This window comes from Spea bombifrons, chromosome 13 (assembly GCF_027358695.1).
Source record: "Spea bombifrons isolate aSpeBom1 chromosome 13, aSpeBom1.2.pri, whole genome shotgun sequence".
In the NCBI taxonomy this organism is placed as follows: Eukaryota; Metazoa; Chordata; class Amphibia; order Anura; family Pelobatidae; genus Spea; species Spea bombifrons.
Genome location: NC_071099.1, coordinates 12519196 through 12579651, shown reverse-complemented (window position 1 = coordinate 12579651; position 60456 = coordinate 12519196). Strand labels below are relative to the sequence as shown.

General features: G+C 38.1%; 2 protein-coding genes across 2 annotated transcripts; both read left to right on the top strand.

Moving 5' to 3' along the window:
* The first annotated feature begins 321 nt into the window (after positions 1 to 321).
* B4GALT5 (beta-1,4-galactosyltransferase 5) lies at positions 322 to 17854 on the top strand. The gene is made up of 9 exons (XM_053453871.1): positions 322 to 472; positions 10996 to 11130; positions 12858 to 12971; positions 13934 to 14055; positions 14258 to 14374; positions 14769 to 14956; positions 15204 to 15326; positions 16088 to 16189; positions 17666 to 17854. Exons 1-9 carry the CDS (start codon positions 352 to 354, stop codon positions 17811 to 17813), a joined length of 1170 nt encoding a protein of 389 aa, XP_053309846.1. The 5' UTR covers positions 322 to 351; the 3' UTR covers positions 17814 to 17854.
* Positions 17855 to 37650: 19796 nt separating this feature from the next.
* On the top strand, positions 37651 to 50325 carry PTGIS (prostaglandin I2 synthase). The gene is made up of 10 exons (XM_053452749.1): positions 37651 to 37727; positions 40346 to 40484; positions 42444 to 42622; positions 43109 to 43249; positions 43372 to 43526; positions 45132 to 45313; positions 48154 to 48322; positions 48640 to 48821; positions 49501 to 49652; positions 50169 to 50325. The coding sequence occupies exons 1-10, from the start codon at positions 37651 to 37653 to the stop codon at positions 50323 to 50325; spliced, it is 1533 nt and encodes a 510-aa protein (XP_053308724.1).
* The last annotated feature ends 10131 nt before the right edge of the window (positions 50326 to 60456 follow it).

Here is a 60456-nt window from a genome sequence, read left to right as displayed (position 1 = left end):
GGATACCCATCTGTGCCCTTCCCTTAGGACCTCACCCCCTCTTAGGGCAAATCCCCCACACCCCATATATACACACAGTTCCAGTGGCACCTCTGACACCCCCACACCCTATTCTCCTTATTTTACACCCATCTGCAGAAGCCTGGATTTCTGTTTTTTTTTTTTTGCTGCCTCCCTGCAGATCCAAAGCCCAGATCTGGATATTTCTATGGGATTAATCATTATTATTTCCTAGATCCAATTTAACCAGCCCTGAGATCAGCATCTAATCCTCTGCAGCCTTTCCAGGAATCCTCTCTCTCTCCCTCCAGAGATCACACATTTATTCCCCCCCTGAAAGCCATCATTTAAATGCCTTCTGCTATCATGAGGAGGATCCTCCGCGTCCCCAACCGATCAGTGATCGCAGTTCTGTTCCTGTTCTCCCTGTCCTCCTCATTCTTATATTTTATATACGTCGCTCCAGGAATAGGTAAGACAATCCTCTTTTCTTTAATATATTTCACTATCCCTGCATGTGATCAGTGATCACCCACCCATCAGATGCCCTTTGTGTGCTGACACATTGCAGGAGACCCCTTTAACAACGTGGGGAAGGGAGGAGGAGGGGGGGGGAAGCAAAATGTATAAACATTCCAAATTAGAATTCCAGCCATTTGGAATACTGCATTTTTTTCTAGTATTAACAGAATTTAAGAATTATTCCTCCTATAATGAGGAGACGCTCCAAAGGGTGCCTTCTTAGAACGCCCTATGTGATGGGACCTCTGGATTTCTATAATTAGGGAATAGAGTGTAAGCTCTGCTGCCAATGTTAAGACTTGCATATGGGATTATAGTCTGGAATGTATATAGTATATATGTTGTATTTAATGTAACCGGTACCAACCAACCAACCGTGATCTATAGCCGTACGCCCATCATACGATAGACATACAGCTCCTGAATCTAAGACGAGACCAACGTTAAGGTTTGAGACTTTACAGCAGGAGAAACGGGTTACTAGACGGGGGCCGAATGGGGCCGATCTGCCGGCAGATTCTATGTAACCTCCATAAGGCCTTCTCTGGGGGTGGGTTTACCCGTTGCAATACAATAGGCTTCCTTGTGTTCTTCATAATCAAACCTGTTTTAAAGGCTGGTGCACCCGCCTTATCCTCGATATGTGATCCGAAGTGCCCACCGACCAAAAAAAAATGAGATCTGCTTGAAATAATTGTGGATTTTTTTTTAATGGGGAAGGAGGAAATTATTCGTTAACGTGTTGAATTTGAAGGCTGATTAACCCGGTTCCTCGGCACTGTTGTTGAAGACCTCTTGGGTCAGGAGTCCACGCGATGCAATTCCTTTTTTTAATGATTTTCTATGCTGCTACGATCTAGCGTTTGCTTTTAGCGAAAGGTTAAATTGCGATGGTTTTAGGAGCCACAAGGAAGAAATGCCAAGGAGCTTGCAATCTATAGCGGATGGGAGAACGCCGTGAGTCACTGTCGGGGTTTCCCCAACCTGTGTAGCTCAGTCACAGCTGGTTTTGGGAATATCCAAAGGTTCCCAGCGGAGATCCTGGATTTTTGTATCATGCGGACATGTTTTTAACGGGTTCTGTAATACCCTAATGGGAATACACAGGTAAAAGCAGCCCTGTGAGATAGTTGGGCCAATGTTCCTGCCCCCTATTTAAATTTAATTAATTTAAATGAATTATATTTTTTTTAGCGCAAAATTATTTTATTATTTACGGCATCTACACAAATTTAATATTTTTTGGACGTTTTATCACATGGTGGCTTAGTGACATAAAAAAACCTATTCTTTTAATGTGTCTGGTAGACTAGTACAGTTCGAACCCTTTAGTTGGCAGCTTCCTGGTAGAAACGCCGGTTGGGGGTCTTCTTTACCGGCACCGTGCAATTCGAGCCACCCTGTTGTCGACAAACCCAATGGGGGTAGCATGGCAGAGCTGCACGAGACGCATTGCAGTGGCCACTGCTGTCTTCTCTCTGTTGGGTGCATTTGTCGGGCAGATATGGGATGCCAGAGACACATAGGGGTTCTGTGACCTCCCGTGTTCAGTATACATTAAAAGCCCCCCTTTCTGCCAATTTCAGTAAATAATTAGCCATGCGTCTTGTGCAGCATCCTTTGAGTGGTCCCGTCTTCCGCATCTGGCTTGCATAGAGACATAAAAATGGTTGTGTTGAGCTTGTGAAAGTAGCAGCAAAGATGTGTTGAGCTTATGGTATGTATACTTATTGGAGGGTAGGGTAGATATCGACCCCCTCGCAACCCCCCCAAAATGTTAGATGTCACGTTTTGACCTATGCATCTTCCAGCATCATATACTAATCAAGGTGCCTTCATGATGCACGACCTGCCTTTTTTTACTGGCGACTGTGACCATTGAATGGACCTTTTGAGTTGAGGGTCTACAGATGGGATTTGGGGGTTGGATAGCTAACCATCCTAGCATAGCCCTGAAGACTTTTGTCCGTCATGTCTTCTTCTCTGTCCAGGAGGAGACTGGGAGGGCACCAGAGGAAGCCGTTTCATTGATTCAAAAATACACAGGAAGCATAAGAGCATACTGACAGGTCATTACTATTATTGGTTTTTATACATGTGCCTGGAGGGGAAGTGGAGTTCCTCTTTTTTTTTTCCTTTTTTTTTTTTTTTTCTTGTAATTCGTAGTAAATAAGCTTCCTGTTTTCCCCCACAGTGGGACCCATCACATGCGCAGACCAAATTCTTTAAACAGGGATGTGTTAAAAATTACCTATGATTCTACAACGTGTCCAACGATCCAATCAATGATTTATACCGCCGCCACAAAGCTTATTTTGCAGAAATATAGTAGAATATTTGACAAATTATTATAGTTTTGTTTTTTTACTAGAACTTCAGCTTCTAATATTGGGGCTTCCAGAAGCTGAACATGATCAGCGATCACTAGGGTTTAGAACGTCGGTTCAATAGACTTTTGGCTGATGGCCACCTTGCATCTTCTGGACCTAGAAGGTGGTCCTCCATAAGACACTAAGGATGTAAGAAGAGTTGTGTAGGTAGGTAGTAAGGGGGGGGCACTAGCTCTGTTCTATAGGAATAACGTACGTTTTCTACTGTTTTAGTAGAATGAATGGAGCAGAATGAGTAGCCGGGCCGAGGGTAGCCTCACCAAGGGATGAGTGCTACATGTAAGATCTTTGTGGTGGATGGCCTTGCTGTTTTTGGCTCTTCACCACAAGAGAACGGATGTTTTATGGTCCCGCCTGTATCTCGGTATTTTTTTTTTGCAGAAGTAAAAAGGTCTGAACTCAGTGAACAAAGGATTTCATTGTAAACTCAAGTATGTTCATCTTTCTGTAGTGGTCCATCTTTTAAAAGCGTGGTGAATCAGATGTCTCCTAATGAAACCCATGTATAAATGCACACTACATTCATCTGAGAACTTAAATCTGCCCTTCTTCCTCTCTGCCAAATTGTTTTTGTTTTTTTAGGTCACATACACCCTCTGCTTTGCTAGGTGCTATTTACCACCCCATAGGCAGGCAAGAGGTTAATTCAGTTCTGCATAAGTTAGTGGGGGGGGGTGGGGGACCTTCTTGTGTATGTATTCACGTGCTGTGTCTTAAGACTTGTTGAACCCGTGACATCTTACCACTCGGCTTGAGTTTGCTGAGCTCAAAAATCAGACAGGAGAAGACAAGAGACCCGTCCGGAAATATTTGAGTCCTTGTTCTGAATCAGCCACGTGTCCCAATTATGTTTTTTTAATAATAATAATCTGTATTTGTTTAAAATTTTGATCAGGTCCTAACCTCCCAACAAACAGTCACTCATCTGAGAATTGGCTGCAAGATGACTTAACCTCATTCCACCAGATTTAAAGGGACCTTCAGGTCCCTAACTATATATCTTTAATGCACATTAGAGCCCAACGCTTGGACTCCAGCGCATTTTGCTTGGACTCCAGCGCATTTTGCTTGGACTCCAACGCGTTTTGCGGCTTACAGATACATGCAGACACTAGGTCTTCAATTTGGGTTCACAAACAAGACTTAGGTCTCTTTCCCCCACCACTTGCTTTTTTCTGAAGCAGATACTCTGTGTCCCTTTAACCGACCCATGGTGTGCATATAACCAATAACATTATTTAGGAAGTCCACTTCTGAATTCTATAAGCCACCTTTTCCACCAAATGGACATCGTGTCGCCAAAAAGTCTTCTGGCAGGACCAAGATTCGGCTTCTTAAGTCCTTACCAGAAAACGGAACATCACATTTTGAGGTGTGTGAGTGATTGTGTGTATGATGAAACTCGAGAACGCTCTGTGGGCGGAAAGATCCAAACAAGCCGGTGAAGGACATTGAGTAATCTCAACCTCGTTATACCTGAGAACCTCTACCCGCTTTATCAAGAAAGTGCTGCTTTTGTAACTGGGGCAAACCGTAACCTGTCCGTGAAATGATTGCTTCCCGGCAAGACATAATGGCATAACTTTTAATACCAATTCATGCTCGGTGAGACAGCTTAGGGCGCTTGACGGTCCCTTTACAGAAAATACAGCATAGAAAAAAAACTTTATACTTTGACAATGTAACATTTCTTGTATAAATATTTATAACATTAAATGATGCCTTTTTAATGTTTTTAGGCTTGGGTGGTAAAAGTGCATGTATTGTGTATTTTTTACATCTTGAATGGCTACACTTTTTTTTTTTTTTTAACCCTTTTTTTTTTTCTTTCTTATGTTATATAAACCTTTGTTCACCGAGCTATCCCTCAAGTCTTTATTTTTTTATAAAATTTGTATTCTTATTATTTTTTATTTTTTTTGAGAGCATCCTGGGGACATTAGTTTTGTCAAGTCGAATCGTTCTTTATTATGTCAATGGATCAGGCTTGAAAACCCAGAGAATTAACCGTCTCTGCATTGCGTCGTGTATGGGCAGGAGTCTTGACTTATTACGCAACCCGCACAGGATAATGAAGAAACCATCTTCCTATTAATTCAAAAGGATGTTTGTTGGCTCTAAAAGGGACAGTTGTTTTTTATTTATTTTTTTCGTGGACCATCATGATCATTCAGATCATGGAAACGGGACAGAGACTCAACAGCTTGACCATAGTGGAGTCCCTTTGGAATGAACTCCAAGTCAGAAACATTTCACCTTCCATGCGTGTGAGTTGTGCACTAGCTGGGCACTGAGCTAGGAGTTCTCCAGTGCATGTACAGGAAGCATACTTGAGTACACTTCCTGTCTTCAGCAGAGGCAGCAGGGGGAGGAGTTAAATGAGACAGAAGTCCCACTTTCTTTCTCCCATAAAAGGAGAATGCATGCACCGATTTGAATGCAGTAAAATGCGCAGGTGTTCACGTATTAAAAAGAAAACGATGGGGGAATTGAGTCGATTCTTGCTACTTATAGTTGTAATTTATAGTAACCAGGGAGCCAGAGGTTGGTTTCCATCCACACTTATATCTTTCAACTCTGCCATGTACACCCTGTGAGTAAACAAACTCCCTTTTTATTATTCAGATACCATTCAGTAAATTAAGTCATCTTCTTCCATGTAGCTGTATCAAAGAAAGTAAATGGCTGCCAAGTGTGTATAAAACTATCCAGGTTTGGGACAAAATAGAAAACGGATCTAATTTTAAGTTTAAAGCTGGCTATGTTAAAATTTACACATTTTTAATATGGCTACGAAATTCCTTTGCTGTGTTCAGAAAAACCTGGTTAGGAAAAAGTCACAATCTGGACACTTTTTGTTCTAATCAGTTGAGATTGTATACATTGTAGCTGTATTATTTTATTATTGTGTTCTCTGACTTATCCGTGCATGAATATGGTATATCTGCTCTTAAATAGCAAATGATGTCATTGTCACAAGAGGAGAACCCTTGACCCCACAGAGTTCCTAATCAATCTGAGTAGGTTCCTGTCCACCACGTTCTCTCCTATGCATGGTCAATAAACCCAGGTTCACTCACCTGCGGCTAATGAAACAAAATCTCTTTCTCTCTTGATTTGGATGAGATGGCCATCAAAGTGTTGTTTTGAAGGCACGTTCTTTTTTACTTTTTTAGATGTACATAGTGAGATTTGTCCACTGGCCACCAGTAAGACCACGTATGGTGTCTGATGGCTTTTACGTGTAGTAGGCAAACACACAACCTCATTGTCTCTGGTGCCCGTGCAGCGATTGGTTTGATGGTTTAGAATGTATGTATCTAGTAAGTATTCTAGTAGAGCAGTCCTTTTCAGTGGTGGCTTTACTTTGTATCTTTTCGACACGCCTTTTGATCCGTTGGTTTTATGGTGCAACATTGTGACACCAGCTTGGGTCACACTAAGGACGAGGCACGAGAATAGTATTCATATGATTCTCGGCTTTAAGTATCGCCTTGCGGTATCATAAATTTAGGATTGTCCCAAAGCCCAGGTTCAGTAGCAGTACGCTGGTTATCCTTTCATGACATCTAGATTGTAATCTGGTTAAGTCTTGCTGAATCAGACTTGGTGTTTTTCTGTTTCGTCTTGACGGTTATGGAGTAGTGTGGCCGGAAGGTCAGTTACTTAACCCATACCTCCCAAATGTCCCTGGTTAGGACCCACATTCCCCTCTTCTTCTTTCCTCCGTTGATGTCCATCTTTTCCAGGAGCTTAGATATTCGTGCCCAAACCTTCTGTTTCTATACACATTATTGGGGCTTTTAGGGCTGTAGAACCCTGTGATACCCTCTTTCTGACCTCTTAGGAAAGAGGGGCGCCGGGGAGAGTAAAAAGGCGCACAGGTTTTCGGGACGCTTTGGATTTAAGAAGTGGTTCATTGTTGCTCTCAACATGCCTCGTTTCAGTTTTGTCTGTCCGGGGGGGGGGGTAATTGGGGTAGGTTATTAGGTGGGCCCAGGCTGCCATTCCCCAGTGTATTGTAAACGTGGTTTAAATGACCTTCAGCGTGTGATGCTGGACGTTCTGTATTAGGGACATGAAATAGATTAACACGGCGCGGGCTGTTTCTCCGGCTTGCCTCTGTTTAGGTCGGGCAGCTGGAGCTCATTCAGATGTGACGTTCCATTTGTGAATTAACATCCAGTGACTGGTAATGGATACCACGGCGAGACTGACCACGCGGTCTGCGTCCCTCATACTCGTTGTGATCTCTGTAACTGGCGGATATTAATACCCAGCACAAACCATTAACCAGCCACCGGTCACTCCACGCTTGGGTTCCTTAGCGAGAGGCATGCTATGGATGGGATACAATTCACTAAATTCTGCAGATCTTTAATTAATTTCCCAGTAACAATACTGGTTGAGGTTCCACAACCCTAAAAAGTCCCCATAATATGTGCAGAAACAGCAGGTAATCGCTCAGCATCTGGTCAATGTCACAATAAGAAGATAGCGAGATACATCATGGAACTGATCGTTGACCGATGACCGGAAATTATATCCCGCGATACTTGGTCGTTTTCCATTTTCTTTTGGGATTCTTGCTGAGCATTGTGGAAATTGTAGTTCCATGATAAGTGAAAACCTGCCTGTAGGTCTACAGAAACCTTTTCCACCGTTCGGGGAGAAGCATTTCGTGGCCAACGTGACCCCACACCCTATTTTTGTGGACTCTCCAAGGAAGGCGCGCACTAATTGTTTTAATGAGGCCAATTACCCTGTGACGTTGGAGCGGATAGGTTATTTGTGGACTTGGCTCTTCTATTTTGATCACTCTTGGCAGATGTAAATTGGCCCTGTTGGGGTTTAAAAGGACCGTCATGACCAATTTTTGTTGTCTCGGTTTTAGAGAGCCTTGAGACTTTTTAATACTAGTTTTTTAATAATTAACAAAATGATATGAAAAGTAAAGTTTACACACCACTGATCACTTCCGGATTATCAGTTTGGGTCATCATTAGGTCTTTATAGTTGGCTGCTTTTGGCGCTCCTCTCTTGGAGCCGTGACATCACAAGATGACACCACCCACGCTATGTGATGAGCCTTATGATGTCATGATGAGCATATAGAGGATAAAATTGGGACTGTTGGCAACCATACATTGTTCACTCTTAACCTCAAATGCAGACGGGGGGTTTCTGGTGGGCGTTATAACTCGGTTTGCATCTGTAGGTCTACCTGACATCCCAGGAACTGAAAGCTCTACAGACGTACAACCGGCAAGTCCCCTTTTACAGTCTATGGATGTACAACTCCCACATGCTCAGCCAGCCACAGACAAGATCATCAGTTACCTGTTGGTCTGGGGTGAACTTTTGCCATGAATTATTCATGACCTTGGTACCAAAGCCTTCATTAATATTTATTTTTAGGCTCAGTTTCCATTGCATGATATAGGATAATGTATGTTTACTGGTTACGGGCAACGTGCACGGTAATTATGGCCGCGTGTTTCTAGTAAGAAGAACAGGCGCTTCTCCTAAGAGACCTGATCTTCTTGTAGGGCCCTCAGAGTATTTTTTCCCTCGTAGTTACCGGTCTCCCTTATGATACAAGCTAAGCTCTCATGGAGGATACATTGCCGCTGCGACACGCTGCCAGCTGGCAGAGAATTATACTCTATTACTGCCACTATTCTCTTCCTGTCCATAGAAATGTCCTATACGCTTTCACCATATACCTCCATTGCAGGTTCCATCATAAAGGACGTAGAGGCATCTAAGAGGCTTTGGCTGTTAAACATAAGAAACCTGCTTCTAAAACACAATCATTAATTTAAAGGAGACCATTGTGACATTAATCATTTTCTTTTAACCCCTTAATGGGCGGTCCCTAAACCCATTGAAAACAATGCGTTTTGAGCCCGTACATGTACGGGCTTTGCCATTAAGGGGTTAATAAACAAAGTGTCCTCTTTCAGGACGTTGATAATTTTTTTTTTTTTGTAATATCATATGTAATATTTTTTGCCATAGCTATACCATGAATTCCTTGCGCCCGTTAACTCCGTATACTCCCTCTCGCTGTGTTTTAAAGCACCAAAAATGCCCAAGATTAATTATATCTATGATCTTTAAGTGTGTTTTTTTTTTTTTTCCTTTTAATGAGTAATAAAATAACCAAAGATCTTTCCTTTACGGGAATTTATTTCGAACATTAATTATTAACATCCCTCCAGATCATTCTGTTTTACATTATTAAACAAGACGGAGAAATCGGAGACGTTGAACTTTTTCTTTAAGAATTCATTATTCTACGTTTTAAATTAAATGGGGGGGGCATCACGGAAATTTAAAGGGACCCCACAGGTATCGTATGCATTAAAGTGGCTGGACTGTCCCTTTAAAGGGAACCTTTTTGATCGGGGGATCAGCTCGGAGGTTTCGGGCTCCGTGTTCCTCTGTCTCATGCAAATCGTAAGTGTTGTAGCCGGCGTTTGACCTGCAGTAACCCAACCTGATAATATAAACAGTAAAGCTGCTGAGGCTTCTGCATTTATTCACGGTCCAGTAAAAAAAATCATAAAAAAATAACATTTTGCTTATCTAGCCTGGCCGCTCGAAGCAATTTGGAGAAGTTTACGGATTTCATATGAATTTCATGAGAGCGTAGGCAGTTTTTATAATTTAATATATTAGGCATGCGATAAAACACTACAATATATACCCCCCCCAAAATATTTTCTCGTGGTTGCTTTAACCTCAGAAATTCACGTTTTGCAAAGCGGTGGAATATTGTATTTTTCTACCTTCTGTTTTTTAGGAAGAGCCAACAATCTTTATTTTTTAACACTTAAAAAAAAACCAAGGGCGTTTTCCTTATATGAAGATTACACTTTGCGCCATCATTATCTTCAGAGTAAAAAGTAATGAAAAAGCGGCGTCGCTTGCTGATCGGTTCCTGGCGACTGCTTTCTCTCACCGGCAGCGTCTGTACCGCGCTGTACATTCCTCAATGTCCGAAGTAAATATATATATATGTATATCTCACACACGTATACACTACTGAAATGGATCAGAAATCCAGCACAGACGGGGTTAATGTTGTAAATGACTATTGTAGCTGGAAACGGCTGATCTTTAATGGAATCTCTTTGTAGGTGTACAGAGGCCTTTTATCACTCCCATCACTCCTATGTTCCAGTGGCCCTTTATCACTCCCATCACTCCTATGTTCCAGTGGCCCTTTATCACTCCCATCACTCCTGTGTTCCAATGGCCCTTTATCACTCCCATCACTCCTATGTTCCAATAGCCCTTTATCACTCCCATCACTCCTGTGTTCCAATAGCCCTTTATCACTCCCATCACTCCTGTGTTCCAATAGCCCTTTATCACTCCCATTACTCCCATGTTCCAATAGCCCTTTATCACTCCCATCACTCCTGTGTTCCAATAGCCCTTTATCACTCCCATTACTCCCATGTTCCAATAGCCCTTTATCACTCCCATTATTCCCGTGTTCCAATGGCCTTGTTTTCCATGAAAACAGCTGAGCGACCCCAAACTTTCCAACCATAGTGTGTGTGATATATATGTATGGAAGTGTGACATAGGTGGCAAGCAGCAAATATATATATATATATATATATTACTTTCTTTTTTTTTTTTCTTTTCATGACATCATAGGGCAGCCCTTTCCCTTATCCTTTTGTGATGTTGACATATATTGGGTGTGAATCATGTTTTAACCAAGTACACCCAACCCATCACTTCATAGCAATCAATACTTTGCACTTACGATAGCATTTTGTAATTACTTCCATAATTGGGTAACAAGGTCTTCTCCTGACAAAGGTACTTTTTTTTTACCCCTTAAGTGCCGTTTTATTAAAGGATTCCGATCTGGAACTTGATAATGCTAAGCAGACCTTAATCGTTGGCCTCGTCTTAGATTCAGGAGCCGTATGTCTATCCCATGCATGTTTAAATCCACTTCTGCTGGGAGGCTGTTCCACCTATCTACAAGCCTCTCAGTAAATGCATACACATGTTCAAGCCAGATCTGACCGTCGTCTTTGCTTTCCTTTCCTTTCAGTGAATACTTACCTCTTCATGATGCAAGCTCAAGGGATCATCATCAGGCAGAACGTGAGAACCATAGGAGCTCAGGTGTACGAGCAGGTGTTGAGGGGCGCGTATGCCCGGAGGAACAGCAGCAGCAACGGTACAGGTAGGTCTTCACGGTGGCAACAATCTCTGCGGGTTAGCTTGTGGCATTCAACCGGCAATGACGAATAATGACGAACTTTCTAAAAGTGGTGCCTGGAGACTTCAAATATTAACCCTTTAATAGCCCATCGCGAAGATTCTATGTAGAGGCTAATCAAATGTGTTACCCAAAATGGCTCTATTACTGGTCTTCATGGAAACCTCAACTTGTTAAAACTTAAAAGAGACACTTAATTAAGTCACCTGCATTCAAGCAGGGATATCAGCCATAGCATATTGGGGGAAGACATGGGGGAGAATAGGGCAAAAACCCTGAGAGTTCCTGGGGACGGTAGTTGCTCTCCGGGCACCTTATTTAAAGCGCAATTCCCATGGTATGATTTTATTTATTTCTTGTACCACTTTAGAAACATATCTTAAAATATTGTGTTAATGTTTCAAAACAACAAAAAATAAAGATACAATGTTTGTCACGGCTGCTTATTAGCTGCATGCGCTGCTGTTTAGAAGTTTGGGGTCACCTAGAAATGTCCTTGTTTTTGGAAGAAAAGCACATTTTGTCCATTAAAATAACTTGAAATTTATCAGAAATCCAGCACAGACAGGGTTAATGTTAATGACTATTGTAGTTAGAAACCTCTGATTTTTAATGGAATCTCTTCATAGAAGTACAGAGGCCCTTTATCACTCCCATCACTCCTGTGCTCCAATGGCCCTTTATCACTCCCATCACTCCTGTGTCCCAATGGCCCTTTATCACTCCCATCACTCCTGTGTCTCAATGGCCCTTTATCACTCCCATCACTCCTGTGTTCCAATGGCCCTTTATCACTCCCATCACTCCTGTGCTCCAATGGCCCTTTATCACACCCATCACTCCTGTGTTCCAATGGCCCTTTATCACTCCCATCACTCCTGTGTCCCAATGGCCCTTTATCACTCCCATCACTCCTGTGCTCCAATGGCCCTTTGTCACTCCCATCACTCCTGGATCCCAATGGCCCTTTATCACTCCTGTGTCCTAATGGCCCTTTATCACTCCCATCACTCCTGTGTCCCAGTGGCCCTTTATCACACCCATCACTCCCGTGTTCCATGAAAACAGCTCAGTGACCCCAAACTTTTGAGCAGCACCGTGTGTGTGTCTCTTTTATACGCGTTATTTTGTTGGGGGCGCTTCCTCTTTAAGCGTTGCACGCCGCATGGTAGCAGGTAATCACAGCCTGTGCTTTGTGTTTGGATTGCACACACTTAGATTATTTGAACAGTGTCTGTTCTCTGTCTCTGAGAAGCTCGATTCCTCCTGAAGCTCATAAGAGGAAAATATTTGTCGTGTTTCTGAGCAGAATCCAGGATTTACTTTATGGCCAAAAAAAAGTGAAATGCAATGTGTCTGGGCCTGAGTTTCTGTACAAAATTTAAAGAGACAGTACAGAAAAAAATGTAATGTTGCCTGATTCATTCCTTATCACATTATTAAGGAAAATAGATATGGCGGTATTGGTCCAAAAGATACTTTTTCTTTGGAGCCTCAGAAGTCTGTTCTTAAATCTGAAGGTTGTGCATTCGTAGTAAATTAAATGTATTTTGCTGGTTGTGTCCCTTTTAAGGGTTCTAGAAATAATGTTTATAAAGTATATTCGTTTTGTAACAAAAAAAACTGTATGGAAATAATGTGATACCGTCCCTTTAAGACTTTATTTTAATTTTATCCCCTTTTTTTTGTAGATTATCCTTTTGATTTTAATCATAACGAGTCCTATCTTCAGACGACTACTTTCCTGCCGGAAGATTTTACCTACCTTCCCAACCAGCTCTGCCCAGAAAGACTTCCGTCTATGAGTAAGTCGTGAGCCCATTGTTGCTCAAACGCTCTTGATGTTATGTAAATATGCGGCTCGATTTCTCGGAGAGTTTCAAAGCAGATTACCTAAGGGCAGCAACGCCTTGTTCTCATGGGAGACTCAACTTTGCATATGCTTTTAAATGAGAGGTTAAAGAAAACTTTGTGAGAGGTGGTAGACAGGTGGAACAGCCTCTCAGCAGAGGTGGTAGAGGCTACTACAGTGAGGGGATTTAAACATGCATAGGATAGGCATACGTATAAAATTCCTGATAATGTCCCGTCTATAGCCACACCTCTAACCACACCCCCTGAAACAAAAATGCCCTTTAAAAATGGCTATTAAAAAAAATTAAGGTTTTTATAAATATTTTAGTTGCCTTTTATATGTATTTTTTTTTTTTACTAGAATTTTTGGAGTGTTCAGCTAAAAATGTACATTTCTAAGAGAATATATAATAATCTAATCCTGAGCACATGGATTTAACCCTTTCTCCATCTCAATTGATCATGAACTAAGAAACCCTGCTATTTCTGCATGATTGCCATTAAACATTTAACCGTCGGCGTGCTGGGTGTGCATTCCTGTAACATCGGCGGCACTTTAAGGCCTGCGGCCACCAAATGACATGCGTGCAGCCGACTGGCCGCTGGATTATTATAGGGTCATTATTGGCCAGCGGCCCCCAGGCAATTGGCCAGTCTGGGCCTGCTTGTGTAAAAAGGTCGTCAAAATATTTACGTGTTTAGTATATTATTATTAATACAATATTTATTTATTTATTTATTTTTTTAATATATATAATTTTTTTTTTTTTTATTTACAATTGTTATGTTTATCAGTCAATAAATACATAAAAAGCAAATCGTTGTCTTAAGGGATGAAAGGACTTTAATACCCTTTACAGGCTCTATCTATTTTACGCTAATTGATTGATTATAATTTTCCTTTTCTATCCAGAAGGGCCGATGGACGTTAACATGAGCGAAATTGTAATGAGTGACGTTTACCAGCTTTTTGAAAAGGAGTCAATCAAGCCAGGAGGTCACTGGAAGCCGAGCGATTGCATCCCACGGTGGAAGGTAAGCCCCCGTTGTATCTCTCAGTAAAAGACCACCTACCCCCCCTCCGTCAGAGCAAGAAACGTCCCTGGGGGGGTAATGTGTCCTATAGAGCAGCAGGTCAACTTTTGGCAATTTTTGAAGTATTTTTTTTTTTTTTTACTTTTTAATGTTTTTTTTACAGTGTTCAACTAAAAATGTGAACTCCGTTTATCTCCCGCAGGTGGCCATCCTCATCCCGTTTCGGAATCGCCACGAGCACCTTCCGGTTCTTTTTAAACATCTCATCCCCATGCTCCAGAGGCAGCGTCTGCAGTTTGCTTTCTATGTGATCGAGCAGGTACGGCCAAGTTATCACGAGTTCTATAAACCTGAGCCAATAACACCTGTGGAAAAAAGAAAAAAAAGTTCTATTTGATGAATCTCTGCAAAATTCTAATCACTTTGCTAATACATTTATTATTTTACAAATATTTTATAGAGCAAATTACAATGTTAAATGGTATGTGTTTACCAAAAATCTGCTTTTTTAATATTTTTAAATGATTTTTTTTTATTTATTTTTTTTTTTTAAAAAAAGTTTATATTAAGGTGATGTAAAAGTTACCAATAAAAAAAAAACCCCTGGGCATTAGAGGTTTTTATAAAAAAAAAAAACAAAAAAAAAAAAACAAAGAAAAACACTAATTCTATAGTTTTTTTGTTTTGTTTTGTTTTTTTTCCCTCCATTTTAGGCCGGGAACCAGCCGTTTAATCGAGCGATGCTTTTTAACGTTGGCTTCAAGGAAGCAATGAAAGACCTCGACTGGGATTGTGTTATATTTCATGACGTAGACCACATACCGGAAAACGATCGGAATTATTATGGTTGCCAGAATATGCCTCGCCATTTTGCTGCTAAATTGGATAAATATATGTATCTGTAAGTCTATGTTGTAGCAAAAAAAAAAAAAAAATTCTTGTGTATTTCCATATAATCGATGAATGAGGGTGGGTCGTCAACGCGTTTTACGGATTTGGGGTTTTGGGGGGATAGGTCTGCTTGACGGTGGGCTGGTGTACACCGTGGACAGTTTGAGGATGACGCCAACCCTTTGAAGGCATCTTTGTTCTTTAAAACATCTTTAGGTAATTCTTCCTAATAACGCCGCTCTTATTTTTCCTCACAGGCTTCCTTACAACGAGTTTTTCGGTGGCGTGAGTGGCTTAACGGTGGAACAATTTCGGAAGATCAATGGTTTCCCCAACGCGTTCTGGGGATGGGGCGGTGAAGATGATGACCTCTGGAATAGGTACAAATGTACTTTTATTGCTTTCTTGATCGTGTTCCTTTTTAATCTTTATCTGGCCTTCTTCAGGCGCCATTCGTGTTACCTTTGGCTTTTGATAAGTCACGGCCAAGCGTTGGGAATTGAGGTCCTTGAACTTCTCTAATTGTTTGTTTTCGACACCTATTCTGGTGGAAAAGTTACTTTCCAATAATTAAGCCCTGCATATCAACCTGAAGCAGATGTCTATCTGCATCTACAATAAAAGAGTCAGATAGTCTTATGAACCGTCTTATCCTGTAAGCCAGAAAAGTGAACGCTTGATATGTTGAGCGCGTGCCGGGTCAACCAACGTTCTAGACCAGGGGCGTCCAACCTGCGGCCCTCCAGCTGCTGCAGGACTACATCTCCCGTACTCCTCAGCCAGCCCCTTAGCTGAAAGAGCATTATGGGAGATGTAGTCCTGCAGCAGCTGGAGGGCCGCAGGTTGGACGCCCCTGTTCTAGACAATGTCTTCAATCTGCCAAAATCAAAGTGATGGACACCATGGTGGACAATGGTGGAAAGGAGGTGGCAGATGGATGCTGGAACCAACAGGGGCATCTTTCACTGCGTTTGGAAACAATTTTGTATCCAGATCTGGTTAAATTCCATGAAAAGGGAAAGGTTCAACTAAAACAGAGTGTTAAGGATGAGGCTATTGGGAGAATAGGTCAAGTTCTCAAAGAATTTGCCCTACTGACTAACCGGGCAAACTAATGACTCTCACGCTTATCTGTCTTCAGGGTACAAAATGCAGGGTACAGCGTCACACGGCCGGAAGGTGATGTGGGAAAATACAAATCCATTCCTCATCACCATCGAGGCGAGGTCCAGTTCCTTGGACGGTGAGTGCGGTATAATTTCTAATAATCTTTCCATTCTTTTAGTGATTATTATTATTCCTAGTATCATCGAATGTTCTAACCCTTCCCAGAAATAATGGTTTAACCCAACGCATGCGTAATTTAAGGCCTGATAGGTTGTTACCATAGAAAATGTAAAAAAAATATACGTTAAGAGGAGTACTAGAGAGGGTGGTTGGTGTTTTATGGAAGTGGAACAGCACCTTTAAGCGGTCTCGCCCGGTAAGCTGCTGTCTGCACGAGTCGACATCACTCTTACCTCATATCTGTCCCTGGACTGTTTGACAGGTTATGGTCATGTGATATTTGTTAAGCAAACATACGACGACAAATAGCCTTTCAGCCTTAAGCACAAAAGCTCCCCTTCCCTTTTCTTCTACACAAATGACTGACTTTTCGCTGCAAATTAGTCATTTTTCCTCGATAACCGAGGGCCCCCAGTTTCAGGGGTGGGTATATTCCAAAGGCGAGAGAAGAAGTCGTAGACTCGGTTCTGAGCTTTAAAATTAGGCTATTATGGGCTTTTCCCCTAGATTTCCCACTTTCGATGTTTGTTCGCGGAGTCCTGACCCCTTCAAAAGGGAGTGTAAAGCATTCTCTGAGATCCCAGGAGGCTCCGACGGTTCTGGAGGGCCCTGGTCCTCTAGGACACGTGGTCACCCTCGCCTTGAGCTTTCAGGTGGACGAAGAGTAAGCTTGTTGAGCCATAGATATTCTTATTATATAGAAAAAATCGGCTGACTTTCTGTCGCCTATAAAATATTTTCCAATATAAAAATCCAATCCAAACCCAACGTGGAACCAATTCTACTTCACGTTCATTCAATCTCTGGAAAATTCAGGCTCCTTAACTGTTCCTAGCGAAGGTAACGTACCGGTCCAAAGTGCAGCTGCAGGTAATGACGCTGCCATGTAAAAAAATTCTTCTTAAAGATAAAAAAAACCCCTTATCTCCCCAATGCTATTCACGGCAAAGCCTTATTACTTTACGGAGGCAATTACACTTTAGTTTAAGTTAAACTTTGTTACCTAAACATTAAAGTTTAAAAAGTAACCATAAAAAACCCTGATTTTATATATATATATATATATATGTATATATATATATATATGTATATATATATGTATGTAGATATATATACAATGTCTATGTATTTGTCTATATATTTATAAATTCCCAGCATGCATCAGAGTTCCATTTCCAAATTTGTCTATTTTCGCAGGTTTCCTGTTAAGTTGTTTAACTATAGCAGAAATCAGGGGGGAAAGAGAATGTTTTTACTAACTATAAGCAGCATTTTTTTTAATTTTTTTTTTTTATTTATTTCATGATCTTTTTGAGTAATTATATCTTTATGAATAATGTCTTTAATGGTTAACTTCAAAATATACAATTTTGCGTTTTTGGAAAACTTTATTTTTTATTTTTAACAATCAAATTTTTTTTCTCCCCGTTAGATATGCATTGCTAAGAAGATCAAAGGAAAGACAAAGTATGGACGGTCTAAATAACTTGAACTATCATCCAAATATTACGTACAGTACCTTTTATAAAAACATTACTGTAAGCCTAACTCCGGAGCTGGCTCTGGTGACCGATTATTAATTGCAGCAGAAGATGCGTCTTTAGTTTTTATTACATTTTTTTTTTTTTTTTTTAATATATATATATATATATTTTTTTTTTTTGCTTCGTCATGGAAACCTCACCCGGGATATACTTCCAAACTTCACAAAAACAAAGGAGATTGCTGTTGATCTGCGGGAAGAAAGAATCCACCAGAAATGAATTTTTAAAAAAAAATATATATTCACTAAATGTGGATGTTCTCACTCAAATGTTGATTTTTTTTTTTTTTTTTAATTTTTTTAAGAAGGTATATTGCTGCTTTTTTTTTTTTTCAAAAAACTTTGCATTCGGTCAGTACCTGGAGACTTTCTAATGTTACTGTGATCTTGACCGGTTACCTTCCGAAGCCATCTTTGATGAAATGACTGGATTCGCTCTTCTTGGAGATAAATGAAGAGGATCCTATCGGGCAGCTGTCTTTTACGAACAACCAACGTAATCGAAACCGGTTTCTTCAAACGTTCTCTGCTTCCTGCTTGAAATATATAGATCTATATATAAATATATATATATTTATCACTTCTTACAGAAGTGTTGATGTAAATAAGCTATGTAAATGGAGTCTTCATTTTTTGTTTAAAATTCTCAAACTTAAAATGGAGATTTACATAACAGATTGTTAAGAAATGCAGAGCATAGTGTGGTATATTTACTGATTTTTTTTATTTTATTTTTTATTTTATTTTAAACAAAAATCGTCTGTGTGTCAACCTCAACGAACAAAATTCCTAAAGTTACTGTAAAGCTTTACTCAAAAATATCACATTTTAACCCGAGCTGGTCTTTTAAGATATATCTCCCGACTTCATTTTGGAAATTGTGTAAAGCGAGTTAAAACTAAAAAAGATAAAGTAGCAATTCTCAATTCATTCAAAATATTTTTCATGCGTAAAAAAAAAATATAAAAAAAAATAAATAAAGAAAATTCAAGATTATTTGTAGGACAATCATCTCAGACATTGACGCCTTATAGACCTTCTAGAACGCGAAGGTTCTAAAGGTCTGGTGAGTACTAATGGCCGGGCTCTTGAGATATTTGTTGACTTTTTTCTGAAGCTTTACAATAGATTTTATGGAATTTTACCGTGGTTGACAAAGTACACTTCACTTGTCTTTGTTAACCATTTTTGATTTGAACCAGAAAAGCCAGATTTTCATTTCTTCAATCGCCTCTGACCCCAGTTTTTGACACAAACCATTTGGCACATTCATCACCTTGTATTTTAGCTGCTAGATTGCTCATTCCCTCACTTTTTTTCACCTACTGGAGTTGAGCTCTAAAAAATGAAAAGATCTCCAACTATACAGAGTTTCCACTAACATTGTAAGAATGTCATTGTTAGTAGGCTAGTTCCGTAGACCAGTGGTAGGCCGTAGAAAGTATGTGTTGAATTTATTGAAATTATTATGTTTATAAGTGGAATTTATTTTTTTGTTTGGCTGCCTTTTCAATGGATTTTACGCCAAGAATCCTATTGGGATATTTTAATGAAAAAACATCAGTGCCTCAATGTTTACTATTTTGTAAACTTACGTTTTCCGCGTCTTGTTCTCAGGAATTCCCAAAAGGCCACCTTATGACCTATACCCAACTCTATCAGCCCCCCGGGGCTGAAAAACTCAACTCAACATGACGCTTTCAGAATAGTTGAACTTGATTAAATGTCTTGTGTCCAAGCAATGATCTACAGAGTTCTAGGTCTGCTTTGGGGTCCTTGAGGACTGGCCTTCAGCACCCCTGTTGAGTAGGATCCCCGATTTCTCCTCATCTCTCATTTTAGACCTTATCATGGCTCCATTCCAAATTTCTCCAGGAAAGTCTGAGTAGCAAATATTTGCCCCCAAGCATACATTTAGGATGCCACTCGTTAGACAATGAGGGAGGGTATATTCTTAAGCCTAGAGCCGTATCTCAACACCTAGCTTCTGGGGATATAAGAAGGAGACATCTTGCTTACCCAGCCTTATCTCTCTAGTCTACTAAAAGTTGCGTTGGACACATTGAGACTTTTTGTTGCGGTTCTCTTTTTCGGGGTCGCCCGTTGAGATAACCGGGGCCGTTTTAGTCGTATCTTTTATAACTGGAGACATATCGAGAAAAAATTACTGTTAGATGTTCCTCCCCGTGGCCGCAAAATCCCTCAATTTGTTGCGTTGTAACCTTAAATAACCATATTGTATCAACCATATGTCCCACCGGTTGGTCAACGTGAATCGGTTATTGGAAGGGGGCACCGCAATATAAATAGGCTAATTTATATTAATTTCTAATATCCTTGTATTTGAAGGCGGCAAGACAAAGTGGTTGGAAAAGCAAGTGTCCTATATCAGTTGTTATAATTGTACATTCATTTTGCCTTATTTTTACATTTTTCACCATTTTTTTTTAAATGATTCTTCATTGGACAAATGATCGCCTTTTCACGGATGATTCTGTGATGGGTGTGAATGACCAAGCGTGTTTCATATCATTAATGTTAAAATTTGGAGCAAATGTATAGTATTTATCGACTCGGATGAAAGGCAGTATAACTGTCCATGACATGGTTGGTAATTTTTTTTTTTTTTTTTTTGTTAAATTTTTCTTGCTTACATATTTTGTTTCACAGACTTTTAAAGAGTTTTTATTTTTTTTTTTTTTTTTTTTTACCATGGACCTTATTCCAAATATTCATGGCTGCTTGTTTCAAAGAACCTACCAGAGCAGCCGATACAAAAAAAATAAAATGCGATCAATAATTCTCCTTCGGGGGGAAACATGAATTATTTAAGATCTGTAATATGAACAAAATCTTTTTATGGATTTTTCATCAGTATTCTGGCGCTCTTAATAACGTTAAACCAAAACTGATGTACGTTTATGAATTTTTGAATTGGGTCCAAACACTGGGGGGGGGGGCAACGTTCTCCACCATTTTGATTGCTCATTTATTTTTTTTAATGTGAATTTTTAAGTGCAATGTGTTGTTTTTTTTATGAAATAGAATTTTTTTTTTGTATTATTTGACAAATGTTTGATTTAAAGTGCTTTTTATTTTGTTAAACTGTTCCATTAAAAAAATGTAGTCTTGAGTTAGGTCCGAAGTGAAATAGGAGTGATATATTTTTGACTTAAAATATTGAATTTTATAGATGTGTGAAGTCGCGCAGCAGATATTCAGTGTAAATTGAGATTTTATTTTAAAATTTCTTTTAACGATGTCATTAAACGGGCATGATTAGAAATGATTTCATTGGGTTACTGCTGTTGGCTGATGGGATATATCACTGTGAATATTTTACTTGGGTCCTTACTTGGGGAAAACCTTTACAGCCACTTAACTACCTATGTTGCTAAAGTCTATCACTGTATAGGTCGATACGACCATCTTCTATTTATCTGTCTGGGCTTCGAAGTCCATTGTTTGCCCCGGGTATGGTGCATCAGAACAAACTGGTATTAAGAAAATAAATGCCTAAGGTGTGGGGCAAATCTTTATTCCGGACCAGCGTAGGGGTTTTAATAGGGATTATTCCGGACCAGCCTGGTATCTTGGCTACCTCCGATGACCCGTAGGGCAGAAGAGTCGATAACGTTGCATGCACATCTTTCGGTGACAACGTTCTTGAGATAAGCCATACAGATGAGAATTCTGTGTCTTTTTTCTCCATTGTTCTGTACCAAGGGGGCCAGATTTGGTCCTAGAGGTTTGGAGGCCAGAGAGAGCTTTAGGAATTTCCTAATTAATACTTAATCACACATTTTGTATCACGATCTAACTTTCTGGGTATTATCCTAAAAACCCGTCGGGTCTTTTCTCCTCGAGGTCCGGACTTAACACCTTATATGTATCCATCATAGCATTCAGAGGTCTGCTGTGTGTTTTCCAAAGTCAACTGAATTATATATATTTTTTTGTTATTTCACCATTTTTTTTCCTCAAATTTTATTTTCGGGAACCATAAAGATTTTTTTATTTTTTTTCACAAGCACTCCTGTTATTATGTGGCGTCAGAAGGATGTTTTCTTTGCACTGAGAAGTAAAATGTTAGAAAACAAAATTTAAGGGGGGAAAAAATACATTGTGTCATAGCATTATTTTTCCCATGTGTTTGTACATTTTTTATATTTGTTAATTTATGAATGACTTTTTCAATAAAAATGAAAAAAAAAAACTGCAACAGTTTTGCTTGTTTTTGAAATTGCTGATTTCTTTTATGGACTCTCAAACTTTAATAGAGACTAAAAGTAAATTTATATGCAAATATACTGGAGGCTGCTCCTCGGGGGAGGGATGAATGATTCCAATAACAAGAACATGAAAGAGAATAAGTCCTGCTTGCTGCTTCCAGCTTAAGGTCTTATTTTAAGGACATTTCTTTCTATACCTGGGAACTTTCTAAGTGAGCCCCGAAACTCTTTCAAATATTAACCCTTTAATAGCCCATCACAAAGGTTTTATTGCTAATGGTGGAAACCAAATGATTCTAACAATGGTCCATTTGGAAACCATGACTGGTCAAGAGGTATAAAGGTATTCTGAATGATGTCACCTGTATTTAAGCAAGTGATATGGCAGGTAGAAAAGCACCACTCGTGATTCTCGTATATCATTAAATCTGAGGAGATGAAGGAGTCTGCTCTAAATCGTGTGACCCCGAGAATCTGCCCATTCACCCTAAGACTGGTGTAAAAAAACTCTGAGACAATGGGGCAGAATGTCCATAGAGGTACAGAGAATAATGCTGAGTTGGAATTAATTATTTTGTATAAAAAAGAGTTCGGAAGGAATTTTTGGCATTAATACATACATAATATACACATCTATTATATTCCATGGGGAAAATGCCCCCATACGTCGCTCCACAGATGTCTTCCTTGTACAAAGAATAGTAATCGGTTTGTGCAAATATTTACCCTCTGGTTAAGTAATGATTGTACCAGCTGGTGACGCTGGTCGGGGTTAACATCCCGCATTTAAGGAACTGTTTGAGATAAAACGCCCTTGCTCCACATTCTTGGGAATCTGGCTATAGATACAGGGTGCTGGGAAGTTAAAAAGGGGCAGAGACCGCTGGAAATTGGGATTTTGCCCCAGAAAGATGACATTTATTCAAAGTACACAAAAGCCATGCCAAATCACAGGCTAGTCTTGAGCGCCCCCTGCTGGTCACAGTGACTACATGCAACATTGTGTCAAAGTTCCCATTAGCACTACTAACACCCACACTCGTCTATTCGCTAAGATGCAAGAGCTTTCAAAAATTTTTTCAAAAAATTGCAAATTTACAACAGCAAAAATCCAACCCACAAATTCACTAAAGCCAACTTGAATTAGCAATTTAAATTCAAGTTGGAACTTTAGAGGTAAAAAGGCAGGCATGGCTGGGGGTCTGTGCCTCCCGTTGGATTTGTTTTATATATATGTTTTAAACCTTTCCCATCCCTACTAGCAGTGGATGGGAAAAGGGGGTTATGTAAATGCATATACCCCCAAGAGTTAATTACCCTTTGACCCATCGCGCACTGGGTGAGTAACTCATTTTGTGAGTTACAGGAAAGGACATGCACATTGCTTGCCATTGCCTATAATTTGCCAGATTAAAGAGGAAAATACAGGGCAGAACATGTGCAGAGTGAAACGTTTAAATAGCTAGAATAACTTGTTTTGTAATATATTTAAAATTTATACATTTATATCATTTAGCCATCTTAGTTTATATATATGAATTAAATTACGTATTATAAATATAAATTAAATATATATTTATATATATATATATAATATATGATATGATAAATATATATCATTTATATAAATATATATGTATATGATATATATTTATATATATAGAATATATTTATTTGTATAGAATTTATTTATATATATATATATTATATTTATATAATATATAAATAGAATATAATACATTATAATATATTTATATATAGAATATAATATAGGTTATATACATACTATACTATAATATATTTATCTATTGAGAGAGAATATAATAATACATTTATATATATATAGGAGTATAATATATTTATATATAGAATATAATTTATTTATATATAGAATATAATATATGTATATACATTTAATATATTATATATATATAATATATATCATAAAATATATGTATAATATATTTATATAATATATTATAATATATAATATATTTATATATAGAATATAAAATATATATAAATAATATAATATAATATTTTATGTATATAAATATATTTATCTATATATATATATAATATAATAAAGTTATATATATATATATATATATATATAGAATATAATATATTTATATAATATAATTTAATATAATATATTTATATAATATATTATAATATATTTATATATAATATATTTATATAGAATATAATATATATAAAGAAGATAATATAAATAAAGAATATAATATATTTTATGTATATAAATATATTTATGTATATATATAATATATAATATGTATATATAGAATATAATATATTTGTATAATATAATTTAATATAATATATTTATATAATATATTATAATATATTTATATATAGAATATAATATTTATATCAAATATAATACATATATATAGAATATATTCTAATATTTTATGTATATAAATATTTATATTTGTAAAATATAATATATGTATATATAGAATAGTTATATATATATATTTATATATATATATATATATATATATAGAATATATTATATATATAGAATTTAATAGTTATATATATAATATAATATAATATAGTTATGTATATATATAATATAATAGTTATATATATAGAATATATATGATATACCTGTATATGATAGAATATATTTTTATATATAATATAATAATATTTTTATATACAATTTAATATCTATATATATAATATATATATATATTATAATATATATTTATATATAATATTTATATATATAGAATATAATATATTTATATATAGAATATTATATTATAATATAGTTATATATATATATAATAGATCTTTTTATATATATTTATATATATAATATATATCTTATAATATATATATAGAATATATTTATATATATATATATAATAGAATATATTTATATATATTTATATATATATAATAGAATATATATATATATATATATATATATATATATAAATAAATGTACCGTATAATATATATAAAGTCCAAAAAAAATTTGGACTTTATATTATTTACTGCTGCAGTTATTTGGCACCGGGCAGAAATTTGGCATTTGGAGTGCAATTGTTAATTTTGGACTTTGTATAATATATATATATATATATATAAATGCACACTTATTATACATATTTTGAAGCTAGCACCCATATTTACCTGGCGTGTCCAGCAGGTGGTGGTGTGTTGTGCAGTGATATATAATATCTGTATATACATATAATATATTATATATATATAATATATCATAAAATATATTTATGTATAATATATTTATATAATATATTATAATATATTTATATATAGAATATAAAATATATAAATAATATAATATATTATATTTTATGTATATAAATATATTTATCTATATATATATATAATATAATAAAGTTATATATATATATATATATAATATATTATATATATATAATATATTTATATTATATAATTTAATACTATATTTATATATAGAATATATAGAATATAATATTTATATCAAATAATATATATATATAGAGAGAGAGAGAATATATTCTAATATTTTATGTATATAAATATATTTATATTTGTAAAATATAATATATGTATATATAGAATATAATAGTTATATATAATATAATAAAGTTATATATAATTATAATATAATAGTTATATATATATATATGGAATATATATGATATACCTGTATATGATAGAATATATTTATATATTTAATATAATTATATTTTTATATACAATTTAATATCTATATATATAATATATTTATATGTATATTATAATATATTTATATATATTATAATATATTTATATAATAGATTATAAAATATATATATTATATATATATATTATAATATATTTATATATAGAATATCATATAATATAAATATATATTATATAAATAGAATATAATATATTTATATATAATATTTATATATATAGAATATAATATATTTATATATAGAATATTATATTATAATATAGTTATATAAATATATATATTATATATATATTATATAATATGTATATAAATATAATATATATATTATATATATAATATATATATATATGTATAAATATAATAGATCTTTTATATATATATTTATATATATAATATATATCTTATAATATATATATATAATATATTTATATATATATATATATATATATATATATATATATATATATATATATATTTTGAAGCTAGCACCCATATTTACCTGGCGTGTCCAGCAGGTGGTGGTGTGTTGTGCAGTGAGCTTTAGGAGAATTAAATGACTCCCATGAGCCTCAGTCATCATTTGGTTGGCCATAGGCCATGGACAGCTGGGGAGCTACCTCTTGACCTGCTAGAACTATGGCCTATGTATATCAGTATATATACACAATACACGTATATACTAGACATTCTTCTTGGTTATATACAATGTGTCCCGCTCCTTTCCAAATGACTGAATACTTTTCCTATACAGATGATCTGCTAGTTTACGGCTGGACAAATATTGTTTCTTTGCGTAGGTTTTCTGCTCTCATGAAAGCCCCAGATGTTTTTGACACATCGTCTTTTTTTTTTGTTCTGGGTAGCAAAAAAATGTGGAAAAATAAGAAATGAACTTTCCAATGACCTTCCTGTCCGTCCAAGTCCGCTATCGACATCAGCATTAAATAATAGATAACTCAACAACTTTTGATCGTCCTGGTATAAATTTGGAGGCTTTCGGACTCCAAAATACTAATCACCGCAGTCGTGCGAAACGTGTCAGGCGTTCTCAATTTGCTTGTCCTGGGTGAGAAATGCAGCAGAACCTCAATTTGCTTCCTTTACCGTGGAAGCTGACAATCTAAAGTTTCATTTATGGTCTGTTTTTTTCTATCTTCCCCGAATTACCTAACGTCCATCTAGATCAGATTGAGAGGCGATGGGAAAACATTAGCACGGAGATATTCCGAGATGATACATCATAATTTATCATTTAACTATTACTACATACGAAACACGACCGCATATTTTTGACATGAAGTAATGGAGGATAATGTGTCAGCAATAATGCTCCTCTGTACAGGAACATGGATGAATGTAATGTTATGCATTTCTGATTTGTACACCCACACACTACATAATATATGGATTCTGGCTATACAGAGGATGGAGGCGACATATGCACCACCTGAGCAGATACACGCAAAGGCGTCTACGTAATATCTAGTCTCTGAAGGGTTAATCTTGTAAACCAGGTTAGAGGGAAAAAACTTTTACAACCGTAATTAATTGTGAGCTCAGTGGGGTGTTTGTCCCAGAAAGTCACCCAAAATATCACATGACTGACAGCAACAGCGGCTCCAGGGTTATAAATGTATACAGCGCTCGGGGGTTATAAATGTATACAGCGCTGGTGTTATATTACTGTATACAGCACTCGGGTTATTACTGTATACAGCACTGGGGGAATTATATTACTGTATACAGCTCTGGGGGTTATTACTGTATGCAGGGCTGGGGGGTTATTACTGTATACAGTACTGGGGGATATATTATTGTATGGAGCGCTAGGGGGTTATATTACTGTATACAGCAATGGGGGGTTATATTACTGTATACAGCAATGGGGGGTTATATTACTGTATACAGCGCTGGGGAGTTATATTACTGTATACAGCGCTGGGGGTTATTACTGTATACAGCGCTGGGTGGTTATATTACTGTATACAGCTCTGGGGGTTATATTACTGTATACAGAGCTGGGGGGTTATATTACTGTATACAGTGCTGGGGGGTTATATTACTGTATACAGTGCTGGGGGTTATATTACTGTATACAGCGCTGGGGGTTATATTACTGTATACAGCGCTGGGGGTTATATTACTGTATACAGCACTGGGGGGTTATATCACTGTATACAGCGCTGGGGGTTATATTACTGTATACAGAGCTGGGGGGTTATATTACTGTATACAGTGCTGGGGGGTTATATTACTGTATACAGCGCTGGGGGTTATATTACTGTATACAGCGCTGGGGGTTATTACTGTATAGAGCGCTGGGGGTTATTACTGTATACAGCGCTGGGGGTTATTACTGTATACAGCACTGGGGGTTATTACTGTATACAGCGCTGGGGGTTATATTACTGTATACAGCGCTGGGGGTTATATTACTGTATACAGCGCTGGGGGTTTATTACTGTATACAGCGCTGGGGGTTATATTACTGTATACAGCGCTGGGGGTTATATTACTGTATACAGCGCTGGGGGTTATATGACTGTATACAGCGCTGGGGGTTATATTACTGTATACAGTGCTGGGGGGTTATATTACTGTATACAGCGCTGGGGGGTATATTACTGTATACAGCGCTGGGGATTATATTACTGTATACAGCGCTGGGAGGGTTATATTACTGTATACAGCGCTGGGGGTTATATTACTGTATACAGCGCTGGGGCTTATATTACTATATACAGCGCTGGGGGTTATATTACTGTATACAGCGCTGGGGGTTATATTACTGTATACAGCGCTGGGGGGTTATATTACTGTATACAGCGCTGGGGGTTATATTACTGTATACAGCGCTGGGGGTTATATTACTGTATACAGCACTGGGGGGTTATATTACTGTATACAGCGCTGGGGGTTATATTACTGTATACAGCAATGGGGGTTATATTACTGTATACAGCGCTGGGGGTTATATTACTGTATACAGCTCTGGGGGTTATGTTACTGTATACAGCTCTGGGGGTTATTACTGTATACAGCGCTGGGGGTTATGTTACTGTATACAGCTTTGGGGGTTATTACTGTATACAGTGCTGGGGGTTATATTACTGTATACAGCTCTGGGGGTTATGTTACTGTATACAGCTCTGGGGGTTATTACTGTATACAGGGCTGGGGGGTTATATTACTGTATACAGCTCTAGGGGTTATTACTGTATACAGCGCTGGGGGGTTATATTACTGTATACAGCTCTAGGGGTTATTACTGTATACAGCTCTGGGGGTTATTACTGTATACAGGGATGGGGGTTATTACTGTATACAGGGATGGGGGTTATTACTGTAAAATATTCTATCACAGAAATAATAAAAAAAAATGTTGAGTGATTAATTGGCCTCATTTATTGTTGTGTTGTGTATATTGCCGTATGTATTGTTACCGCCCCGTGAGGAAGCGTAAATCATGGTAGGTAATTCTACCGGTAATTATTATTTTCTCTTTTAAATGCTCCAAAGGCATTATCTTTAGCGTTTGTGTGGTATTATACTCCAGTAAATATTTATGTTGTATAAGATTAAGTGTGTTTATTCGACATACGTTATGTCTAGCATGGGTGTCTCAAGTTTAAGGATGTATATATGTATATATATATATGATTAATTTTTTTAAAAAAAATCACCATATTCTTTTAAAGCTGCTGTTCCATCTACTCAACTATTTCCATCTACTTTTGTAACTAAATGCAGCATTAGAAATATAATTCCTGCAATTAATTCTTTCATTAGGTAAAATATTGCTTCATTCATCATTTTGTTGGGAACACGGAATAGTCATGTGACACAAATGCAGGCACTGATTTGTTGTTGCCATAGAAATTAAAAAAAAATGCTTCTTAAAACTTCCTATTTTATTTTATGTGATTAAATCTCCAGAGGAAACAAAATAATGACAAATGTGCCAAGGTCTTAATAGCTTACCATACTAAGGGAGCGTGATGCCTTTTCCAAGTGGAACAGCAGCTTTAACCGACATATGTTTATGCGATAGCGTGTAACGGTAATTCTTTGACCAGAGGTCGTAAATTAAGATGCGATTTGCCGCAGATAAGTCGGACGCAGAGCATTGCCAGGTGCGGTTGGGTACGGGGCGCGTACAATAGCTGCGTTAATTTTTTGGACGGCATCTGGGAAGAAATCCAAAAGTCTTCTGCTAGGTTTACAAAAACTTTGGAATTAGTGGAAGCCGAGACTCCGAGCTCCGCGATGTGAAGTTATACCGTCATCAACGAGCAAAACGGCTTTGTTTGTCCGTTATTCTACATTTATCTCTAAATAAAAACCCGTAAAAAAATAATTTATTATTATACTTCGTACGTTGTCACATTGTAAAAGGTTAAAAAAAAAACATCCAAATAAGTGCTCGCTTCAGTGAAAAATAAAATAACAAAAAAGTAAATTAAATATCTAAAATAAATAAATATTTGATATTATAAACAATATGTTTATAAAATATATTATTTATATAGTTAAAATATGTATAAAATATTTCATAAATAATATATATCTGCGGAAAGCATCTATTTTATTCATTGATTTTATATAGCACCTTCATATTCCGCAGCGCTGTACGACGTAACAACTGGTCATCACTTAACAATTTGGACTTGCAGAAACTAAAGGTAAGATGGACCCTGGTAAGAGGAGCTTACAATCTAGAAGATCATGTAAGATCTGCTATGAAGACTCAAACCTCCTTGGTCTCGATTTAAGGTCCCACCAAGCCCATCTTAAGTCAACTCCATTCTCAGGTTCTTTGGACACCCAGTTGACACCGGACAGGTCCCAACAACGGTAACCCTGTATAAGAACCTCTCTCTCTATAACTCTATCCATGGGATGCGTCAAAATGATGAATTCTGCGAGGTCATTAAGGTCTCCTTATATTTATACAATATATTGAACGTTATCTGTGATGGTTCTTGTGTTTAGGTATCAACAGTCCCGTGGAATGCAGGACTGAATCTAATTAGAGACCAGATGCACAGGGTAGCTGCCTCCAGCCGACCAGGGGCCCTCGCCTCCTACGCCTCCTACTCGTTTGGATAATTAATCTGCTTCCTGTAATAGGAACGTTTCTATAAAACCATCTTTTTTTTGTGGCCGATCAGCTATTTTTTTATGATTGTGTTATTTATTAAAAAAGAATTAAAATTAAACAATATTTTACCTCCCCATACGATATATTTCACTTTAATTACTAAATGTGGAGCTTTAAAGGAGAAATTTCTATTTTTTTTGGTGTGATTCATAGAGTAACATTGTAGCAAAATTATATTGTGTGTCTTATTGATACATTATTATTATTTATTATTTATGGTTTTATATATCACCATCGTATTCCGTAGCGCTGTACAATGGCTAGACAGGACATAACAAGTAGTGTATAACCTAACAATTAGACTTACGGAAACAAAAGGTGAGGAGGGCCCTGTGCACAGGAGCTTACAGTCTAGAGAATTAAAGATCTGCAGACCTGGAGGTCACCATTGTTGGTAGTCATGTGATGATTTCTTTCTCTTTGATACAAAGTTTCATTAACACATGCGACAAAGTGTCCCTGCTTAGTCTAGCCAAAGACCCCCTTTGAGCCCCAAATCCTTAATTTCTCTCTTTCCTCCCCTGATGCCCCTCTTTTCTAGGAGCTCAGAATGTTTGCTGGGTATGAGGGTATCGCAGGGTTCTACAGCCCTAAAAGCCCCGATAATGTGTATAGAAACAGCAGAGAACGGCTTTGTAAATTAAACGGGGTAAATAAACCCCATTATTCTTCTAAATGCCCCAATTGGTAACATACATCGTTAGCAATAAGTGACCCCTTAAAACAAAAGAGGCCATTGAAATGTAAGGAGGTAGGATAAGGAATTGGTATGAACGCTATAGATATACAAACCACCTTTTATTACTATAAATCACTAATAATTTAAGGATATGGTATAATTCTAAAAGATTCTAGAATTTCTGAAGGTTACAAGACTACGGACCATCGTGGATTTCCTTGTCATGTTTGTCACGTTTGACATGTGGCATTACGCAGCCGGCAGCCCACGTAGAGTTAATACGCTCAAAACATGACTCACGGATGTGTAAGAGCTTCTAGGGGGGGATTCGGGTCACGGAGTGGGAGGACGCAGGGACCGCGGCAACAATGTATCTCTGCTTCCTGTTTGTGGGCAACACGGCGTTAATTACTCCCCTTCCTATGTTTATTATATTTTGGAAGTATTTTTGGGACGCCCCACTGTGTTATTTTTAAATTGGCGTCCCTCTAGAAAACTCTGTAACATATATTTCAGATGTAAAATACTCTTTTTGTCTATTAATGGCGATGTTTGTAAAAAAAAAAAACCCTCGATTATCTTAGTCTGCTAGGTAAAGTAAACAAGGCTTTATCTTGTTACAATGCAGTAAACAAATTCCCGCCAAACCCTGACCGGTTCAACTGACCTTATTGTCCGGGTCGGTACCTGGGATAATGAACCAGGAAGACAGATGTCTGGATACCACAACCACAGATGGAATTCTTAAGGAAAACATGACCAGTCAGTCATTTTTTGGAGGCTGAGGAGCACATGGGAATCTCGAGACATGCAAACACTTAGGTGGCCACCAACCTGGTGGGACTCAACCCAACATTTGAATATATGATTAATAATACTACTTAAGGTGCCCCTATATTTTTTTCTAAAATCATTCATTAATAGATAGATGGGGAGTCATTTAAAAATACCCAAAACCAAGATAAAGCTGTCCTACTCAAAGGTCATGCACGTTTCAAGATGGTTTGAGAACGACTTGAGACCAAAGATGGAACCTTCCAACGAGACGTACGATCAGTAACGTTCCCTATGTAAAAAAGCAGAAGCAAAACCACATTATGGCCTGTGAGACTTAACAGGAGCAACGAAAGCGGTGGGTGGAAGGAGGAACTATATCCGTCATCTCAGGAAAACGACAATTCACGAGCTAAGACAGTAGAGCTGAAAGCAGGTCAGAGGAAGCAGCGTCCACGTGCCACTAAAATGAACTTGGATCTTTTGAATAAGCCACAATGCTTTTGGAATTTTGAGAAAGCAACATGTACATTGGTGGTTACAAGCTGCTTTCTCTGATGTGGTCATAGACGGTCATCAGCTGCGCCACTAATAAACCATTCGGGTTTTAACCTAAATCAAAAAAGTGGGTCTCAACTAGTTTCACCTCTATGGATTTGGGATAAAACGACCATCTCTCACCGTAGATCCAATGAGATAAGATCATGTGTCCTTCTTTCCATCTCATTTGAGATCATCAGCCTGCATGACCAAACTCAACGAGGTTTATTATGTAAGAAGATAGTTTTCTGAAAACTCCAATGGAGATTAATGAATAACTTAAGATTCTATTGGAGAATCGAAATTCTCTTTAGAATGAGGGGGCTGTTACTTTAAATCTTTCTAACCCCAAAAAAACAAAATCCCTTTTCTGAATCATTTGGCCCCAACTGAAACCGTGAATACCAAATGTCCACATATTCTGGCTCGTTAATGAAAATTCTCTTGAGCTAATGGTTTGTGAAAGCACATCCACAGATAATGAAGGTAGAGAACGGCTAATTAGCCCACCCACCGCCTAAAATTGTTCTACCGGTATCACATTCCGACCACAATGTATTCCAGCTGCGTGCTGTGCCTTCCACCGCTCGTAATATCCATCAAAAATCTAACTGGAAGATTTCATGGCGAATGAACTACTGACCCGATCATCTGTCTTAATTACTGCATTTCTCTGTAAAGGGGCATTTTTAGAATTTTGTAGAGCTCATAATGCCTCAATAAAAACGTCAGTCATAAAAAACCTTGAACTGAGACAAGTTCAAAGTAACGAGAGTTATGGAACGCTGTAAAATATTTTTACCAACAAAAACATCTGCATTTAAGAGACTTCAGGTAGAAAAAGAGTTCCAGAAAGTTACTCAAAAGACAGTTCTGTTCCAATTGGGTTGTGATGTTTCAAGTAGAACCCAAATCTTGGTTGGTGATCAGAAACTGGGGTGAGGAAATATTAATGGCAGCCCCCTCCCTGCCATAAAATTAGGAAAGATCCAAGGTCACCAAAGAGATCAACCTGCTCTACTCACTCTTGTCAGATGTGAAAGTCACCCTACGCAGGTCAACATTTGGGTGACCAGATGGACCCTTTAACTGGAAATGCAAGTAAAATATATTATTCAGGACAGTAATTTATTTAATGTACCCCTGGGTTATGTATTTTCCAAAAAAAAGCTTAACTGCAAACCCTAACCCCAGCCTGCTGACAGAAACGCCAACGGGATTGTTCTGCTTATCTTAGAAGGAAGCTAGAACTTCATTATGGGTTTAACAAGAAAGATAACGAGATCAGACACATTCACCAGCCCGTCTTTAAGGGAATATTACTCTCTCTGGTTATTCGATCATTTGAACGTGGTGGTAGCCTCCTGGACTCAGATCCCTTCTAGGTTCAAGACAAAGTCCATCGCATGCGCTCAGAATGGAACACAACTCAGTTCATCCTCAGTTCACCTTTAGAACTTGGTCCTTGTTGACGTTCCACCTCCGACACTTGGAGAATTAGATGTTTTCGACTTTTTTTTCCATTACACGCTTACATCCTCGTGCTGTAAACTAGTTATCGTCTGTCTGTCCGCCATACGAACTAACGTGACTTAAAGCAGAAGCGAAATGCTGGCTCATGGTCCCCCAACTGCTCTTAGCAATGTGTTTATTCTCGTTGTAAACTAAATGGACGAAGGGTTGAAAACCACCAATGTTGTTGACAGAAGAGCAAGAGGTGGATTAGCAGTAATTAGCCTCGAGGACACAATCACAAATTTCAAAAGAGAAATTCCACGCAACAAAATATCAGAGAACATTTCTGCCAAAAGTCTTATTTTTTAGACCAATAAATCAATCGCGTTAAACAGAAGGAATCGAGAAGTCAGTGGTGGCCGGCTAGTAAATCGTTGAGTAACAACGAAACCAGCAGTTATAGGAAACACACGTAATCCTATTTCAGTAGCAAAGACAACTTCGAAAGAAGAAAGAACAGGAACATAAAGATAACCCCTTATCTGTGCTGGACTATTGTGCAGGACTGGCAAACCCCAAGCTGGAATCAGCTGTAGGAACGTCAATATATTCACTTGGGTCACGAAGACTCCTAATTAGCATTGCCAGAAAGCATCAGCTGTATACAGCGTTCGGGAGGTTATATTACTGTATACAGCGCTGGGGGTTATATTACTGTATACAGCGCTGGGGGTTATATTACTGTATACAGCGCTGGGGGGTTATATTACTGTATACAGCGCTGGGGGTTATATTACTGTATACAGCGTTCGGGAGGTTATATTACTGTATACAGCGCTGGGGTTATATTACTGTATACAGCGTTCGGGAGGTTATATTACTGTATACAGCGCTGGGGGTTATATTACTGTATACAGCGCTGGGGGGTTATATTACTGTATACAGCGCTGGGGGTTATATTACTGTATACAGCGCTGGGGGGTTATATTACTGTTTACAGCGCTGGGGGTTATATTACTGTATACAGCACTGGGGGGTTATATTACTGTATACAGCGCTGGGGGGTTATATTACTGTATACAGCGTTCGGGAGGTTATATTACTGTATACAGCGCTGGGGGTTATATTACTGTATACAGCGCTGGGGGGTTATATTACTGTATACAGCGCTGGGGGTTATATTACTGTATACAGCACTGGGGGGTTATATTACTGTATACAGCGCTGGGGGTTATATTACTGTATACAGTGCTGGGGGTTATATTACTGTATACAGCGCTGGGAGTATTACTGTATACAGTGCTGGGGGGTTATGTTACTGTATACAGCACTGGGGGTATTACTGTATACAGTGCTGGGGGTTATATTACTGTATACAGCGGTCGGGGGTTATATTACTGTATACAGCGCTGGGGGTTATTACTGTATACAGCGCTGGGGGTTATTACTGTATACAGCGCTGGGGGGTTATTACTGAAATATACACAATTAGGGGTTACGTTAGTGTGATGCAGATCCTTGATGTTGTGATTTATGCAGCTCTCTCCTCATCAGATCCTTTCTAACCCCAAGTAACGGACCACGAAGAAGACTCTCGTCTCGTCCTGGAGAATAGGCAGCTTTCACAGTTTATTGTGATTCTGTTTGTTATGCAGATCGATAGAGCGCCTGTCGCTTATATATATCACAGTCCAAAAAAAATGTTTTACTATTTGCAAAGTATGACTTTATCAACATGTTTGTGAAAATTCTAAAAGCATAAAAATAAAAAAAAGGGCAGACTAGACGGGGGGCCGAATGGGGCCGATCTACCGGCAAATTCCTATGAGCCCTTTGGGGTGCGAAAGTCGGACACAATGTACCTGGAAGAGGATGAAGTCAGCTCAACGTACATTTTGTGAGTCACATGAGCAGGAATACAGGAACATTTTCGGTATTATTTCAAAATCGTACATGGTCTGTTTTCTGCAAAATCTTTGGAATTCCTAGGGAGGATCGGCGTCCTTTGATTTCTAATTTGTATTTCTTTTGGAATCTAAACAAAACCCTGCATGTAATAGTCACCCCCCTATTGCAACAAAAAAAGGACCCCTTTATCTGCCGTTCAGGACTCATAAATTTATTTCTCTAGATTACGGTTAGAAATATTATTATTAATGTAGCAGCGGATATCGTGTTTATAGATAAAACATCTCCGTTCTCCTAAGAATCGGTAGACAAATTCTATGGATACCCCAACTCAGCACTTAAAATAAAAATAAAATAAAAAATCATTAAAATATCTGGGAGGAATTAAATACCTCAGCCATCGGAGTCCTTGTTAATATAAATTATATTTTATATATATTATTATTAAATTGTTTATGTCTAAAATACATATAATTTCTTGGTGTCCATCAGAAAAAATAATTATATAAATATTTCCATGAAAAAATTATTTTTTTTAAGTTTTTTTTATTTTAATATATTCATATAAATAATTTTAATAATTAATAATAATAAATTTTAATTAATAGTATTAATTATTTATCCATATAATGTTATATTATATTAATATTGTTTTTATATTATATATTTTTATATATTATATATTATATATTTTTATTTTTTTTACATAAAAAATGATCAATGTAGGGATTTCAGTCATCAAGTTGCGGATTTCCTCCCAGATGTTTAAAAACATAACAAAGCTCTGTCATAGCCCATCAGGTTGATTCCCAAGGACCCACAGGCCCCTACAGAGGTTTTGCCCCCCCATGCAGCTATATTGGCCAAACCACCTGAGGATAGTCCTGATGAGCAGACAAAAAAAAAAGGTTTTAATGACCCAAATTTAAAATCAAACATGGACCAGATAAGTCCAGATTGGGTGTCGTAAGCGCCTGATGACTTCCTAGAACCCGGTTCCGTGCTACCGGTGCCCACATATTCGGCCGATATATCCGAGCCGCCCAATGGTCAATTGCTACACGAATGGGGCAAACAATATGGCGGACCCGACGGGGACCCTCAGCCTCTACAGAACGAGACGGGGCTCACGAGAGTTCCCGTTCGGTGGAGGCTAGGGGGCTGCATGTCCACAAACATCACGAGGTGTCCCACTATTTCAATCATTTAGTAAATTAGGTTTGTAGAAATACTTTGGGAGTCGTGAGTAAGAAGCGTCACTTGTTGCATGTGTTGAAATTCGGTCTTTAATAATGAATAATCGGCCTCTGCCCTGCCCCCTTTACTAACGCTATATATAGCAGCTAAAATGCAGCCCAGACTCTGACTCTCTCCCCGTCTGTCCCTCCTGCAAGGATGTCTGCGCTCTCTGCTTTGCTGTTGCTCTCTCTCGGGGTTATCCTGGCGTGGATGCTCTTCTTCGGGAGGATGAGGTGAGTCCTAAATCCAACCGCCAGGTACCAGCGATCATCAGGGAGGTGAAGAAGATCAATTAATTGTTAACTGATCTACAAAGATGCAGTGTTACTGTGCTGTGCCTTCCTTTACTGAGAGGCTCGTGGATAAGTGGAATAGCCTCCCAGCAGAAGTGGTAGAGGGTAATACAGCGAGGGTATTAAACAGGCATGGGATAGACATACAGCTCCTGAATCTAAGACGAGACCAACGACTGATTGAGGTTTGAGTCTTTACAGCAGATGGGGCCGAATGGGGCCGATCTGCCGGGATTTTTTTCTGTTTTCTATATAATAATGTGTTACAGTCTCGTAAATGCCTGTATCTTTTTATAATCGCTGGGTGGAGGTACTGGGAGTTGTGTTGCGAGCGGTGGAAACATTTTATATGTAATTAAGGAGACGGTGATTTATGTAACTCCTCGTTTTGAACAATTAAGTGTTTTATTTTGTGTAATGTTCCCAACGTCTGTTAATGCGTCTCCTAATAAAAAATAATAATAATTGGGTACTTAAACCGTCGGGAAATCTCACTTCTAATTATATTAAAACTGCACAAAATACAAATTTAAGAGTCACCTTGGTAACATTTGTTGGTAATTATTGTCGGTTTCTGAATTTATAAAGTTCTGGTTTAACCCTTTAATTATTCTCCTACTGAAAGGGTCCCAAAAGCAGAAGAATTAAGTCAAATACAAAATGTATACATAATGTCCGTCTCTTTACATCACTTTCAAAGTGTTTACAATCCCCCGCCACCCAACGCCCCCGTTCTCCCAAATTCTGTAACGTATGGGGTTTTTTTTTGACTGCGTTCCAAAACATCCAGCATCTGATGTAATACGTTTCTATATTTCTGCCCCTCCGTCCCACCGCAGTGTGTAATAATTTACTAAAAGTGAGAAAGGTGAGACTTTATCAAAAACATCTCCCTTTCCGATCTCCCGGACTCCGGACCCTGCAGAGTACTACGTTATGGGGTATTTTACCCCCTCATACTCTGCAGAGTATTACGTTATGGGGTATTTTACCCCCTCATACTCTGCAGAGTATTACGTTATGGGGTATTTTACCCCCCTCATACTCTGCAGAGTATTACATTATGGGGTATTTTACCCCCTCGTACTCTGCAGCGTTTTATTCTATGGGGTATTTTACCATAAGTTAAGTTTAAAGTACATTCTCTGCTGAATTTACCAATTTTGGGTTTAATCATGGAAACCTTATAATTTTTTGCACTCCTAATTGCCAAGTTACAGAAAAGCAGGTCTGGTTGCCATAGAAACCGAAAAGCAGAGTAAAATAGAGAATAAATCTTCAGAATAAAAAAAGAATAAAATACCAGACCTGGTAAGGTTTATCTGCTTAGCATTCTAGAGGAGGCAAATAACGTTTTGTCCAAGTGGAACCGCATCTTTAAATTCTATTAAAGCGATGGGGACGCCGCTCTGTAAATCAGCCGTATTTGGCATTTTTATAACTACAAATCTCACTTAATCAACACTCAGGCCAGGAAAGTCAAACCATCCCAGCGGTCCATAAAAAAAAATAACCCGTCTGCCAATTTTCTTCGCCGAAACTTAACAAAAGCAGAGCCCTTCCCTGCCGCAAACAATGAAAACCCGGCTTGGTTTTATCCGTGTACCGAAATAAAAAGCGATAAGCCAAAAAAATAAATATAAAAACTCAATGACTGGCTGACGGAGCGAGGGAAAATTCCTGAACCGGTTGTATAGCTTGGACTTCGTCCATCCACCTTATCTCCAACCTCTATTATTGTCCGTTATAAGACACAAAAGTTATAAAAACATTTGTAGAAGAAAGTTTTTTTTTTGTTTTTTTTTTTAACCCCTTGATGACAAAGTCCGTACATGTACGGCCTCAAAATGCATTGTTTTCAATGGGTTTAGGGACCGCCCATTGTCCTTACGGGGTTAAAGAAGGAAAGAGGGGTTTCTTGGGTTTTCATTTTTTTTTTCAATTTTACATCACAACTAACACCAATTTCTTTGGAATTCCAGGAATTCAGAATATTGTCAGCAAAAAAATTGGTTAAATTTACATAGTTTTGTATTATTAAGAAATGGCAGTTTTTTAGGTGCCTGCCCTGAATATGTTCTTTTACCCCGGAGGGCACCTGGCGTGCGCCTAGAGCTGCCACCTTTTGCCCAGCTCTTGACCGTGTGTGGGGCGCGCATGGGGCATGATCAAGGCTGAGGCCATGGATGGGAGATGTTGGTGAAAAGGAAAATGTTTGATTTAGGAGAATAGAGAGAGAAGAGACAAGAAAAGAAGACAAAAGATGGTGGAGGGGAGAAAGAAAAATGAAAGAGAAAAGAGAGAAAAAAAGGAAAAATGAGAGGAGAAAGGAGATAAAAAAAACAAGGACAGAGAAGAGAATAAAAAGAAAAGAGAGAAAAAGTTAAATACGGCATTTAGGATTTGGTCTCTTAAATTGTATTTTCTTTTTCAACAAGTTTGCCATATTTTTGCCAATTTTTCGAATTGGTCTTTTTAGGCGGAACGTTCGGAATTATATTTGCTTTTTCAGACCCGATTGCGATTACATTTAAGATGTTAACGGGATGAAATGTGTTTTCCGACTCTTTTAGACAGCGGAACGAACCACCTCTAGACCGGGGACTTGTTCCATGGTTGGGTCACGCGCTGGAATTCGGGGGAGATGCTTCCAAGTTTCTGTCGAAGATGAAGAAGAAATACGGAGATATATTCACTGTGAGTACCGGCCGTCGGCTTCCCCAAGTCTTATTTTGGGCGCCAGTCACTAGAATTTAATGTTTTTGTTTGATTTACAGTTACTGGGTAGTGAATCGGGACCCAAACATTTTGAAATGTTACCTTCACAGCTTTTAACGGCAATTAATTCATTTATTAAGCTTTTTTCCCCCCCAATTAGCATAACGGTTTTAGAGAAAATGAGTTAAAACGAAGGGACTTTGTAATCAACCATAAAAGGGACATTATCAACCATAAAAAACGGGAGAGATAACCTGACCGCTCCCCGTGAAGGAGAAAAGGGGGACATCTGGTTAGGAGAGGGGCGAGCAAAATAATGTAGGTTTAGGAATCCACCTGGACGATGACTGAATGAAGTCACCTGTATTCAAGCAGGGGTTCCAGCTGTGATATAGCAGTGAGATTCTCAGATATCGTTAAATTAGAGGACACTATGAAGGAGTCAGCAACTGACTGTGACCCCAAGAATCTGTCCCTTCACCCCGAGACCGAGGGGAAACCATGAGGATCTCCCCATTCCCCCCGAGACCCTGCTACTGAGGTAAAAACACTGACAATCTCCCCATTCCCCCAGAGACCCTGCTACGGGGTAAAAACCCTGACAATCTCCCCATTCCCCCAGAGACCCTGCTACGGGGTAAAAACCCTGACAATCTCCCCATTCCCCCAGAGACCCTGCTACGGGGTAAAAACCCTGACAATCTTCTCATTCACCCCCTAGACCCTGCTACTGGGGTAAAAACCCTGACAATCTGCCCATCCCCCCCCCGAGACCCTGCTACTGGGGTAAAAACCCTGACAATCTGCCCATTCCCCCCAAGACCATGCTACTGGGGTAAAAACCCTGACAATCTGCCCATTCACCCCGAGACCCTGAGATCGGAGCTAAGAAACAATTCCAAATTGTAAATCCGTAAATGTATCAACCTGACAGAGACGCTTATTTTGTATTTGAAGTGGAATTTTGAGAGTGGGCTAAGATTCAACAACGTCCTAAAAATATCCAGCCTTTAAACTGTTTACACAGACGTCAGCGCTTTTTTTTTACTAACGCACATTTTGAGCATGTTTAGCTCATTCAGTTGGTCCTAAAGTCTTAATTCTTAATCCTTTTTTTTTTTTATACTCTCGAAAGGCTACAATGGATTAGAACACGAATTATGAAGGAATGAATGAGAAACACATTACAAGTCATTCTTAAAATATTCTTGCTTCGGGGATATGACAGCGCTGCTTAACTACAGATTTTACTGAGAAAAAAATGACTAAATATGCCCAAAATAAAGCAGGATTTACAAAAACAAGATTAAGGGTTTTAACGCCAGACACTGATGAGAAATCTGGATTTTACACTTGACATTTACATAAAAAAAGGATTTATTTTAAAAACATACTAAAGAGACAGCAAACAATGATAATAATAATAATAAAAATTTTATATTACGATAATTGCCGTCTTCATAAACCCAACCTTGAAATTTACAGTTTTTTTGTAAATTTAGCAAAATGTCAAACGTAGGCCACACAATTTCTTTTTACGTTACAATTTTAGGATAGTTATGGTTTTCTGATTAAATAAATTTAAATATTTTGTGGGGCAGGGTCAGAGGTCACACCTTATTTACCGTATCATACCGCAGGACCATAGGCAGTTCCCATTTTAGACCAGGGTCGTCTTCTCTCCAATTCCGTAATTCCTTCCAAATTTCCCATACTTTTCGTACATCTGATGATATTTCTTTATTCCATGATCTAAAATATAAATAAATACCACATTTTTATTTATAAATAAATTCTAATTTCCTGAAAAAATATCAAATTAAATATCAAATTTAAAAAAAAAATAAAAAAATTCTGCATTAAATTTTTTTTTACATTATTTGTATTATTATTTTATTATTTTTAACGTTATCCCCTCTATTTTTTTTTTGTCCTTAGGTCCAGGTTGCCGGACGTTTCATCACGGTACTTTTGGACCCTCATTCTTACGACCATGTCGTTTGGGAATCCCACGCCAAGCTGGATTTCGAAAAATACGCCAACATTTTAATGGAAAGAATGTTCGATCTCCAACTGCCGAACTACGACATGAAGGCAGAAAAATCTACGTTAAAAATGTAAGTCTTAGGTACAAGTCCAAAAAAACTTTTTAAAAATATTTTATTTTTTTGTAAATATTCTTCTTTTCTTATTTAGTTCAGTGGATTTTTAAATATTTTTCGTAGCAGACTACCAAATGTTCATTGAGTTGGGCAATTCTTTTTCCCCACTCCATCATGTAGACGTAGGATGGGACATCCCTGTTTGACAAGAAACTCTTTGGGCAACAGGCCAGCGATCTCGGTCATGATGTAAGATGTTTAGAAGTCCTAAGTGCTTTTTTAAAAAAGGACACAATAAATAATTTAGGATTTGGGATAAAGAATTTTATGGGAATGTTTTTGAAAACTGACCTACGAGATCTACCGATCTCGTTTCCTGAAGTCTCACGGAATAGTGCGTTGGATAAATTGTAGAACGAAAAAGGGACCGGAAGATTAACTAAAGATAATTCTGAAATAATTTTCCATTTTAAAAAAAAATGTCTTTGTTTTTTTTGGCAGGCATTTACAAAAACAGAATTTACCCAGCCTTACAAGATCAATGTTTCACAATCTCAACACCATAATAGGACATAAAGCGTTAGCAGCCGCGGAATGGAAAGAGGAAGGATTATTTGATTTCGCATACAGCGTGATGCTCAGGTATCGTTAATTAACGGATTTCCATAAAAATAGCCTAAATATTTATCATGGGTTTTTTTTTAATTTTATTGCTTAAACTGTATTGTAAAAATTTCCAAAAATCTGTTTTCTTATCATTTCAGGGCCGGGTATTTAACTCTTTTTGGATCCGAGTCCAGTCGGTACACTAATTCACACGGGAACCTGAAGGACGTCCAGCATTCTGAAGAAGTCTACAAAGAATTTCGGAAACTGGATCGACTCTTGATGAAGGCAGCTCGTAACATGCTCTCTGCGGGTAGGGTGTCATCGAATGTATGATAAAATAACCCGAAAATGATCATCCGATCTCATCTTGGTCTATCATCGTGGATCTTGCCACATTTATCCCGTGTTTAATGTTAAGCTGATGTTTCAAGTGAACGTTGTGGGGTCTTGATACTGATGTCATCGCGATCTAGGGGTCAGACTTGGTCTTGAATAGAGTAGAAATATCTCTTATAGAGTTCATCAAAGAAACATAAGCTGTCACCCCATGTAATCCAAGTCGGGGGTCTTTCTAGTAGATTTGATTTAAAATCACAATCATTTTAAGACCTGGATACCTAGAAAGTTGACCACCGGAGGAAACATAGAATGTGACTATAGATCGGCCCCCGTCTAGTCACCAGTTTCTCCTGTCATTGGTCTCGTCTTAGATTCAGGAGCCGTATGTCTATCCCATGCGTGTTTATTTCTAATAACGATGTTGGAGTGACATGGGAATGGGGTTAGTATGACCCTTTAAAGGTTTATGAGTCTTGCAGACTTGCTGAGGTTTTCTCAGCCAAAAATAATAGAAGGGAGTCAACAGGAGAACCGGAAACTCATTGAGTCCCAAATACTTCACCGATTTCCGATTCTTATTCCAAAAACATTCTTTGTATCGAGAGAGGTGATACACTTCTACGATTGTAGGTCTATTTACCTCATTCAAAGATCGGACATATTTCATTGTATCATTTATATAAAATACACAGACTATTTTTATTGATACCGTGGTGGTCTTTTTGCTGCTATCATGGGATTTCCAGTTGTTTTTTTGTCTCTTGAATGAGGGCCCATGAAAAGGCCCATAAAAGCATCTGACCTACTTTTGATACACATTTGGAGCTGCGTACTTCATAAGAAAGGATGCAGACTTTGTGGAATTGTCAGTACATGCAATGACCAGCAGGTGGCAGTAGTTGTACATTCTCTACCTATCGCACGCGGAGCAAATGTTCGACCTCAAACATAGAATTAGCCTCATTTCTATTTGTAGTGGCCGATTTATTATATTGTCAGGTTTCAGTGTAATTTACGACTCCGTATATCTGTCATTCTGAGTTTAATAATTTCTCTGTTTTATTAGCAATTACCTAAAAAAATATCCAGTGAATTTCCAGATTATTTTTTTTTGGGGGGGAAAGAGTGACTGAAATGAAATTGTACCCCTGGAATCGCCGTGCTGAGCTCTGTATTATATTTTTATATTTGTATACAGTTATACAAATTATTTTTAAGTCTTGGAACAGAGAATTTAGGAAACCTGACCTTTCTGTTTTACAGAATGTTCTGACCATGAAAGGGTTTTAATGGGACTGGGAGAGATGGGGTTAATCACTGGGTAGCACTCTTTTAGGGGAAATAATATGAACAGATATTTTTATCCTTATCACATAAAATTGTAATTGGAATCTTAATGTAATTTTGTTATTGGAGCATTTCACATGATCTCTTTCAGTACGATAATTATAATAATTATCCCTAACCTACGGGAATACTCTTTCCCTTTTGTATATTTTGATTTTTGATTTTTGTTTCTATTGCGATGATTCCTCTGCTACGACAGAATATAATATATAATTTTTAATGTATGTAGAGGAAAAGCAGAAAGCGGCCTCCATAAAGAAGCGCCTCTGGCAACTGCTGGATAGCGAAAGCCTCAAAAGGAAACCAAATAAAAGTAGTTGGATGGAAAGCTATCAGCGCCACCTAGAGGAAAACCAGGTTACTCCAGAAATGCAGTCGAGGGCTATGGTCCTGCAGCTTTGGGCTACACAGGTAAGAAGAAGAAATGTGCTTACCAAAAAAAATGTGTAACTTTTTCACAGGCAGGCTGTTCTGGTGCCAAGATACATTTAACCTGGTCTGGAGACCAAAGAGGAACCTTGCACCATAGGCTTTTTCACTATGCCTGCAGTACCTGGTATGGCCACTAGGGATGTTGCTGGGTCTTGGCCAAACTTGCTCTAACATCCACTCTCTAAAACCATACGCTTACAAATATTACACACACTACCTCCCTCACACCACTAATCCTAGGCTCAACCCTGACACTCAAACATCATACTCCAACACACACACACGCTAACACCATACACTCACATCCTAGCACCATACACTCTCACACATGCTAACATCATAGCATGATGAAGCACACTCTAATGTCGCCATGCAGTAACACACATTCACTCTAACACCATACATTCTCTCCAATGCCCACAAGGCCTTAGCAAATATTACATCAGAACCCTACAGTTAGGAAGCAGGAAGTCGTCAGCCACTTCCTGGGCTCTTCCTGCATTGTTTGTGCCAGACGGATATATTTGTCTTGGTTACTTTTCACTCCGTTGATATCATGTTTTCCATATATAAATACAGTGCGATCGGTTTGATCCTGGATCACTCCTTGTATTGCCGCACGGAATGGGTTCATATTTTAATAAAAATGTGAAATCTAATATAGCTATTTTAGAATTCACAACAAAAAAGGCATTTGCGTATACACGCACGCACGCACGCACATATATATATTTAAAGGTTGCGTCCACTTGGTGGCGCTAGACAACATCAGAATCAGAGGTTCCTTTGCCCTTGTCCAAGGTGCCGCTCTCTCCCATGAGGAGTTATGCTTACACTCTGGCATGGATCGTAGTTGACATTCTGTCTGCAGATATTGTTGTTACGCGTTTTATCACTTTATGTAACTTCCTGAGAATATGATCTCGTCTGTGCATTTGCTGCATCAGCTTTTTTGCAGCGAAAAGGAAAAAAAAGATCAGATAAATGCTCCTGTTTGTGAATGAATCACGCACAGAGATGCTATTCTCGGTTCATAGAGCATTATAACGTTAAGTGAAAGGGACAGAGAAGAGCACACGTCAAGGCTTCAAACCGGGATTTTGTTGGTGAAAATCATGCATTCGACCTTACATAGAAATATAGAATTTGATGGCAGGTAAAAACCAGTTGGTCCATCTAGTCCGCATGTTTCTAAATGCAGATGCTCCTAATGGATGATCTCCACTGCTCCATAGGCCGGTTGGCTGTATTGAGTCTAGGGTTGGTGGCCCCTGGGTGCAGCACCCCTGTAACTAAAACAAAGAAGCGTACTAGCACACAAACTAACTCTAAAACCGTACACTGACAACACACACTATCTCCATCACATCACTAACCCTAGGCTAAACCCTGACACTCAAACACACAGACACGCTAATACCATACACTCACACATATGCTAAAATCATTTACTTAAGCACATGTTGACATCATATACTTACGCACACGCTAACACCAGAAACTAATGCACACTCTAATGTCGCCATACAGTGACACACACTCACACTAACACCATGATTAATTATGATGTGTATTGTTGGACATCGCTGGGAATAAGACGATTCCACTTTAAGAGACCAGTACAGGCTCATTTCTTACTAGTAGAAGGTAATTGGTCATTTTTTTTTCATACAGTTCCTCGGCGATTGGGGTGTTTTCAGAGATCATGATTACCATTTAAGTTGTTATTTGGTGAGGAGAACAGAAGAATGTGTTCTTGTCTGAGGAATTGGACTATTTCAAATTACTTAAACATTGCAAGAGATTTTCAGCAAAGCGTTTTGGAGCCCGAGGAGCTCCCGTAAGACTGAGGCTAATTCATTCTGATGGAGGGGGCAGGAAGGGTACATAGAAATCAGACATGAACAGTGACTCACGCCGCCTCATCTCGGCTTCCTCTTCCATTATCGCTCACGTCACTGGAACCTCTCTGCAGGAAAAAAATAAACAAGTCTAAATCTGCTCTCTCTGTACTGCCATTTACGGACCCGCAAAATGCTGTGCGTTGGTTACACAACTCACAGAATGGAAAATACATATTGCTTTGGTTTTATTTATTTATTTATTTATTTAATTATTATTATTTCTAGCATTTTTTTTCTCCCCAAAAATTAATTTAATTAACAAAGTTGGCAAGTGGTACTTCCCTGTAAAATAAAAAAAAATATGAAAAACTCGCCTAAAACGTGTCAAAAAACCTATATGCCCCTAAAACACAAACAGTGGTCCCGAGCTGTTTTTTTTTTTGATCCGTTACACCTGATTATCTAGAACCATCCACCTGTTATCAGCTGACTTGTGAATAACCCCCCCTATGCATCTATCAAAGCATTTTCAAATTGCTTTCGGTAGCTAGGTCCATGATATTATTTTCAGCAAATGTCCTTAACCAGAAATGCTTTGTATCTGCTTTTCATTTTTTATTATTTTTTAATTATTTTAATTTTATTTTTTTAATTTATTTTCGTAATTTTTATTTTATATGGAACTAGATGGTACTGAGGGACTTCAAATGCTAATTTCTCTATAAAAAGTATGATTTATTTATTTTTACCACAGGACAGATAGCTCTCGTATTCAGATATTCAAAAATCCAAATTATTAAATGTAAAAATAACGTTTTTGTCCTCATTGTACAAATCTCTTGACGTTATTTTTTTCTCATTGATTGATTTAATATATTAAGCCTTTAAAGATTACGAAATAGTTGTGAGTTAAGAAATACCGCTGAGTCTGGCTTTGAGATGCATTTCAGACCCACGTATCTTGTTTATTTTTAGGGTAACGCGGGTCCTGCGGCTTTCTGGCTCCTCGTTTTCTTGCTCAAGCATCCCGAAGCCTTGTTTGCTGTGAAACGGGAATTAGAAGAAGTTTTTCAAAATATAGGAACCACAATGGAGCATCTGGAAGATATTGACCAAGAGACCCTGGACAACACAGCCATTTTTGGTCAGTACACGTCTGCTTGAGTTGGGTTGAGGACCACCAGTTAATGGTGGGGAAATGGTAGCATTTGGAACAGATTGGGCGCTCAAGTCTTTTGTTTGGACCCAAGACTGGCCGAAAGCTATTCAAGGTCTAGCGCTACTCTATTACCAATTTAATAGGCTCTCTCCCCACCTGTGATTTTAAATAACATGTGGTCCTCCCCACTAAAAAGGTGATAGGTCTTGGCCCACACCTTGAAGTTCTAAAACAATACATGGAGACAGCGTTTTAGGTCTGTCATACCTCTTATCATCCCTGTTTTTTTCCCCTCCAAACAGACAGCGTATTTAACGAGTGCCTACGTCTGACAGCCGCACCATTTATCACCAGGGAAGTCCTTGTGGATATGTCTCTGAAACTGGCAGATGGCCGGGAGTACCGGCTGCGACGCGGAGACAGGCTCTGTCTTTTCCCGTACGTGAGCCCCCAGATGGATCCAGAAATCCACCAGCAGCCCGAGGTAATTGTCACTTCGCATTCGCATTCTTCTGACCGCTTTGTCTTGATTTTTGTTTGCTATGCACCTAAAAAAAAAAAAAAGAAAAAAAAAAAGCTGCCACTCGCTTAACTGTAGAACGCTTCCAATAACTGCAATAAATGACGGGGTCAGGATGTTTAGATGCCAAGGACAAGGTCATTTAGAGACAAAATAAATAAGATTTGTTTTATGTTTCCTAGATCTATCACCTTATATGTAATTATCCCATGTGAAATGTATATTTCATTAACAAAGCCAAGTGGTTCAAGACAAACAATCCTTACCTTCGGTGGGGTCACAGCGGGTCACCTGCTTGTTACAGGTCTTATGAAGCTGATGGATATCGCTGGCTTTCTATGAGTGTGGAGTCTGTTCTCAGCAAAGTTTGAACATCAGCTGGTCCCCTTTTTGGTTGTATCACCATCTTAGCCTAGTTTAAAGATGGCAGATGGCAACACATCCAATGAGGATACCCAGCACACCCTATTGGCCTGGTTCATTACTGTCTACGACAGTCAGTGTTAATCAAACTTAGATTTTCACATGGGGTCTGAATGTTTCAGAAAATCTTCTTTCTACAAAACTACATTAATGCATCATTGTTTGAATTATTTCCGATTATCAAACCGATTTCCGATTATCAAACTTTAATGCCCCTTAGAAATTCAAATATGACCGGTTCCTGAACCCTGATGGAACCAGAAAACAGGACTTCTACAAATCGGGGAAACAATTGCGTCATTCCACCATGCCGTGGGGAGCCGGGAGTAACATCTGTATTGGGAAGTCTCATGCAGTCAACAGCATCAAACAGTAAGGATATTTGTAACTCTTTAAATAAAGTAGAAGCCAACGTTGGCGTTAGTGTTTATTTTTACATAACGACCCTTCAACGGCAGCAAGTTTCTACGGAAAGAAGAGCCAATTTGAGCAGAGGGTGTCTGGATAGATCTACATTGAACTTGCATGCCCTCACCTTTAACTTGCAACATTAAAAGTCACAGGAACTCGCATGCCCTCACAAACAACTTGCAGATTTGTGTTTGCATGGGAGGGACTGTGTCTGTGTCGGGTCATTATTTAACCTTTACCTCTACTGACCACTCTGTGTTTTCTGGTGACTTTCAGAAAGTGTTTCAGTGTCACAAAATTTCAATTATCCGTGAATTGATGTGCTTTCTCGACAGCTGCTGCAATCCATGGCTGTAGTCACAATGTGGTTTTCCATGCATTACAGACTGTTTCATACAAATCTTTATTTGCTAAATCCAGACCCAAAGCCTTTGTGTTGTGCTGACCCTTTCATTCATTTTTTTTTTTTTTTTTTAGGTTTGTCTTTTTCTTGTTCCACCATTTTGACTTTGAACTCCGGAACTCCAGTGATGAGATTCCAAGATTTGATAAAAGTCGATACGGGTTTGGGGTTATGCAGCCTGAGAATGATATCATCTTTCGATACCGACGGAAGTTCCTCATTCATGAATAGAATACACTGGAAATATCATCCCGTGAAATTTCGATCATCCCATATATTAATCTAAGGAACAAAACACGATCTCACGATGTTCACCAAAACCCAACGTGGAGGACAATGTTCAAAAACATTCAATGTGGGAGTGATACAAAGTATCACAGGAGGGACCCCCATCAACTAACGTTTCACAGAGAAGAAAATTATTTTTTATAGAATGTTAACTTTTTGGACTTAGACATTTTTGGGATCTACCCATTAATTATGTGACCAATACATACTTCCAAAAGTATGAGGTTACAGAATGCATCTGATGCTCCAGGGGACTCCAGACAAGGTTGGATTTAATAGATACAGCATCGGCTTTGACAATTTAAGGTTATTTTAGCATCTTCCATGAAAATACATGAACAATATTGCCCTGCATTCACGCTGCTTACGCACAAATGCTCCCAGGCGTCCTAGTGAATATTATAAATAACTAGTAAACCAAATAATAAAGAAAATATAGGATTGGGGCAAAAAATATGGGAGGGGCACCAGAAATCTGGCTTCCAATATATCTCTAATAAAAATAGAAATAAAAATAAACTGTGACAGGTTGCTAAAGAAATCTAACAAAATATTCTTTTTTTTTTACTTGGTTTAATCAAATGGTTATTTTTCCATTCGGAACATAAAAATATTTGATATTTATTTATTTATACTTATTTGGAATAAATTTTAAAAATTGCAATCATCTCATAAAGGCACCTTCTTCTATACCAAGCGTAAGAATAGCCAACTGCGGAACTGAAACTCCTATCAGTGGCAAGCATCAAGATAGACAAGCATAATGGGAGTGGTAGTTCCACGGTAGCGTAAAAGGCCAAGTTAAAAGCACTGGAAAGCTCTGGATGATAGGAGTTGTAGATAAAGTGTTTTGTGGCTTACTGCAGGTTTTAAGCCTTTTATTTAGCTTGCAATAACCCAAAAGCCCTACATTTTAGGGTAACCTACGCAAAGCTATTAATATATTTCTATGAATATATGTTACATATCTGCACTACAATGTTTGTAATGGTTTTTTTTTATTGTGTTTTTAACATTTTATCATCATTATTTTCTGGAACGAACCTATCCAATAATTGTGTTTTTTTAATGTAATTATATATAATATTTATTGAGTATTGTAATGGTAGTCTTATTAAATTACCAATATAAGTACTTTATCAATATGCCTGTGTCTACTTTCCTAATTTGCATGGATTCTACATTTCTAAGTTGATCTATTTAGCGCCACCATTTTTTGGTGTTCCGAAGATACTGCACCAATATTGTATTTATTTTGCCTCTTTTTTTGCACCCCTTTTATTGATCCATTGGTTTGCTTTGGACGGACCGTATCCTGTGGTGCCTGAGGAATTTTCTTTTTTTTTTTTTACCTAAATTCCTTATTTTTCTATTTTTTTTTTTTTGCACTGGTTCACAATTTTACATTGGGTACCGCAGAGGGACTGACCACATGTCAGGGACATTCGGCAGGTATGGGTTACCTGTACTGCCAAAGAGCCCTAGCGTTAGCCAGCAGCCCAGTTTAAACGTTCCAATACCCTAGCCGGTCTGCCTCCTTTCTGGTACGTGGCTTATCGTATGGTAAAAAAAAGTATTTGTTATCAGTAATTACATATGTTAAGATTTCTCCTTGGAGTTACAGGAAAATAATGACTTCAGGTTCCTAATTATCTCACCTAATAACATCCCGTAAACGCCATTTAATTTTTATTGACTAGATCCAAATTCTTCTTGCTTGGCTTAATAGCTTTCAGCCCGAGTCCTGCACCTCATCAGAATATAAATTTCTATGCAATGTTAATAGGTTTCAGAGTTTGCATTGTGGACAACGATCAGCTATGTAATAAAGGCTCGTGTCATTTTAATATTCAAAGTGTCATTCCACGCTGACAGTCACAGCCATGGAACGCATACAATATTTACATAAACAAATTATTTTTTCAATGACGGCTCATAAATGGAAATAACATTTAAAAATCATTCTTTTTTTTTTTTCCAATAGAAAAACACAATTGTATCTAGCTTAGAAAATAAACTTTATAAAATTAAAATATCAAAATTATTACAATTAACATAACCATACTCTTCAAATCAGCCATATTGGCTTCAGATGATCCCGCCCACCAGTTTCCTCCTTGTAGTGTGTATAAATGTTTAAAAAAAAAAAAAAAAAAAAGAAAATAACATCTATTATACTTAAATGAAAAAACAGAGTTGTGTTTAGCATAGAAAATGAACCCTATAAAAAAAGGAAAAGCAAAATTATTCTTGTTGTTCAATACATCCCTGTTACAATTAACATTACCATATTATTCAAATCCGCCATATTGTCTTCTGATGGTCCCGCCCACCAATTTCCTCCTTATAGTGCATATAAACACATGAATGCCTGGGGTCAACCAATCCCTTATTAAGTTTTATAATCTGCTATTTCACATACTTTTTTTTAACCAAGGGTCAATTTTTATTTTTAAAATGTAATATTTGTATTAAATAATCAAAAATTTAACCCCTCAAGGGAGAGAGAAAAAAATAACCCATAAAATGCCTTTGGTAAACATGAGTATAAGGTCACCTCCATATTAATTTTTTATAAATGTACAAATAAATGTGCCTCCTTTTCTCAGAATAGCACCAAATTCCTAATTAGATGCAATCCGGAAGTTTGTATCCTGATCGTATTCCCGGTATCAGCTCGCTGGGTTCACTTACTAATCCCTATTCGAGTTACAGACAAGTAAGAACATCTATCGCTATCAATATTTTACAGCGACTTGCTGTAATGATAGAAGCAACGCTATCCTATGATTCCTCGCTGAGAACTAAATAATTCAGGTGGGCTGTCCTAATCAGATTAATATCGTTCTAACACCCTGGAAATTAGCAGATACAAGAGAGATTGCTTGCCTGCAGTATCACCGCGTAGAGCAGACGGCCGTCGGGTAATTCGTCTTCGCCATTCAATAAGAAATACAACCTTACAGGGGGCATCGGTTTCAATAAAAAATAAAGGGGGCTGTTTGTAGAGTATGATTTTATTTATTTATTTTTTGTTGGAAACTGGAATAATGGCGCCTTCGAAGCATAGACCTATGATTTTCTAAAAGATATGTAAAAAGTCATTTATCAAGAAAAATTGTCAAATGAAAAAGATTAAGGGGATCAGGGCTTAATGGATCAGACTCTCGGGGGGTTTACCCCAATCTCAGGGTCTCCGGTAAATCGGTAAGTGTTCAGGGTCATATTCTCTGTTAACATACTGACTGGTGCTTTTCTCCCTGCTATATCACAGCTGGAACCTCTGCTTGAATTCAGGTGACTTCATTCTGAATATCTTTACCACCTGACAAGTCATGGTTTCCATAAAGACCGTTATTAAAACCTTCTTATTGCCACGATTGAATCTGTGTGACAGCCCATTAAACAGTTACTATTTACCATTTGAAAAGTTACAATGTACACAAGTTCTAAAATTCTAAAGAGAACTTTAACTTAACTGGTGATTTTTTTTTTTTTTTTAATAAAGTCCCAGTCGTTTCTGATCGTTCTCAAATAATAAATCTTTTATGGAATATCAATTATAACAAAGCGTCAGCATGTAATTAATTTCTGAGATTTATAGGGGGAATTTTCTGAAAAAGTTTTTCAGACTAATTACACATTTTAAAACGGAAATAATTTTATAAATCATAATGATATCATCATTCTTATGGGCTATACCGGTATATATATATATATATATATATATATATATATATATATATATATATATATATATATATATCAACTAAAGAATAAAACTGTTCCAAAATGTATCCCTTATTATTTGAGATTTCAGAATTTTCCCATAAAATCTTAGCAGTTTCTTACAGCTGGACTGCAAGATGGTCAATGGTGCAAGATGGTCAATGGTCAATGGCTACCGCAGGAAACCACACAAGCGTCGCTCAGTCCCACACAGGGGGAACAATATATATAATTGCCCCAGTGGCTCTCAGTATCGTAGGTTTGGGTCGGGATAATGGAGTTAAGCTTGGCCTAATTCCCCCTACTTCCTATCTAGTTCTTTCCACTCAACAAGTTCTATGCCTTGTCTATCCCTGTTGTAACCCCATCCACTCAATACTGGCCTTACCCATCAAGGTCCTGGGATGAAGCTTCCTTAGAATGTCCTAAAAAGTTTACTGTAATGTAGTTTAGCAAATGAAACAAAACTTCTTTCAACATGAAATTACTGGATGCTCAAAACATATTTCAAAAATAACAATAAGGAACTCTTCTGTCTACCCCGAGCCAACTGTGGTCCAACATATCTACTGGTGGCAACCAAACTACATTTACATCCAGGGTCAGTGCTGGATTCTGGGATATCAAGGTCCTTACAAATAATTTTAGCAAAATCTGTACTTATTTAAAAGATTAGGTGAAAAGAACCCAAAAATATAACACTTAGGTTTGGCAAAACGAAGCCTTGGTAGCCTCTAAGTATTGTCTTTTACTAAGTTGACTATCCTTGGCCACCGTAGTATGTAAAGATGGCGGCACGGGTGACATTTCGAATGAGTAAAATGCCGCGTAACAAGAAGTATTCCAAACGAAACAATCCTTTTAAACGTTCTCATACTATTTCCTGGAAAGTTAATTCCTTTTATAAGATTATATCAATCGCAATTTGTCAAGAAAAAAAGATTTCATTCTCCCGAGAGCAGCAGAAGATGATGATTTATAATAATAGTATCTAAAGTCGGACTTTCTTTGATTTCCTGCCGGATTAAATAAAATGAGGTTACCAGACATAGAAGTATCAATCTATACTGTTTTGCCAGTAGGGACAGCCATGCGGCGTTACTGTCCAAAATGTCGGACGGGGGAACCGTTTGGTCCTTCCAAATGGAATCATGAGCTCTTGAAAGAAGGTTTATTTTGATTCCGGTTCATCGAAACATCACACGGACACTTAATTGATAGCAGACCGATACCCTTTAAGGTTTGTGGTTTTTTTTCATGTTTTCATATCTAGCAAAGACAAAGCCTTAAGTAAAGCCTGCATTTCATAAGATGATACCGGTCACGCGCTGGTAGAAAAAAATAGCGCTTTCATAGTCGATCACAAAGGTTCTATGAGAGCTGGGCTGACGGGTACGTGGCCTTGGTACTTTAAGGCCAACAGCCGCCTAATGACCTATGTGTGGCCGTCGGCCCGTATGAAAATTATCATTAAAGCAGGGATTTCATTTGGATACGTAAGTAAGAAAAAGCAGTCTGCTCCACACCGTGTGACCTCGAGAACCCGGCACAAGAAACTAGTGATAATCATATCTTTATGTGTCTTTAAACTGATATTATTATTTGGGATACATGAGCCCGTGTGCGGCATTCGCTGGGTTAACAAAGTGCTCAGGGGAGGGGTAATAAAAGCATCGTCTCTCGACGCGTCGGTCAATGTTCCGGAGCGGAAAGGGTAAAAGGATTCCGACGGAAGGCAGAAGAAGGCTAAGATTTGATTCTTTATTTATCGCATCCCTCAACCTACTACCCAGCTGTGCCGTGGTTTCATTTCGACAGCCCCATCTGTTTAATTACATTTCTTAAAAGCTCTCATTACATCGGAGCTAAAAATAGCGAGATCGAGAAGGGGCGTCCGCGGGCGAAGGCAGATGGGTAAATAGGGGGTTCAAACACAAGAGCTTATGACACCATTCATTCAGGGCACATATGTCTCCATAACACATTCCCAAAAGCCTCTTAAATGCCGATCGACGGATTAACATGATGGAGCACTTTGGGCTCGACCGCCGGCGTGCACCGGCCTCCACCGGAAATATTTTATTCTTACAAAATACCTTTATTTTCAGTTATTTGAAGGCGTGGAAGAGGAACTGGAATAATAAAGCCGTTTCTCTTTAGAAGAAATATTTTAAAGGCCAATGAATTCTCGGAATTACCTTTGAAAAAAAACCCAGAGTTAACGTGTTCTAAAACAGAATTTTTTTGTTAAATAAGTCACTCGAGGAAACAGTTGGTTTTTTTTTTTTTTTTTTTTTTTTTTACTTGGGTATGACCTTATATTGCACAAGCGGAAATAGAAAATTATTTTCATGGTCAGGGTGCCTATGAGGATCAAACTTGTTTAGATATATATATATATATATAATTTGGAAGGTCATCAAAGGTCATTTTGCAATGTAATAATTCGCTGTTATGTCGATCCGGCTCTGGAAAACGCCAGCTCAACTAGTTATAGATTCTAGAATCCATGATGTTCTCCATGTCCACCATGAAGATCAAATCATGAGCCCACCTCTTCCATTTACTCTGGGGAAGGGGTCTTTTAGTATCCTCTAGCGATCTCTTTGGGGAGGATGCTGAGATTTGATGTATTTTGTCACTGCGTGAGGGAAAGACACCGAGGAGGTCCGAGCTGGCTGAAGCATAGACCTCCAGAATGGATCGCGGCTCACGCAAGTGAACAAGTTTCCGAAGGACATCCCCCGCCCGGTACATTGAGCTGCTGATTGCTCAACAGGGGTATGTAATCCTGAAAAAGTGGGGCACGGGCTGCCACCACCTGGTCTAGTTGACCTAGGTTGGAAAACTTATTAGACTCAATGAATCCTGACTCACCTAGAATGTTTCATGAAATAGAGATTTCTTCTCTAGGACCAATATGGAAATTTCTTGATGTAGTTTTGTCCATTTTCCTTATAAACCGCAACAAGTCTAGATAGATTGGAGAGCCCGCGTCAACATTTGGTGGCATTAACCATACACATGTATTTGCCATTTACCCGGGGGGGGGGGTTGGGATATAGCAGCCTCTAGGTGCATTTGATCTCTTGGTCCGTTCCATTAGCTACCCACTCAGGACCCATCCGGCTTCATGAAACAAGACTTAATCCAATCGCCTCTCCCGTATTAAAAGCCAGGTGGGGTAGCTTTGGGGGAAAACACCAGGTTCCGAGGTATCTTCTGCATCGATACTATTATGATAATATTTAACAAAATTTATACATCCCGAACCATGTATTTGGCTATCGCCAAACGGCACACAATGTTCCCGTATTCCGACTGCGTCACTCGACAGCTCATTAGGATGCTTTGTAGCAAAATCATTAGCAGAAGTTTTGGATCCAAAATATTTGTTGTTTTTTTTTTTTCCGCTATAATATTTGTTTGTTCCTCGACGAGACCTCGTTCTTTGTGTGTTCAGCACTTGGTTGCTCATCTGTAGAACGATGACTGTTTTATGGGGGAAGATGAACAATGTTCTCTCGCATTTGAAATTAATTAATAAAACTGGTAACGTTCCTGTTACCGAGAATAAAGGAACGCCAACAGTTATTATTGTTATCAGACATTTATTTCCCAGATCGGGGGCCGGATTGGCAGCTGATGGGTGGATATGAAGGGCCGCAGGTTATGTTTTTTTTTTTATGGGAGTGGGGTGTTGCTGGCCAGTAGCCTGGTGGGCATTGGCCAGATATGCCATATGGTCAGTCCAGGCCTGTCCTAATCTTACTACAACACCGATCTAAAAAAAACCTCAAAATCACCTTAAAACTACAACGTCTTCCAGATCTTGTCAGATCCTCAGCAACAATATTTGTGGATATTGAGAAGTTTTTTTGACAGTTATAATAAAAGATAGGAAGCAAAACAGAAGTCAAGTCTGCAAACAAGTTTTTTAAACACATTTAAAATCTGTGAGATATTTTGCTTACCGACAAACTTTAAGAAACAGTTACTGATACATGAGCACCGGGGTACTTTCATCTATATATTCCCCATCACATGTAATTCCTCCCCAATTCCTGAACCAAACATTTTTCCCTGTTGCCCCTCTCTCCTCCCCTGATGCCCCGCTCTTCTAGGAGGTCAGAATGTTTGCTGGGTATGAGGGGATCGCAGGGTTCTATGGCCCTAAAAGCCCCAATAATGTGTATAGACACATAATATATTTTTTAGTTTGGCTCTGCTCCTTTCTTACGTCTGTAGATGCAGATCTTCCGTACCCTCATTGCCGGACCCTATGCCTAGAATCTACTACGTCCCAGCGGGCACCTGGCCACTGGTCCCTAATTGGCTGCGGATTCTTTAAAACGTGCAATCTTGGAATAATACCTTATTTGGCCAGAATGTATCAAATCCAGATGTATTAATTGTTACATAAAGCATTCCAGCAGAAGAAGATGGAAACATAGAAACAAGGATTTCACCAGCAGATCAGGCCCATTTCGCCCCGAATAGTCTGCCCGCCATTCCTCTAAAAGACTCAGATCGCCTTTTTGTCTGCTGTCCCCGAGCATGGTTCATCATCATCATCCTCCTCAGATTCAGGGTTCAAATAATCAAAGCTTTTGGTTATTAACATAAACCCCCGAGAGCTTTGCCGGGCTTTGATGTGACACACTGTTTGAACTTTGGATTCCATGATGTTTAATCCTTGTACCAAACATCCTCTCGGCCTTTGAACATCTTCTCTGTTATTAATCTTTGATGAAGTAGAGAGACCCCCGACCATTGTGTGCAACTGGGTTGATCACAAGAATGTCCTATGCAGACTATCCCGGCTCTTAAGGGGTTAAACCATGGGTTTCATTAGTTACATTAAATCAGCACTAGATGGCGCTGTGGGCTGGAGCCCGGTAACCAAATGCATGCATTAGGTATAATATATACATGTATATACTGTATGTGTGTGTGTATATATACTGTATATATACATATCCACATATATATATATATATATATATATATATATATATACACACATACAGTATAGATATACATATTTATATACAATATATGTATATATATATACACATACATATATAGATATAGATATATATATATATGCACACACATACACACATATATATTTATATATATTACGTATCATAATAAAATAAAGAAAAATTACTTACACGAGAGTTCCATGCACTGCATCATATTTGTTTATTTCACATTCCAATCTGAAACTTTAGTAAATAAATTAAAAAAACAGTCAAAACTAAACTCTAGTAGGTGACTTGTCAGGCGGCTACTCTCCTTACTGACTTAAAAGACACGTGATTAGAGGCAAACATCTCTCATTAATATCAGGCCCCTCTTGCGGCACTCTTAGTCAGCTCACTGGGACCAGCCTTTAAAATGGTTCTTTTAAGTTCTGATATAAATAGATATAACATAAGATATAATATAGGATATAAATGAAGTTCCAATTTGGAATTCTGAGAAGGCACCCGTGCCGCGCTCTAGACAAATTAATTAGATGCCATAATATCATTTGTATGTGTTCCCAAACATGTCATCGAGCATCGGTTTAGCTCACGCGTGAAACATCAGTTCTGCAGCCTATTCACGGGGCGAGGAAAAAACAAACTTTGCATCGGGAAGCAGAGCGCCACGATTTGCATAACTCGATAGATTGACAGCGATAGATCACGCTCGACGCCAAATCAAACTGACAAAGGGGAACACGCACCGGGAATGAGCCATTTCCTCTAATAAAGGTGCCAAAAATATGCTAAATATAGACAATATTTTTCAAGCCAACATTTTGGTAGAAAATGAAACATTTTATAGAAAGAAACATACTATGTCCGGTTGTTACTTTGTGAAGATGGGTCTATGTGCGGTTAGACGCGGACACTTATGCTGTTAAGGTTTTGATACAGAAATATGGTGGAGATCCGTCCCAGACTGGTGATTGAACACACTAGGCAACTGCCTAGCGGTCCAGACCCTAGTGGTCCCCCCATGTACCTCTATGTCCTCTCCTGTGGCCAGAGAGCAGGCACCAGTTGGATACACGCAGCCATGTCATGTAGTAGCGTTCAGTCACATGTATCCAGCAAGTGGCCAACGCATTTCATTTATCGGCCGCTGGCCTGATAGCATTGGGACTGTTCCTGATGAAGATCTTATTTTTGGGCAATTTTTGCAACCAGGAATGATCGTTATCCAAACGTTGGGGGCGTATTTCTAGCTACTTTTGGGGAGTCTAGTGCTGCTTATGTTTTCTCCACTTAGGATTTGGCCAACAGCCGCCTAAATGTCTTCAAAAGGTTGAAGGAAAAAGGAGGCACCTAC

Bases quoted from the DNA above. Each gene is read 5' to 3' on its own strand.
- PTGIS (XM_053452749.1), top strand. From the start codon at position 37,651: ATGTCTGCGCTCTCTGCTTTGCTGTTGCTCTCTCTCGGGGTTATCCTG. The intron at 40,485-42,443 runs GTGAGTACCGGC...TTTTGTCCTTAG, and splicing joins AATACGGAGATATATTCACT to GTCCAGGTTGCCGGACGTTT. The intron at 45,314-48,153 runs GTAAGAAGAAGA...GTTTATTTTTAG, and splicing joins TGCAGCTTTGGGCTACACAG to GGTAACGCGGGTCCTGCGGC.
- B4GALT5 (XM_053453871.1), top strand. From the start codon at position 352: ATGCCTTCTGCTATCATGAGGAGGATCCTCCGCGTCCCCAACCGATCA. The intron at 473-10,995 runs GTAAGACAATCC...CTTTCCTTTCAG, and splicing joins ATACGTCGCTCCAGGAATAG to TGAATACTTACCTCTTCATG. The intron at 14,375-14,768 runs GTACGGCCAAGT...CCTCCATTTTAG, and splicing joins CTTTCTATGTGATCGAGCAG to GCCGGGAACCAGCCGTTTAA.